Genomic DNA, 72,089 nt, shown 5'->3' with positions numbered 1-72,089 from the left:
CGAGTTTCTGCAATGTGCCATCAAGCAGGGGTTGAAGCTTACTGAACAACAGATTCCTCTTCTGTAACTCACAGTTCAAAACAGCAAGTTCTGAATAAACATCTAACATATATGCTATTGTTAACAAAACGTTGTAGTAGTTAAATCGTAACACACTCAATCACTATAAATTTCATAAATTGCAAAATAAGTCGACCGTACGTTTGTGGAAATGCCGCGGTTCTGTACGTTTGCAGAAATGCCCCGGTTCAGTACGTTTGCGGAAATGCCGCGGTTCAGTACGTTTGCAGAAATGCCGCGGTCAGTAAGTTTGCGGAAATGCCGTGGTTCAGTACGTTTGCAGAAATGCAGCGGTTCAGAACGTTTGCGGAAATGCCGCGGTTCAGTACGATTGCGGAAATGCCGCGGTTCAGTACGTTTGCGCAATTAATGCAGTTCCTAGGCAGATCGTATTGTACTGCTGTGGACTCGTCAAGAAAGAAGTTAGTAGTTGTAAGCAGTAGTTTATATAAGCATGCACATGAGAACTGATATACTTTCACTTACACACTGCGGAACACTGTTTCAACAGCTTACACAGGAAGAAACTTGGCTTTGAGGAAACCATCCAATGCCAGCTCAACATACAACCAATCGTTTCAACTACATACGTCAAGTGTTGTTGACGGGTCACCTTCAGGAGTATTTAATGACATGACATGTCAGAGCGTTGGCTATGGTGATACGAATCCCTGGTGGCAGGTGGACTTACAGGACGTCTACAGAATATCAAGAGTTGAGATTGTTGGTCGTTCAGATTGCTGTGGTAAGTGTTCACATAAAGAGTTGTAATATTGTGGTTAGGACCCGACCAAGTAATATTTTGTAAAGGGTCCTTGAATTTTTGTTTTGATATAGAATATGTTTATCATGCGCTTCAATACATACATTCTCTGATAGGATGAGCCATTGTTTTTTACACCATCAAGCATGTCCAGATTTATCAGTTTTCATGTCATTAATGTCTGCCGTTTTTGGTGTTCTTGTTTCGGTGGCCGTATCCCTGTACTTGTGGCCGTGTCACTGTGTGGGTGGTTGCGTCACTGTGTGGGTGGTTGCGTCACTGTGTGGGTATTTGCGTCACTGTGTGGGTGGCCGTGTCCCTGTGTGGGTATTTGCGTCACTGTGTGGGTATTTGCGTCACTGTGTGGATGGCCGTGTCCCTGTGTAGGTATTTGCGTCACTGTGTGGGTGGCCGTGTCCCTGAGTGGGTGGCCGTGTCCCTGTGTGGGTATTTGCGTCACTGTGTAGGTGGTTGCGTTACTGTGTGGGTATTTGCGTCACTGTGTGGATGATTGCGTCAGTGTGTGGATGATTGCGTCACTGTGTGGGTAGTTGCGTCACTGTGTGGATGGTTGCGTCACTGTGTGGATGATTGCGTCACTGTGTGGATGGTTGCGTCACTGTGTGGATGGTTGCGTCACTGTGTGGGTGCTTGCGTCACTGTGTGGTTGGCCGTGTCCCTGTGTGGGTGGCCGTGTCCCTGTGTGGGTGGTTGCGTCACTGTGTGGGTGGCCCGTGTCCCTGTGTGGGTGGTTGCGTCACTTTGTGGATGGTTGCCTCACTGTGTGGGTGGTTGCGTCACTGTGTAGGTGGTTGCGTTACTGAGTGGGTATTTGCGTCACTGTGTGGATGATTGCGTCAGTGTGTGGATGATTGCGTCACTGTGTGGGTAGTTGCGTCACTGTGTGGATGGTTGCGTCACTGTGTCGATGATTGCGTCAGTGTGTGGGTTGTTGCGTCACTGTGTGGGTGGCCGTGTCACTGTGTAGGCGGTTGCGTCCCTGTCTGAGTGGTTGCGTCACTGTGTGGATGATTGCGTCAGTGTGTGGATGGTTGCGTCACTGTGTAGGTGATTGCGTCAGTGTGTGGATGGTTGCGTCACTGTGTGGGTGGTTGGGTCAGTGTGTGGATGGTTGCGTCACTGTGTAGGTGGTTGCGTCAGTGTGTGGGTATTTGCGTCACTGTGTGGATGATTGCGTCAGTGTGTGGGTGGTTGCGTCCCTGTGTGGGTGGTTGCGTCAGTGTGTGAATGGTTGCGTCGCTGTGTAGGTGGTTGCGTCAGTGTGTGGGTGGTTGCGTTAGTGTGTGAATGGTTGCGTCACTGTGTAGGTGGTTGCGTCAGTGTGTGGGTGGTTGCGTCCCTGTGTAGGTGGTTGCGTCAGTGTGTGGGTGGTTGCGTCCCTGTGTGGGTATTTGCGTCACTGTGTGGATGATTGCGTCAGTGTGTGGGTGGTTGTGTCACTGTGTGGGTGGCCGTGTCAGTGTGTGGGCGGTTGCGTCCCTGTGTGAGTGGTTGCGTCACTGTGTGGGTGGCCGTGTCCCTGTGTGGGTTGTAGCGTCACTGTGTGGATGGTTGCGTCACTGTGTAGGCGGTTGCGTCCCTGTGTGAGTGGTTGCGTCACTGTGTGGATGGCCGTGTCCCTGTGTGGGTGGTTGCATCAGTGTGTGGGTGGTTGCGTCCCTGTGTGGGTGGTTGCGTCAGTGTGTGGGTGGTTGCGTCCCTGTGTGGGTGGTTGCATCAGTGTGTGGGTGGTTGCGTCCCTGTGTGGATGGTTGCGTCACCGTGTGGATGATTGCATCAGTGTGTGGGTGGCCGTGTCAGTGTGTGGGCGGTTGCGTCCCTGTGTGAGTGGTAGCGTCACTGTGTGGGTGGCCGTGTCCCTGTGTGGATGGTTGCGTCACTGTGTGGATGATTGCATCAGTGTGTGGGTGGTTGCGTCACCGTGTGGGTGTTTGCGTCACTGTGTGGCTGCGGTGCTGTGTACCTTAATGGGTGGATCTGTCCCACGACATGGGGGTTCGATGTCACCCACGTCATAAAGCCTGACATCCCAAATGCATCTGTTCATAACTCCCATCTACTTCTTACTTATAAAAGAAACACATGTCTGTTTGATACAGCTGACAGGCTGCACGATTTCACCATCGATGTGTACGTCGAAGACCCTGCCGTGAGCGCTCAGCCCACGTTGTGTCACTACTACCACGACGTCTTCAGGCCTACAACTCAAGACATCATGTGTGACTCTGTGGTTGCTGGGAGGTTTGTAAGGCTCTCAGGGAAGAAGACTCCACCCGCTGGAGACATGTTAACATTGTGCGAGGTTTCTATCTATGAACCAGAACAGTATGGTAAGCCAATGTGGAACAAACAGATTAACCTATTAATTTCTGAGATATCTCTTGTTCGGTGTTCAACGTTCATCTCAAAACATATTCCAACTATCACAGGGGCCTGTAAATAACTAAATCTGGACAAGACAATCCGGTGATTGCCAGGGACCGATCCTGACCAGTAATGCCCACTGGTGTATTCTTGGATCTGCAATGGAAATTTGTTTGCATCAGAACGTCCTATATTTCGGCCCTTTCATCATTGAGTCTCTGTGTGTTCCCGTGTGTGCCTGTGTTTCTGCATGTGCGTGTGTGCGTTCGGCGGCGGCGGTGGTGGTTCGTGCGTGTTTGTGGACGGGTGTTGGTGGATGAGGTGGTGCGGTGTTGGTGGATGAGGTGGTGCGGGTTCTGTAGCAACGTATTTTTCTTACCTTTTTATCAATAGCTGGTCACTTTCGAAACACAAATGTGTCACTGACTGGCTTGACTGTGGTAGCGTTTCCCCTTGATCTCCTGAGCTGCGTCGTCAACTGTGTCACCGATCCTCTCTGCATAGCGGTCAAGATGGTCAGAGACGAGACACGTGGGTGTCAACTTATACATCGGCATGTTGACCCAGCTAGAACAACAAGATTGACACTTTCAAATTGCTTTGTCCCAACTTAAAATGTTTAAATGTAATTGCTTTGCTATAGCTGGGGACATGGGTGGCCCAGTCGTCTAAGGCTCTGTAATTCGCTATCCCTTCGGTTTGTGTCAGAAACCTATGCTCATGGATCCGAGTCTTATTTCGCCCCCATTTTATTTGTACGTTTGTCAGCACAATAGCCTGACACATCTGGCTTTCCTCTTACATGAAGCTGATATGTCGTGATATAACTGATATACTGTTCAAACCAGCGTTAAGCCTCACTCACTCACTCACTTGTCTATTCATGTTCTGTTTGCAATGTGCAATATGTGTGTCACTAAAATGTGCTGGATCTACTTCGCCTTGAGATACGGACTGTAGAAATGGATTGCATGAGGAATACTTAGGTACAGTTATTATAGTCTCGCAAATCATTTACTGTACTTCATGTAAACTCCATCAAATCACTCCCTGTATTAAATGTGAACACATGCCAATCAGTCCTTGTGTTGCTATTACTGCCGTTAAGTAAATGTGCTCACTCCCGAATCAGTTGCTATAAGTGGACGACTCTTCAGGAAATATAAGGGGTGATGATAGTGACAGGATATTGTGTTACCTCTGACATTATTCTTATCGTGGACAGTTTCCGTTCTTCCAGGTTAAAAGCTGTGTTGACCTCTCTGTTTGTGCCACCTGCCATGAGAAGATAATGATGAGGATTTCTTTATCTGGACAGGTTATTCCTGCCCGTAATATCTCATATTGTAATGGCCCTGTTTTAACCACCTTTTAAAGACTAGTAATTTGTGAGTGTTATAAACATTTGTCAGCAGGGTACAGTAAGAAGATCAGGCTATAAAATGGTTACCAATTCGAAATATAATATTATCCGTCAAATACTCCATGTTCCAAAGTCAATTTAATATGGTGTTTTATGTTTTGATATTCAACATCATGTTTGTTCTTCTCCATAACAAATACCGAATCACAACGAGAATATATATTCCTACCTGTTTCAATTTATTTTTTTGCGACAATATTGTATTTATTCCTTTTCTACAGACACAATAGTTGTATTCGGAAATGGTGTCTCTTATATTATGGTTACTTGGTAGTTAAATTACGCTACATTACTCTACTATTGCAATTGTACAGCTAGGTTACGTTTAATTACTGTCCGCGTTTCAATGTGAACTCTCAGTCCATCACATAATAATATATGTTGTTTGTTCTGGTGTTATCAACTACAAAGCATTTACTGAATGTGGTAAGTTCGAAAATTAAAATAGCTCTCACGACTGTACTGTAGAAGTAGCCATGGGTTTTTGGGAATCATTCGGGCTTATCAATGTACTCTTGATATTTTATTGGTCGACGCAAGTGAAAATGTTGTGAAATGTATATGCATCTAGGCACGTTCAAAACGACTGCTACTGTTTACACAGTATAACTTCTACAGGCAGCAGTGAAGGTGTCACATTCGTATTTTGTATTTGTATATTTGTACAACTAACATGTTGATCGTGTGTTAACAGTCTTTAAGTGTTGTAGATAATGGCCGTACCCCAGTCTGTTAGGCGGACAGTCAGGCACTTGCCCAAATGTCTCCTGGTCCACACCAAATCAATAATCTGGCTTCTTGCCACAAGCTTGCTGTTGAGGATGTACCTTGTCCTGTAACCTCTGCCGCTGAACAGACCGCAAACCACCGGAGATTATCATTATCTGTCAGCACGACCGACCTCTACATCTCCATGTGCTCACAACCATACCATACAAGCTGTGACTACATCAGTATACAACATCTGTACATCTTTAGACAGCGACTAGTCAACACTCACGCAGTGTCCAGAAAAGTCTACCTCTCGCTACGACATCCCAGCCGAGGACCATACTGGGTGGACAGGCCGTGTGTCCAGACATTAACTTTTCTGTTAGGGCCTCAAACACGTTGGGCAACGTTCGGCCAATTAACTTTTCGAAACAGGAAAGGAGCCAGTGGATTCGATTGGGACCAGCGACACATGAACTTTCGTGAATGGTTGTGCCATATTTTTGCCATGTACAGTGACATTTGACATTTATGAATCACTTTTAATTAATTATATATTGTACTTGAATAATATATCGTGATGTTTATGCTTTGTAATTATACGAATTAACATAGGATCTTTTCTAATATTCACTAGCATGTGAGTACATTTTGACTATATTTTATTTTAAATTGGTTACAATTAAATATATGGAATGATCGATCCTATTTTACTTCTATTGTGTTTATTGTGATTGTATTTTAACATATCAGATCTCACCTAGTGTTCACTTGATCCGAGTTGTGACAGCTCTTGTCAACAGGCGGAGGTTGTTATAAGGTAAAAATGTATCCCCAAACCCTCGACAATTACAACAAAATCAACCTTTAAATTCATGGTTATAGCTTTAAAATGATGGAGGCAGAAAGCTGAAGTGTTGGCGCAACATGCAGGAAATCCATAGGGCGATGACAGTGACAGGATATTTCGGAATAGCTTTGGTGGTGTCGTCGCCAGTTAATCAATGGACATTTGTATTCGGTAAGTAAGTTCCGGTAGTTTGCTGATCACGACACAAACACGAGTCCATGGTCTGATATTGTCTTATCCACTTAAAATCATCTATGAGGTCATGTGACAAGGACAGGCCATCAACATAAGAAGAGGAGAGCGCGGTGTGATCGTTCTAAGTTCTCCCCACTTAGTGATGACCCTGACCGGTCTGATCCTGTCGTGTGTTGATGTAGGCACTAAGAGGAAGTACAACTAATGTGAAAAAACAGCTGGTGTTGCGTTTCTTTATTATGCGAGTATAATTGTTGATGGAGACAGTTCAGAGAAAGTGTCTTAGACTTGACTGAGACGAGCCGATGCTGACAAGTCGAGCTGCAAAGTTTAACTGACCATGTGGACAAGGAACGACAATGTGTTTAGGTAACTGTAGTCGGGTCCCACTTGACGCCCGAAAGCAGTTACGACAACACGAGAAATGGGAATCACACATTCAATCTATATGTTGAATTGAACCTGGGTCTTAGGCGTGACGTTGGTTCGCCCCGATTATGTTTCTAGGTTTGTCAGCACCATACCCGTGCTCGTGGGTTTCACCGAAGTGGTAAACGTCTTTCCTCCAACATTAAGCTTACGTGTCGTGATGTAACTGGAATACTGTTAAAAGCGGCGATAAACCCAACTCACTCACTCACTCACTTAGGCCTGACGAGTGAAACACTTTAACCACTAGTCTACCGCGCCACCTTCTTAAAAAACGAACCAATCCAAGAAAGAGATGAATTAGAACCTTGTAGGATGTGTATACAAGTGCATAAGTGTAATTGTTTCCTTAAAAGCAGATTGCAGTCATCTTTACTTGAAACTAATAGCAAACCAACATGTGAAAATAATTTCCTTTCAGTTGCCGGCGATCTCTTTCGCCTGGCTTTTCAATTGTGTCGTGTAATATTCTTTTTTGACAGGAACATTAAATATATATCTGTGAAATATAACTAGTTATTTTATTGTTATTTGATGACAGGATGTTAGAAAATATCAACGCATTACTTTTTCTAGAAACATTACCACTGAATTATCTGCGACGTGACTTAAATCACTCTCACTTGAACTTTGTACGTTGTCTCAACTTCCTTTGGGGAGTTATTTTCCTTTTAATGCATGTATTGAGGTATATCAAGGTCGTGTATATTCGTAATTGAAATACATTCTCAAACGTTTTTGTACTTATTTGTTGACGTCCTTCTTGAAGTTCACAAGGATACTGAGTGAGTAAGTAATATCAAAGAGCTTGACAATCTATACAATGTATTATCTGAAATAACACTGTATTTCTATTACCTGTAATATTATTTAATTGTATTGTTACTTCCTTTTGCGAATTTTGTATTTCTGATACTTATCATTATATATTATTCATCTGTCGATAGCTATCAAAGCATCAGAGAAATCCAGTTTTTATGGAGCATCTCGTGTAAAACTATGTTATCTGTCATCTGGAAATAGTAAACGGGAGTACAAGTGTCAGGTCTGAGATTTCCATAGGGTCAGCCTTTCTGTATGCCAAGAACGATTGCTGTTGTAGGTTCAATTTCAATAATGAAGATATTTTTCATAAATATATTCTATGCGTACAACACATTATATGTTAAACCAAATTGAAAGATAAAACTCACTTTGAACATATAGACGATGCATATATTTCGCATTCAGTTAGCTCCAAGTCCCATAGTACAAACGTATCATCGTCAAAGACCCGAGCCGCTTCAGGAGGCTAGAGAATAAACCAGTCTGGCCCACAAAAAACAGTGACTGATATTTCTCTTCTCCATTAATCTATGTCTGAAGACAGTCACTGGAACTTAAAGTGCCGGTCTTTTTAGGCTTCATACAGGCTTGGTAATATCTTCAGTTCATACTTGTCGGACAGGCATGTCGGCAACAACTGCACATCAGAACCATACTTAGCTCAAGCCATCTGACTTTAAATGCAACATAGTCTCTGAAATGCACTGACCTCTTAAACAGCGTGTTTACAGTCACCACACATTACAATAAACATGCATTGACATAAACACCCGAATGTTCATGGTCACGGCTACACTGAATGCTCAGCGTAATGTGAACTGTATGTTTCTGGACATTTTGATTCACAAAATTACCCCTTATTTATATAATATGATTTACAAATGTTCGACCAAGTTCACTTGAACTTGCTTCCCATTATCCAATCCTGATTCACACTGGATGTGGAAGGTAATGCGGGTCGTGGACGTTTACCACTCTGCTGAAACCCGGTCGTTGTGTACACAGTTAAAAGGGCCACCTGGAAGGCCATAACGTTACTTTGTTCAAAACCATGAACATTCACTTATCAATGTATTTATATTATCACAATTATAAAAAAATATATTCTTGAATTGAAGAAGGAACATTCTGGACAATTAGCTGCTGCATCTGACAAAACAAGATACCTTCATTGGCTCCAAGAAGAGACAAAAAAAATAAAAAAATATGCAGACATTTCATCTTAAAGTTTTATTGTTCTCAAATTAAAAATATACCATAACAAAACGAATAACTGACAAATAGGAATCCGAATAAAGCAAAGAAAATCCTTTCGGATTTATACCAACTAATGAAATATCAATTAGGGCATATCATAATACCGACATATCTAATTTGAAGCAATCTCCATGTTTACAAATATTTAACATTTTCAAGCCTAACTTGTGTCAACACACTGTGATAATGGAAGAATTATATACAGTATTCTTCCATGCTATAACTGTGTTTTATTTTCTTATTTATTGTTCACATATTTTGTTTTAAATTCTTTAGAGATGATGTTCATGCTTTCTTGAATAACATATGATTTAACTATAACAATGTGTTATATAACTAAAAAAACACACTCTGGTTCGTATATATCTTTTGAGGGTATGGAATGTGTTGCAATGTATACATGTAAGTTAAACAAGATTGACAAGTCCAGAAGAATAGAATACTTTAGAGTGGACCTCTTTTTAGCAAGAAACAACTGATATCTAAATAGTAGTGTTTAAACTCGACCGAGTTCTTAATCAAATATATAAAAGCACAGTTGGATGTCAAACTGTTCATACCGTTGATAAAAATATAGTAACAAAAAAGTATATAATAATACACAAGCTTAATAAAAACACATTGAAGGCATCAGGAGGTCCACGGAACCCAATGTCAGACGCAATCACCGATAGATCTGAACACGAAAGCCGGGTTCAGGGTTCATCACTTGGCTGTACCCAACCTCATCAACAAGCACTGGTTGTCTAGTACAGACGCGTTTAGTTACAGGCAAATGGAAAACAGTTTGAATATTGCTGACTGCAGTACAAAACAACAAACAAGCAAACAGCAATCTTGAAAATATACACCTTATACCAGTGCATAAAAGATATAAAAAAACTAGATCAAGATGACTATTTGTAAAATCGAAGGCAAATATATATGTTAAGGATTATGTCACTCGGTCGTTACAAAGGTCTACACCATTGCTTGGGTGAGAAGTGTTGTATTGAGACTGGCCAGGCTGGCATGGCCGCATAAAGTTAGACTCTCAACTTCTTACTATTGCTGATGCTTTGAACAAAAAAAAAGAATTTCCAAAACTTCCTTACCAGTCTGCTCTACGAGATTACCGTGGCCATAATCTGGGACTGGACAGTGCGAGCTTGCTGACCAGTTTGCATAGGTGAGATTCTATTCTTATCAAATTATCAAAAGGATTTATGAAGAAATTCTCCCATGTGACAGAAGAGTCAAAAGTGTTTGTTTCTTACACACAAGGCGTACAATGGTCAACTCAGAGTTTACATTTGAAAAACTACATACTAAATCGCACAAACACTAAATGAACAATGTAACATAAGGGATTGTATAAATGTAACAATTAACAACAACGCGTTTTAGTTACATAGTCCATGTGACAATGTACATCTTTAACATTTATTACCATGCATATATGTAAAAGCGACAAAACCATTTCCATAAAATTATTCATAATATATATCTCTGATAAAAAACGAAGTCGATTGTACAATTCCGACTGTATCAAATAGTGATCATACGAGGTGTTCATGAAAAGGTGAAAGTATCCTACCCATCGTTTGACACCGGTCACAAGCACGTGTTCATGCAAGTCAATTGTACACCAGAAAACAACATGGACAACATTTGGTACAAGTCAAAGTAGGGACGTGCATATGACATATTTGTCCTCGACATGTCTACAATAAAACTTTTTGAAGGCTTTACTGAAACCTTGAATCTTTTAACCTTGATAAAAAAAACTTTGAACAAGAGTTTCTTGACATATTGGCAGAAAGGGCATGCTCAATTGTTTCTCAAAAGGGGTGAAATGTAGACTGCAAAGCCTGGAGCTGCTTTACTATTGCTCGACATAAAGTTCAATTTGACTATTGGAAAGTCATCCCTCTTGTCATACAGTCATGTACAGATATTTCTTGTCATAATTAATCTTTATGTATAGATCTCAATATGAATCAGAAGAGATGGTCTCGCTGGTCTCCTTTATTGCTAGTTCAGTGGAAGGGAACTTTATGCTACGTCTATTTGTTAAAGTAACCAGACCGTATAAATCTCTCTCATGGAAGCTGACAGGCTTTCCTCATTCTACTCGATCCCTTTCTTCGGCTTCTGCACTTGACTGTACACATCCTCTACATCTGTAACAACAACCAATGGTTCAAACAGACACTACAAACACCACACATGGAATAATAAAGGGTATACTTTGAAACGTCCTTCCACCAAGTACATAGAAGCATTTATTTTGTATATGTATTTAAACCACAACGGCCTGTAAGTGATAAGATATAGTCCAAACAAATCAGTAATTGTTATTATGCTCAACATCCTGTGTTACCTAAACCTTAATAGCATATTCACTCAGCCACTTCTTAAGTCACATACAGGTTCCTGGAGACACATTTATTCTAACCCGGGATCACCACATGATACACATAGAAACAATGTGTCAGCACAGAGTAAAATGAAGACCACACAGTGTAGCAATCCAATGTGGGTTCCATTTGCACCGTGGCAGACACATGAGACCCGTGAAGATCTGGGGTAGAATAAGTCTTCAACAACGCATGCTTGCCGTAAAAGGCGACTATGCTTGTCGTAAAAGGTGACTAGCGGGATCAGGTGGTCAGGCTCGCTGACTTAGTTGATGCATGTCATCGTAACCCTATAGCGTGGGTCGATGCTCATGATGTCAGTCATTGAATTGTCTGGTCCAGACTCGATTATTTTACAGACCGCCGTCATGTAGCTGGAATATTGCTGATTGCGGCGTTAAACAACAAACAAACATGAATAAGTCCCACAAACAAACATACACGACATAGTGAGTGAGTAACCCTATAGCGTGGGTCGATGCTCATGATGTCAGTCATTGAATTGTCTGGTCCAGACTCGATTATTTTACAGACCGCCGTCATGTAGCTGGAATATTGCTGAGTGCGGCGTTAAACAACAAACAAACAAACATGAATAAGTCCCACAAACAAACATACACGACATAGTGAGTGAGTTGGGCTTAAAACCGATTTGAACCATATTTCAGTTGTATCAGTTCAATGTGGGAGGAAAGTGCGGAATAACGTAATCTTAGACCACTTTGGTGACCATCATTAGCACTGGTATGGTGCTGACAAACCTCGAAACATAAGCAGGCTAAACTACGATTCCATTTTTCTGACATTGTGAAGGGACTCTTCACTTGTATTTGCGGCGATTTAAACGACACCGTCTCCCTTGCCCCAACTACTTATAAGAGGAGACTTACCCTCGACTGTTGACTTCTTGGGTTTGTCAGGTATGGCATAGATATCCCCACTGTCCACTCCAGGCTGATTGGTGTTCCTGTCCTCTGTGTCAGGTTGATTCTTCAACACACAGGCATCTTCCTTCTCTGTAGACAGGTACAGCACGTTTAAATAGATTATGAAATCATCTAAGCTAGATATTATGTTTTATAATAATCTATGACCATTGGTTTCTATACTGAAAGGACCTCATTAAAACTGGTTGGCAAAGGAAGCAACCAAATGTACTATTATCTACCACAGTATACAGTCTACACAGACAATATGTTGAATTATTTACCATCATAAACAGTCTACACAGACTATATGTTGAATTTTGGCATATTCTTATGCCCTCTCGTTCATGATACATATTCACGTTCATATACAAGCGCATGACACATGTTGATAAAGCCCTCTCGTTGGTAATACATATTGATTCTGCACTGAATGTTATATCGTGGGCTTTTAAGCTCAAAGTGTCAGTATGCCAGAGTGAGTGAGTGAGCTGGGTTTCCTCGCCGCTTTTAACATTATTCAAGTTATATGACGGCGTCTCAGCTTAATGTGGGTGGAAAGCAAAACGTGATGCAAGTCTCTGACGTTTACCACTTCCATGAAACCTACGAGCACGGGTATGGTGCTGACAAACCTAGAAACATAATTGGGCTGAACCGGGATTCGAACCCACAATCCTACCCAAGGGATGCAACTCTGTACAGCGAATTGCGGCGCCTTAGACGACTGGGCCACCCGTGCCCCCCAGTATGCCAGAAGTAGAAATATTCATTATAGATATATCCGACACAAATATCATTCAACCATTCTCACCAAGAGGTTATCATTCCGATATCTGCATAGCATCAATGTGTTCGCACCATGTTTAACACGCTCATTTTGTCAAATGTAAATGAAAACAGAGACCTACCATGAGAGGCAGATGCAGGTTCACGACAGGGTATTTGTGCGTAGTCATCATTGCCTGCGCCGCAGCTGCTGTTCATAAGATTTCCCTCCATCACTGTAACAACAGGCGATAATAAGACGTATGATAGTGTAGTGTGAATGAGGAGGGACACACGGACGCGTGTACATCTCCGCTGTCCATCACTGTAACAATAGGCAATAATAAGACTGAGAGAAGAAAGGAAGATAAGAAGTTGAATTGATTTATGAGGTGCTAATCATGAACAGATAGATTCCTGCTGTGGACTTTTGAAGGAGCCATCCTTATTTGCCAGATAATATGGCCATGTTAGATTAGAATGTTAGATTCAAGTAGGTTTTCCTACTTTACATGATTTATGATCTAATTACCCTACTTGCGTATAGAAAATGTCCCAACTTCAAATATATATTACTTAACAAAGATTAAAAATGGGCGCTAGGCACTGGAACAATGTTCTCTCCCGAATGCATGAACGAGGGAGTTTGGTTTCACACCGCTTTAAGCAATATTCCAGCAATATCATGGCGGGGGACACCAGCAATGGGTTCCCCCCTTCCCATTACATTAAGCTCATCTGTAGTACTCACCAACAGCTCCTTCAACATTTGCTCCTGGGTCTCTGCAGACATACAATCATGATAGAGTGAAATACCATGCCACTAAACTAATGAGTTTGAGTGTTATCAATATCATGAACACGATATACATGTTTCCTTGCGAAGATGTACGACATGGAATGCTTGGGACGAATCAAAGTTGATAGCAGAAATATCAGAAACAATGCAGTATGGAATAATAAATTGCCCACCTTAAAGTTCAGGATACATGTTTCTGCATTCGATTGTAGCACTTTTGGCGTGTTCAGGTTTGTATATGTACAGTGACAGTGATAAATAAAATCTAAGCTAACCAACTACTTATCTAACCACATTTCCTCAGTTATACTCAAAAATAATATTTTTGTTTGTACATACAACTGCCATCATGATCTTTACAAATGTCTAATTTTTACCTATATTGCCTATTTAACCTTGATGAATAAACAACAAACAAGAGTAGAGGGACATACGTTGCTTCGGGATATCAAGATGTATGTAGCAATGGTTCACGAAATGTGTATACGGATCAGTGAGAGATAATGTCACTTCCTTTTAAGCATCATAAGAACATTCCATTGAAGCTATTTTATCTACTTTCCTTGACACGAGGCATATATTTATTACATTATGTTACCTGTTGGAATCTGTTGTTGATGCCGGTTCATCTATAAAGAAACAGACGAAGGTACTGATATTTTTATGTTACCGCTTGTCAGTTAAACATCAATCCTATGTGGATAAACTGCTATGTATGCAACAGATGTCCACATAAGTTTGACTGAAAATATGAATGTATGAAAGATGGTTTCAAGGTACGAAACAAAGATTTAAGTCAGATAATAACACATTATAGTATGGCGTGAAATACTTCACTAATATCATTTACCATTAGGTTTGTTCACCTCCCTCTTCGATCTGTAAAGAACGCAGCCAGTGATCACAAGAGCCAATAAGACGAACGCACCACTTGCAGCTCCACCAATCAGGGGAACTAATTTGTTTATGGATGCCGATTCCTTATCTGTTCTTTCTGTTGTATATTCTGTCGTGCCTTTTGTTGACTTTGATGTTAATGTGACATCTTTCACCATGGTTGTCGATGGTGAACTGATTCTTTGTGAAGTAGATTCTAATGTTCCGACAAGCAAGATGATCAGACAGTATATATTGTGACTTTACAAACTCGGACATACATGTAATTATATTTTACCAGTTTTGCATAAATTGTGACAGCGATCCCATGAATAGAGGATGGATAATACAGCGTTATTTCCATGGTATTATTATAACAAGAATCCACACTTACCGTTATGCGTGTCAACTTTGATTTCAACATATTGACTTCGCCACTTGTTATCTACTAGACAATACCATCTCTCTTCATTCTGTTTATCAATATTGTGTATCATCAATCCATATGATTTGTTGAAACAAGATCCTTTTCCATCAAGTTTCTTTGCGGTGACCACAGATGTGTGACATTGGACAAACATACTGTATGTTTCGTGTGTTCCGACTGTTCTGTACCATAGAACATCGAAATTCTTCTCATTCCCAGGGGCATTTTGGCAAACAAGCGTAACATTTGTACCCTCTTGGACATGTATTGTAGCACCAGATTGTGGATCAGCCGACACCTTGATCTCACGGTGTGGAACAAGCGTGAAGGCTGAAAAATACACTAAACTTAATACACACATGGTGCTCCTACCATAGCTGGAGTATGTGTATCGAGATCATGCTCAATGCCACAGAGGATGTTACATATTACACTTAGACCATACAACGTTACCCTTTGTTCTTCTTTGTTTTGTATGACGAAAATAATTGTATTTGAAAAGACCAATGATTAGATACCATATGCTAAGGTAACAGTTTGCAAATAGTAATTCAAGAGCGATGTTTTAGGCTTGGTGAACAAGCCTTGAATATGAGCCTATGTCTGGACGTCTCTCAACTTACATCAATGAAGATTCATTCAAAGAGATAGAATATAATTACTACCATTGCTGAACCTGGGGAAGACACAGGTATAAGACATGAATCCATGGAAACTATCACTAGTATTCATGAACATTTACAGATGAATAACATATCTGAGTGATGAGAGCCAAAGGTTTTGTTTTAAATTCTGATCTTAAGAAAAAAATAGAGCTTATTAATGAGGATGTCGTCAATTTTAAAAATAGATTAGTAACGGGTGAAGAAACATGGGTCTACCACTGTGATACGGCGTCTAAATGTCAATCAATGAATTGACACAATTCCACTTCTCCGGAACCAACAAAATCAAAGTCTTCAAGACAAGTGAAGAAAACTATGGCCACTAGGATGCTAAGGGTGTGAACCTTGTGATTACTTAGAAAGTCAAAAGACAACTTGACAACTATGCTCATTTCGCCTCCAATTTGGTTATGAATATATATATTTATCTGAACGACCACAGCATCGAGTTTTATGTGCAGTATGTTGAGTTGGTAGCAACCCTGCAGAGTCCTTTGTTTGGATGAGGTCGGCTGGCCTGAACAGTGAAACAGAAGGCGTTTTGTGTGCTGCTCAGGACCAGTCACTTCCCACTCGAATCCGTCTATGTTTGTTTTTAGCATTAAAATGTAAATATGAAAAGAAGGTTATGAAATGAATTTAATGAGAATGCCCAGCGCACACACAAACATAGTATCTTAAGCAACATGATGGTGTAAGTGGATCATTTTATTACCGTCTTGTGTTTTTCATGCAGAGGTCCATCCATGTCTGCGACCCGGAATATGTAGAGGGCGTCACCATAATACAAAATTCTGTGGAGTAGGCCTGTTTATAGCGTCAGACGTATCCAGGCCAACAAACCTGTCTTGTCCTTTTTTAATAAATCCAATGAAAGTTGTCCGACTCCCCATTGTTCTCGGTGCCTTAGGTTTGGTACCTCCCAAACTGTTTACTGGCATTGGGAGAGTACCCGGGTTTGCTGACAGGAAAACAGCCCTTCTGACAATCTTGATAATGCAGAAGGGTGCAGTTTTGTGGAGTCTCCACATTCTCCGAAAAGTTCTAGGTGGGTTCGAGTAGGCAGAGCTTCCAAGGAGAAGTCCCATTCGCTGTTTGTGCTGTGTGTAGAGGGGGTAAATCTCTGCATGAAGCGATAGTGCGATTCCGACTATATCATGAGCTTATGTTTAAAATTAAATTTACGTTGTGTTCATTGAAATTCCGGAATTCTGATTAGCTGAATTGGTCACGTGTTATTCCATTCATTTCCCAATGAATGTAAAAAGTTAAGCCACGCCCACCTAGTTTGACTACTTTTATTACTTAATTTTAAATTGGAGGGAACTCCTTTTCTACTCACGAGTATCGTTATGCACAGGACATTAAGCGCAATTCATGCATATTCATTGTCCAAACAACTCTTTGAGACCAAAGGCCGAGAAGGAATGAAACAGCAAACGTGCAGGATCACTCGCCTGTTTTTTTCCCGCTCGCCTCGGTTCCATAACTTTTATTATGTCTTCGGGTTTAATTTCTAACTAGCATTAGCTACGCGGATTCATACCTCAATAAATCGAAAACAATTCACAGTCAATCCTTAAATGGATCACTATCAGGCCAATTATTCTAAAACTACAGGTTGTGTTAAAGGGAGATTCTACCAACATTGCAAATTTATATGATTGAGAGATTATTATGACAGTTCAGTATTTTCCTTTAGATCAGAATTTAAAAACCTTTGGGTCCCAACAAGGATATATCTTATTCACCTGTAAATGTTCATGAATACAAGTTATAGTTTCCATGGATCCATGCCTTATACGTGTGTCTTCCTCACGTTCAGCAATGGTAAGACATCTATCTATCTCCTTGATTGAATCTTCATTGAAGAAGTTGAGGGACGCCAAGACCTAGGGTCATCATCAAGGCCTGTTCTCCCAGTCTTAAACATAGCTGCCCAACGTTTAACAGTGGAATAGCTAGGGCTCTTATCCCCATACACTTGTGATATGCTCTCATAAATTTCTTGGAAAGTACTTTTCTTTGAAGTAAAGAAACTTGATGACTGCCCGTATTGTGTCAGTACTTGCCATTGTTTCCCAAATGTACACAATACATAATTATTATTTGACCATGCTGCCCACTTTAGTGGTGTTAACGTGATGAATTCGTATACTTGTCATTTAGATTGGCACCTGTGGTCCAGATACTGAGAAGCACATGTGATATAAAGGTAAATTACCAAACCTTATCACACTGAAGAGGTTTTGTCAATGGTCCCCGAAACATTAATCTATCTAATTTCCTCTTGCTTCATTATCATCATAAGCAAGACATGTGCTGAAACCTCAGGTGGATATCTAATATCATCATAGAGAGAGTTGGTTCTTGGCTACACAATAAAATCCAAATCACACAAGTCAAAAGCTGCTTGTGATTGACACCACATACGATGGCATCAACCAAGTCAGCGAGCCAGACCACCAGCTCTAATTATGGCAGGAAATGCGGATTTAGACAACAACACTTGATTTTGTATTCAAATTGTGTGACTGGCGAAAGCTAGCGTAAGAACAGGACATTTTTTTTGTCCGTTTATATAATTTCCGTCACAATTTTGCCGTCTTCTAGTGTTGATGTTTTGAAAGGACTGTTCTGAACGACAACAAATACACGCTAAACGTATTCCCAACACCGATTGAAAACCAAAGTACAATTTATGAGCAGTACCGTGTCCAAATGTAATCACTTGTGAATGATCTACGCCATCAGCAGTGGTCGGTCATAAGCAGTAAGACGGTCTGTTTTAATGTCGGTACGTGTAACTGCCCCGAATTATAACAACGATATATTTGCCAGGCAAAATAATTTATACACTTGAATATTGGATTTTACTGAAGCCTTACATGCGTTATCAAAACTATGCCAGACACAGTCTCAAGAACACTTCACACATAAGGCCCAAAACACAGCAATGGTACCCGTATCAGTACATCACCAATGAATATTCATTTCTTGTTTGTTTCATTATTTGGCCACCACCGAAAATGTGCGTAAACTTTACTTTGCCTGGCACGTAATGTACATGAATATACATCGCATGTAATTAAACATACAATCGACATCTGGAACGTAAAAAAATCTTTCTGATGATCAATAATTATAATGTAAACGTTCTATGCGTTAGTTATTTCCAGTTTTTCGACCGTGCGAGTGTATTTCATGGACGTACACTTTGCATGAGTGCCTAAAATATGTAATGTATCGCCTTTAGTTTGGTAAATATATTTGCATGCATACTTACTGTTTGCTTCTCCTTCTTTGGCTTCTGATACACTTGAAGCCATAACCAGCCAGCACAGAGCGTATGTTACTGGAAGACATGCCATGTTGCACTGATCGAGTACCGACACAAGCAATACATATATCTCTGTGTGTGGTATAGTACTTCCTCCTTGTGCAAGTGCCCAATAGCCTCCCTTACTGGTACTTGAATAACAATGCTTCATAATAGGCGTAAAATAAACAGCTCATTAAGCTATTGTTCTTGTCAGGGTAGAATAGGGAATATTTAATCGAAAGTAATTCAAAGCAGAGTATTGAATAAGGAAGAAACTATCGCTTAGTGTAATATTTCAAAACATTCGTCTGTGGTTAATTATTTATTTTGACTTTTGAAAAGTCTTTTATAAACGATCTCCGCGTAGTTATATATTGCTCTTACGACCTTGGGAAAATATGCGAGTGTATTCTATGGACTTGAACATTACATGAATGTATCAAATTAGTAGAGTTTCGCCTTTAGTTTGGTTATGAATACATTTACTTCCTACCAATAATATACAAGACCTAATAACGTTCATGTCATCAAACTCTCGAACAAACATACACAAATGCATTGGTGTGTTTTCAATTGCTAACTGCAAAATGTACATATATGGACACGTCGAATTTGAATTACTTATTACTACACCTACATGATCATAAAGAAAAATCAGCTGGTGACCATTATTTATGCTCTCATGTGGTGTTATATATTTCGGTTCACAGATATTATATCGTCACGCAGGTCTAAATAATATTAAATGCAACGTGGTCTATTTACAAATGTGAACATGTCCATAACGGATTCATGTGGGGATGAGAGAGGTGTGTGTATTTAGGACGGAATGCCCAAAATAATGCATGACATAGGAGAGATAAATATGTCAGACCAAGAATCATAATAGGCGCAAATATGGGATTCGAACCCACAACACTATTAACTATATCAGCTATGTGAGTTTCAGAGTGAGCTGCGAGGACTGTACACTTGAGATGGGTTCATGCGGCTGCCAGCAGCATAACAAAGCCACCATAGGGTGTTGGTTTAGTGATGGAGTCAAGTTGTGCGTAGGATTGGTCGTCGGTTTGAGTGAATGAGTTTTTAGCAATATGCCAACAATATCACGGCGGGGGACACCCCAAATGGATTTCACACATTGTACCCATGTCGGAAATCGAACCCATGTCCTTTGGCGTGACGAGCGAACACTTTAACCACTAGGCTACCCGACCGCCCCTCGTTGGTTTGAATTTGGCCGTCCACAAACGACCGAGTGTCAAAATACTTTTCGTCGAATGCTAGTACCTGGCTCTTGGGTTATACTGGTATTTGTTGGCAACAACCTTTAGCCCCTCTCATTCAGAGAATACACAGTTCGTTATGAATATGCATTTTCCATGTCACATCATTCATACATTTCGATCGATTGTCCATTATGATTTAGCTCATGTGATCCATTTTGTTTTTTTCTGTTCGTATTATTTCGCCATCAATGTCAACAAGATGTTTGACGTAAACGATACCGATGTCAATCACACAGTAACAAAAGTTAAAGGAAATCAAAATAGGAACACTCAATCATCTTGTGTTACCAAGTATTGGAAACCGTATCTGAATCTCCCCAACACGTTCTTGTATCACATCTGTGGAACCAACTGTCAACTGTTTTGGGCCCATCGGGTTCAAAGGCGACGTTTATTTTGAAAATAATTTCAATATTTCATTTCTGACACAAGGCTAGGTAACTTGTCATTTTCATCAATCCTCAAGATGTCTATGTAAGGAATATAAGGGTACCCAAAACATTCACCTAAATCCACGTCATTACCCAAACAATTTTCTCAGGATTCAGATACTACGTTTTTTGCCAATTGACAACCAAACTAACCAAGGAATGCGTTGATGAAAATTCAGCCGATGTCTTCAAATGTATTATAAATGTAAAGAGTAGTTGCATTAAAAAAAGGACCGTCTCCGTGGTCTAATGGTAGTTCGATCCCCGGCCGCGTCATACCAAAAGACGTTAAAAGGTGGTACTTGTTGTTACCCTGTCTGGCGCTCGGCATTAAGGGGCTAAAACAAGGACTATTCGGCTCGGAGTCAGTATACTGTGTCTGAGTGGGGTATTCATGTTAAACTGCGGCATGGTATCTCAGTGTGCTAGCACTATAAATCAGCATCAGTCTGGACTAGTACAAGCAGCCATACACATATACACGTGCTATACAAGTGCAATACTCTTGGACGCAACGTTAAACCCCATTTCACTTCACCTCACCTCACCTCACCTCACCTCACCTCACCTCACCTCACCTCATTTAAAAAAGAAGAAGAAAAAAATGTGTTGCTGGTTTGCTCTCCACGACATGTATCTGATTCGCTGTATGTTACTAATTATGATGTATTCGTCCTGCTTGTTCAAATGTTAAATACGACCATTTCAAAGCTGCATATCTTGTGGTAATTCTAGTTATCTTAGAGGCACAAGACCATATATTTGTTTCAGTTTCAAACACATTACTTCAATATGAAGTGTTTTATGATGAAGGCATAAACGAAAAAGAGGTGTGCACATTTGCATTAGTCGGCAGGAATGCTGACTTCATAGACTTTCAATTCGACAGAGATGGACACCTTTGAATGTCGCTTGTTGTTATCCTGTCGATATTTCAGATTCGTCTCGCTTCTGGTGTAGGTCTGGTACAAGGAACTCATATAACATTTCCGTCTTGTCATATCATTGACATCTGCAGTCTATATTTGACTTTCATAAGTGACACACCACGAGCTACTCGTATACTGTCCTGAGTACTTCCTGATTCTCAATAACTACACTTGTGATCTCATTATATTGTGTATCATCGTGATGGCTATATCACAGCCCCCTTCAGTGTTGCATTGCTCTGGTGTACAACTGACTTTAAGTACAGCAGCCAAATACACATTAAACAGATCATATATCAAACATAGTATACAGTGAAAGTCCTTTATTCTGAACTTTGGCTTTCCAGTCACCAACTTTCTGAAATTTTACATTTTGTACATATAGTTACTTAGTTTGTTGTTTATAGCCGCACTATTCCAGCTATATGACGGCGGTCTGTAAATGATTAAATCTGGACCAGACAATCCAGTGATTGATATCATGAGCATCAATCCACACAATTGAGATCGATGACATGCATCAACCAAGACGGCGAGCCTGACCACCTGATCCCGTTAGTCGCCTTTTACGGCAAGCATAGTCACCTTTTACGGCAAGCATGGTCGTAAAACCATACTCACTTACTCTCTACTAAGATTGGAACCAAAAAGAAGTATTTACTGTGTGTATATGTGTTGATTTTTTTTAATATAAATACAATGTTCTTTTTATGTACATATGAAAGTCTGTATCTGAATGAAACAGTATTGGTGTCGTAACTAGGTAATCACACGGGGTTTTTTATTCTGCAAATGATAAATGTGTAACGTCGAGTTCAAGATTATAGCACTCATACAGCGACGTGCATGCACATGTATGTGACTTCTTCTACAAGTTCTTCGGGCAGAGGATCTATCCATTATATCGCAGAGGCGGTAATTCCTATATTATACCACCGAGAGACAACATGTCAATAGTTCAAAGAAAACTTGATCTTGTTATGTGTGTCTACATTCTCACATTGCATTTACAGAGGTCAGCTTTTCAGTTCGAAACGGAAACTATTCATCACCCTACAAACTGCTCTTCTGTGGCTATAACTTTGTGTACTGCGTCACGCCGACCTGTAAAGCAGGAACATCACATGAGATGAAGGGATGTAATGTTGACGACTGTGATCCTTTAGGTTTCTATGTTACAGTGACACGACCGGCTTTAAAAATATATTTCAGCCGTGATGTGTCATTTTGCAGTGGGAAAAATAACATGAAGTGAAACAGGTCTCAGAGGTTTAACACTTTCGTGAAGTTTCATTGCAGGATAAGGTGCACTGGAGTCAATGAGTGTCTGTTTGGGGAAAGATACAGTTATTTGAACACATCTCTTTAATAACGTATCAGCTTTCTGCTGGGGAAAAGATCGATGTGGCGCAGGTCTTAGATGTCACCCACTTTGGTGGAACCCAGGAATACCAATATGGTGCTGGAAAACCTAGAAACAACCGGGGGGAATCTGAGAACGCCAAAGGGATGCCCACTTTGCGCATCATATTACGGCGCTTTATGTGATTGGGGTATCCATGCCCTCAGCAGGACACGAGCACTGAATATATCATAGGAATTAAGAAGCATTATACTATTTCGCTGAATAATGTTAAATTCTGATTGGTCAACATACCATTCAAACCACTAATTCTACGAGATACCCCAACATAAACAAGCATTTCACACAAACACTTGCTGTGTGAATACATCATACTTTCTATTTGAAAGAATACAAGTTATATAACCTTCACCAAATTACAAACTGCTTCATTTAATTTCACTTGTTAAGAGAGAACCATCCTAGGTAATGAAATTCTAAAGAAAATCCGCCTACTTCATAGCTGGGACTGGGATGTTAGTTCACACTGACATGTCTCTTTGACATGAACAAGGAACAGGAGATGATACGATCGCCTGCTGAGGGCTTTGTTCCTGTGGCTCATACAGCCACTTAGCAGTAGTTGAATGTTGTGATGGCATCAGGATGTATAATAATTATCGCATATCATAAACCTCAGTCCACTGTATGGAACACACACTGATGTTGTTAAAATGATGACACATAATAAGGTTCCCAATAAAAAATTCAATTGAGGGAAGGAGTTCATGTTTCTCACAACAATACAGGGTCAAGTGAGTGAGTGAGTTAAAATTTTACATCGTATTGCAGCCATATGGCGACACAACAATATAGTGTCGAGTGTCATTAGTTTGTTTACACAAGTTGACCAGGCAGCTATGACAGTCGCCAACCGTGTATGACGGCGTCATATATTTGGTAGTATTGCTAGGAGATAACACTACCTGTAGTTGTCTACCATCTGTTATACAGAATGCGAGAAACTAAAGGCTGGAGTATCCTTGGCAGTATTTCGTTGGCTCATCACGCTGAAGGCTAGATTTTAAACATACAATGCTTGGTGCTGGAGTATTACTCAAAGTCGGCATAATACAACTCGGCTTCACACATTAAATAGAAACTGCACTTTCGGCGTGACGAACGAGCCCTTTAAGCCTCATACTACCCTCGACCCTGTTGACCTAGAGGTACTATATACAGAGCAGCGTGTGCTCCCACATGGATTGTCGTGGGTTTCCCGTTGAGCAAGCCTGTCCCTTCTCTCCCTGCTTGACGGCGGCTCCCATAACATGACCTCGACGTGACCTGCTGCAGGATGTCTGGTGCGATGTTAAGCAGTAGTCACGCACTCGTGTACACACTCAGTGACTGTACTGCTTCCTGGTCTATCATCAGTATAAGTACACACATGACACATATACTGGATTACAATAGTGAGTAATGTGGATGTTTTCACATATTAGCTGTTAGAGTGTTGCTTCTGTACTCTGTCCAAAGAAACCTTTCCCAGAGTTTGGGTGACTTGGTCGTGAAAGTTGATCCAAGATATGCTTAATCGGGATAACAGCCCTGGAAGGGGAGGACATTACAGTCAGTCATAGTGACCCGCCGGCAGGTCAAATTCTCTCTTCCGACGAGGGAGTTTAGCTCACACGATTCCATCATGGAGTTGTCTCTCAAATGTGATCTGCATCCCTGCGGCCACGATGTAGTGGTACATTGTGGAATACTGACATTTTGAAAGAACTAGAATATGTAGAGTAGATACAATTTATGGACAACCACTTTGTTAATTTACTTATATAGTCTTGCTTGGCAACACCGAAACGTCCCTGTAAAAGTATATTAAAGAAGTTGTTATCCATAAATTGTATCTACTTATACTTACTTAAGTTCTTTAAGTAAAATTAAGTAAAATTATAAGTTTACAATTAATTGTATCTTTTTTTTATCTGCCAGCTTCTAAGGAATGCCTAACAAACAATGTCATGATGATCGGTCCTTGGGCTTGGTTTGGGTTTGTGGCTCCACTCCTTGCCTTCATACATTCGTTGAGATCAAGCGGATGTTAATGCGTATATTGTTATTCAACTGTCAGCTAAACGTGCAGCGCTTTACCATCAAATGAGCTGTATCAGCATAAAACCATGAGGGCAAGTTGATAGCCCCATCATGAAGGATTTTATTAAGATGAGCCTTTTATATGTTTACTTTAGTATGTGTTGTTTTGTTTTGTTTGGTTTGGTTTGTTGTTTAACGCCGCACTCAGCAATATTACAGCTATATGACGGCGGTCTGTAAATAATCGAGTCTGGACCAGACAATCCAGTGATTAATATCATGAGCATCGATCCACGCAATTGGGATTGTTGACATGCATCAACCAAGCCAGCGAGCTCGACCACCCGATCCCGTTAGTCGCCTTTTACGACAAGCATAGTCGCCTTTTACGGTAAGTATGGGTTGTTGAAGACCTATTCTACCCCGGCGCCTTCACGGACCAGTATGTGTTGTAATCTCCTGACATGCGTTAGTAAAATATGCAGTATATAGGTATGTGAACAGAGAGTTTCGCAGAAAGTCTGAAGAAGCAGATAGTCAAATAAATGAAATGAAGTTGAATGATCATATCAAGTACTGCAAAAGTTGTGCAAAATGTTCAATTTATTCGTTCTACCTCAAGTACCTGAAATACCTGATAACCCCATGTCTATGTGATGACACATCTCATTGCGTGAAGAGGAACACCGTACCGAACACTTGGTACTTTGGATGCAAGCATGACATTTCGAAAGCGAGGTCCACATATTCGCCATGTTTTCCTCAATCTTGTCAATCACATTAGTGTCATTTATTATTATTATTATTATTATTATCATTATTGTTTACAGATTTAAAAAAAATGCAGCAAAGAGGGTTTGGGTGACCCTGGCACAGTCAAGCTGATTAGGCTCATCATCAGCTCAGGGCCCTTGCCCCCTCTACACGCAGCCCAGACAGCGAATAGGACTTCTCCCAGGAAGCGCTGCGTAGTCAAACCCACCCAGAACCTTTCGGAGAATGTGAAGACTCTCCAAAACTGCAACCATCTGCATTACCCAGTTTGTCAGAAGGGCTGTATTCCTGGTAGCAAACCCGGGTACTCTCACCTTTGTCAGTCAACAGATAGGGAGGTACCAAACCTAAGGCACCGAGAACGATGGGGAGACCTGCAACTTGGTACTTTGGATGCAAGCGTGACATTTGGAAAGCGAGGTCTGCATATGTGCCATGTTTATCCTCAATCTTGTCAATCACATTAGAGTCAAAGGGGACAGAAAATTCAATGATGTAAATGACTAGATACATCTGAGGCTGTAAATGGGCCTATTCTAAAGATTTTTGCACTGATCATTTTCCATGACGCCCTCTACATATGGGTGGACCTCTGTGTCAAAACCACAAGCATGGCGAAGACGGTAATAAAAGGATCTAGCCACTCCATCATGTCGTTTAAGATAATGTGTTTGTGCCAAAGCAGGGCATCCACTCACAATGTGTTGAACAGTCTCATTAAATTCATTACATAATCTACATTTCATATTTACATTTTGATGCAAAATCACACATTGACGGTTTCCAGTTGGAAGTAATTTGTCCGGAGCAGAAAACAAAAAGCCTTCCGTTTCACTTTTCAGGCCAGATGACATCATCCAAACAATGGACTCTGCAGGATTGCTGATCTTCTCAACACACTGCACATAAACTCGATGCAGTGGTCGTTCAGACCTCTCCTTGATAAACTGAGTCTGGGCCGGCTTGATATGGCACTTATTATTATTATTACTTAGTTATTATTATGATTATTATTGGAGAAGTTTTTAAAAATGCAGCAAAGAGGGCTTGGATGATCCTGGCATGTTGAGGCTGGCTAGCAACAAATGTCATTTGCCTTATAATGAAACTCTATATTATGTCAGTTGATACTGCAGTGATTTAGTTTATTATGTTGATACCTGATTTTCCGGGTGATTCGATGTATGTGTCCCTGTTAACTGATATAAGGGACGTAACTCTGTATACCGTATGAATAAACGCACATGGTGCGATACTGCACGGGGAGATGGGCTCGTGTTGTCTCTCCCCAGTTAATGAGATGAATAGTTTATTGAATGAAGCTTGAATACAACATTTGGAGATGAGATATAATGTTTATTAGTCAACGACCTGGCTAATAATGAAGATGTACCGCCAGTGAATCCCCAACCGATAGTGCATTTCCACTCGAAACATTTGAGGACGGGGCCATCTTTCCCGGCGGAAGACAGATATTTGTATCGTATACGCCTAGCCATGAGTGCTTTACCTGCGCTTCATTCAATGTCATGTTTACGACATATGTTTGCAACATGCCTTAGGCTCTTGTACCGGTTTATGTCAGTTATAGTGAACACGTTGCCAGACCCAGAAGTCCCGTCATGTTATATTTCCATTAACAGACACTTAACATGGTGCCAGAATGCCTAGAACAGGTAGAAAAGGACCAACAATGCACACAAACAGTACAGATACGATTTAAATTAACTTTGTGGCAGGTGAAGCTTGTCAATTCGTGTAGGAAACGCTTTTCTTGTCTCACCAAGTGCGTTCGCCCGTCCGCTATATTGTTTGTAGCAGCTACGCTCAAAGTGACTATCCGAATGATTACTACAATTACGGAATAATGGCAGAAGTGAACAGTTTTTAGCCTAGTATGAACTAGAATGGACTAGATCTAAACAAAGAATGGAAGCCTTTTGAACATCACTGCACATTTACATTCAAAGGCAAACTCGTTATCTCATGACATTTATCGGGGACAAGGGTAGAATGGTCTACAATACATTCACATGGGGCCCTGGGGATGCAGATATTCCAGCTGAAAATGAAACTTGTTTTTGAAAGGTGTTTTTGAAAAGTATTCAAATTATGTAACACAAACGAAGAACGAGACTAGGGCACAGTTAATTTTCTGAGACGTAAACAACAAACAAATGAGAAGTTTGAAAGCTTTGTGACAGAAGTAAGGTTATTGATCTGAGATTGTGGTTACACACAGACAATGGTCGCATGCTAAGAGACGCTATTGGCATTCACTCTCACAAAGAAATTTCAGAGACATTTCCTAGAAAAAGGTGATACATTAACTTTGGAAATGGCTATTCAAATTGGATATGAACTTTCTGTAGAAAACATGAAAACAATTAGTCAATCAGTGTAAGTGTGCAAGTCATTCAACACACAGAAAACAGAAGTCTTGTCACAGCAATACTGCTGTAGGTAACACTTGTAAAACATATCACAAAACTGGACATTTCGCTAGAGTCTCTCGCAGCAAACCAGTTCACACAGGTGCTGATTCACATGACTCAGATACAGAATACTCTGATGAAGATTACCTTCGCACAGTACACCACGTTGATAACAACACAGACTGGTGGGAAAATGTGTACATCGATAGTCACAAGACAAAAGTACAGATCGACACAGGTACTGCACAGTCGATTCTTCCCTACAACACATTCATCAAGCTAAAATGTAAACTTTCGCTCAAGCCTTCCAACAGAACAGTCACTTCATACACAGGTCAAGCCCTTGATGTGAAAGGTTGTGTTACACTACACACCAGCCATAAAGGCAAATGTTCTCAGATTCATTACACAGTAGTGGACACTGATTTTCTACTTTGGGGAAAATCGAGCCAACAGCTTTGTCTAACAGAAAGTATTCATGCTCTTACTGGAATTGATCAGTTTCCACAACTAAAATTATTGACCGGAACACTTCCTGGTACTAACAGTTTGAAGTTTGATTCGAAAATCCAACTTGTCGTTCATGGACCAAGGTGCTACCCTGAGACATTAACGCAACAGATTGCATCAAAGTTGAAGGAGATGGCGGCAGCAGGACAACTTGAACCAGAACAACAAGGTCAGGATATGCTTGGATCTAAAAGATCTAAATGATGCGTTTCGAAGAGAGCATTATCCCATACCAACTGTAGAAGAAGTGATCATCTCTTTCCCTCGTTCTCAACTGTTCTCAGTGCTAGACGCCAAGTTTGCTCACCACATTCAATACTCCTGTTGGATGCTTTCGATGGCTATGTCTCCCTTTTGGAATCAAATCCGCTCAAGAGATCTTCCAAAGGATCATGGATAACATGCTCGAAGACATAGAGGGAGCGAGAACAATAATGGATGATTAATTGTAAAAAAATAAATGTTATTAAGAAACTCATGTACATTCTGTAATGTCATTATGAAAACTGTAAAATCTTCCATGTGAACCATCCCGCCATCTGATGTGTTTACTGTTTGCAAATGTGTACCTCGTATGCCGAGGATCCTGGCCTGAGCGTAAATAAAGTTCTGTTCTGTGCTTTTTTATCTGCAGCTTGCGGGGGACGTGGAGCTCTACCCGTGCCCACTGAACCGTGAAAATGACCAACACGAGAAAGCTGTGTCAATATTTCACCTCAACACAAGAAGTGTACACAATAAGTTACATCTTCTAAGTGAGTATTGTTCCGACTGTCACGTCGTTTGTTTCACTGAAACTCATTTAGATGATACAGTCAATAATGATGTCTTACGATGGCAAAACTACCACGATCCGATAAGAAAAGATAGAAATGCATTTGGGGGAGGGGTCATAGTCTATGTATATGAAACGTTAGCATATAACACATTGAATGTGTTAGAAAATGTCCTTGGTGAAACTATATGGATACAGATATTTCTTCTACAAAAGTCCTTAATTCTGTGTGTTGTGTACAGATCAGAGTATAATAAAAATAATTTCTGGTATCGCCTAGACGACAGTATTGTTTCCCTTACATCAGTGGTTGTGCTGAAACACACATAATCTTGCGTAGGTCTCGATTGTTTCAGACATCGACTTAGACAATAAAATGCGGAAGGTTCGAACCTTGTAAAGCTTAATTTTGGAACCAGTGGTCGACCGATTATATAAAAGTGATATAATAAATGTATACTTTCAATGAGCTATAGTCCATCCGTTGAGGCCTGCTAAATGCTCTACCTTCATTATTACCCTGGTCAATGGATCAGAGTGCACTCTACTTTTTCAGCTCTCTAGGATAAATACAACCGGATCACCTGTCATGCGGTAAGTTAAAAGTCACATTACCCGTCTCATTCTTCCCTTCTTCCCTGTACCCACTCACTGCTGAGTGAACAGAGCGATATTTCGAACAAAGTCACATGCCTCATGCTACATGTGCTTCAAGTAGGGACAGGACCGAACCCCTAGAAAATCTCAGGAATGAAGCTGCCGAAACACGGTCACCCATCCAACTGCTCTCCGCGTCCAACCTTGATAACCTTAACCTGATATGTGATCTGCGCGATTTGCACCGGATCACGTGCCTCCATTAGATTTATCTAGTTAATTATGGGGCACGAGTTGGCCAGTCGTCTAAGCGCCTCAATCTGCTGTGCGGAGTCGCGTCCCTTTGGCGTTTCAAAAATCTTGGATAATTGCTTCGAATCCCGGTCCGCTCCAATTACGTTTCTACGTTTGTCAGCCCCATACTCATTCTCGTGGGTTTCACCAAGTGGTAAAACTTCTGAAACCTGTATCACATTGGGCTTCATTCATAATTAAGCTGACATGCCGTGATATAACGACAATACTGTTCGACGGCATTAAACAAAACTCAATCACTCTAGTTTAATCTCCTTTCATTTAGGGTGTAGGGTTCCATATTTCTATTGATGATGCACCTGCAAACAAAAATGAAGAACCAAGCTTCAATCATGTTCAACTATGTTGCCATTTGTGGGCGAGTGAATGAGTGATTTGGGGTATAGTCAAGGTGTGTCTGCTTATGTTGGAGGAATGCCCGAAGTGATGCAAGTCCTAGACGTGTGCCACACATTGGTGAAACCCACGCCCACGCGTCACGTGCAGACAGTTGAGGATGTACTCGACAGGGAACACGTCTGGGATTTAGTTTGCAGACTTGAATACGTGAATAGTTTTTGGTTTCGAATGCATATGTTTTCCTTTGCATTACGTTCAAACGCAATTCTGCTGTATCTGTATTTTGCCTCAGTTCCCCAGTGTATTCATGAATACAGTCAGTAAGCCTCGTGGGAGTCACGAGGCCCGACAGAACTGAGTGTCGAGTGAGTGTGAAGTTGACCTTGTGTGCTGCCTACTGTCTGTAAAACTCCCGAAAAAATGGGTGAGGTCGACGCAGAGATGTATGCACGAACTTTCATCCAGACAATTCACAAATTGTGCCTGACGCTATATAATGAAACTTGATTCGTTATATTCGAAAATCTTCAAATTTATACATAAGAGGTATTGAATCCACACCTAAAATTACCAAACAGCATGTTTATCTCCTGACTGACTTAAGGCGATAACTGCGACGCTAATAACTCTCAACCTCGTTACTTTCTAAGATATTGGTCAACATAAGATAGCAAGGTCCATTAATTATCATAACAGTCTTCTATATATAGGGTGGTTGTTACATCCATTTTGAAAAATGCTTTTTAGTTAAAAATGGCATTCAAAACCAGCTTAACTGACACCCCTGACCTTGTAATAATATAATAACAAAAGGTCACATGATCTACTGGAAGAAAGCATCCTGTTGTTTATGCATATTTAAACTGGACTGTAGAATGGATTTGCTGAACAAAACAAGTTAAAAGACATTTTTTACAAGCTCAAGTGACATCCTTGAATCTATAATGTCACATCACATCACTTAAAGCATGTTTTTATTGCTAAACTGGAATCTGCGTATTTGTCATCTTATGGGATCGATTGCATACCGAACAAAGTACAAAACGGTCAATAAGGCAAACGTGGACGGTCTTGTTAGTATCGAAACTAAAAAAGGAACAGAATAAAACCGCCTGTCTGTTGTATTAATGTCGTAATTATCTGCAGTGAAGTGACAGATGAGTGTTTCAAGGGACGCAACTCTTAAATCCTTCTCTGCCACCTAGGTCACTTCAGAATGCCTGTTCATATATGCCCATGCTCTGACGCAGACCTCGTCACTATCAACATACAATAACTAGAATTAGTGAATTGATTTATGTCATGGGATGTTACGTGTTTTAATATTGTTATTTACCATTTAGTATCCTGGCTGCATAACGATGCAAAATACAGCGGTGTCGGACCTGGAATTTAGATATATTTCATGAATTCAGATTTGCAAAATACAGCGGTGTCGGACCTGGAATTTAGATATATTTCATGAATTCAGATTTCCTGAGTTCCGTTGCGGTCAGATACACATATGTGCAGTAGTGTCATAATTATCTGTCGGAATGATATGTATAGTTCATAAGATGTCATGGCCTATTGTTACCTCAATGCTTATTACTACGTCAGTAATGGTGTCTGCTCTTCGACAAGCTTTCGTACTTTCATTAATATTCATATGAGCTGTGTTAGCTTGGTCTTTGTCAATATCAAGTGTGTTATAGGTTGTTATAATTTCGACGAAAACAATAGATTTCTACTCACGGAGGCGATGTCAACAGGATTAACACCTACAGCATTTATCAGGATTATGAGAGAGAGAGAGAGAGAGAGAGAGAGAGAGAGAGAGAGAGAATGATGTTTATTATAGTGTCACATGCTATATACAATTCATACTAAGACGCGTACACAAACAATAAAATTTAACATCCGACCAGACATATCGGCTAGACACGAGATATGAAATCACACGTATAACGTCATGATCCGATACATTAGGACATATACCAAGACAATGTTTGAAATTATGTTATTTTAATAAATTCGTTGTACACACATACACACATGCATATGCAGACGCACACACACACACGCAAAATAACCCACGTAGGTTTTCATACACAAACACGAAGATGCATACACAGGCACACTTACGATCGTGCATACTGTCAGAATCATATACACTCTATCCACATGTATACCCTTACCACCGCAACCCCACCCCCAAAAAAACACCACACGCATACCATACATACCATACCCCATAACCCCGTCAAATCCCCCCTCCCCACCCCACACACACATACCATACATACGCTAAGCCTTACACCACAAACACACACAAGCACACACACACATACCACACAAATACCATACATACCATAACCCCTACCCCCCTCCACCCCCCACCCCCCCCACACACACACACACTCACACACACATACCATACATACGTTAAACCTTTCACCACAAACACACACAAGCACACACATACCACACACACATACCATACCCCCCCCCCCCCGACACACACACACACACACACACACATATACCATACATACGTTAAACCTTACACCACAAACACACACTAGCTAACACACACCACACACACATACCATAACACCCCCACCCCCACATCTGGGTGATGTAATACATTTCTCGACTGAAGATAAGTTTAAGAAATCTGGCATACATTCACACATAGCGTTCATTACATCATAACGTAAATCATCATACATGTTACATGGATCAAGTCGACGACGTTTAAGTTTCTAGCGAGCTTGCAACCTTCCTTTTCAAATGAGCGCCCTATTTTACTTAACCAAGTATGAATGAAAAGTATTAATCTTGTAACTTCTATACTGATTAGGCGGTATAATATACGAAATACTCCTATGCGTTGTAAGTGACACATGATTTCCAACCCATGTCTCCCCTGGTGGCAACATTTGACGCATTACGTCTGAGGCCAAGAAAAAAAAAAAAACTTTTTATGTTCATATAACCCCAAGATGGAAGCACCAACTTGCATAAGATAAACCACCAGCATCAAAATATTCAGAAAGCTCGACTTGCCGATTCAGCTAGATCATTAATTGTGAACTTAAAGTCCATATGTTCGTTAAGCCACAAACCAGTAAATGTATATATCGGGTTATCAGACATCGTCAGAAACTGTACAAATGTTTCCTCCAAATGTTTGAGCCTTTTGACTGCATACACAATGATTTGTTCACAATAAGTGTATAACTACTTTCCTTGTTTAAACCACACCACGAGGAAAGTAGCAACAGGTGCTGATATCCGTGTATTTACCACAATGACTGGTGGCACATTGCATGTATAATCTGCATGTAATACACTCATATCATTTGATACAGGTGTGTCACTAAATCCAATGCTGATATACCAACTGTAAGCGGATAATGTTGTCACAAAATTCATATTCATGTAGGAGATTATCAGACATCGTCAGCAACAGTGCACAGGTCTCCTTCACAGTAATGATTCTTTGTCTGCATACACAATGATTTGTGCAAGTCTTTTGGTAAACACCTAAACACGTGGTACGCAGTAGTAGGTGCTCTGCTCTTGTATTATAATCACAATGACTGATTGAACAGGATATGATTATACATACATAATATACATAAATCCAGTGCTGATAATATAAGTACCATACCGCCCATAAGCACACAATGTTATCGAATAATATAGTCTATTTCCAGAGCGCTTTTTGTTTATTTGTTTGTTGTTTAACGCCGCACTCAGCAATATTCTTGCTATGACGGCTATTTCGAGAACGCACAACTCCACCTCAACTTGTGTGAAAGAACACAATAATTTCATTTTGATCCCCAACACTACTCATTTATTTAATGTATTTATTATTTTAAACAGCAATTCATTTTTCCACCCGACAGATGGGCGGCTAGACAGCCTGGTGGTTAAAGCGTTCGTCGTCCAGCCGAAGGACCGGGTTCGATTCTGGATGTGAGTATAGAAGCCCATTTATTGTGCCCCCAACCGTGAAAATGAGGGGATATCGCCAAATGTGACGTTAAACCCAAAATTCTAACCACAAAAATGAAAGCAAGTTAATGATATTCACAATAATATGTAATATTGATGTGTCGTACTTACAGGAAGAATGCCTTATAAAAGTAAAGTTAGTGCGACAACTAGCTCAACATATCAAGGTAATAGACCATTGTCACTGACGATCTAGGTGTCAAAATTGTTCATTACGCTAATCATAGACAGCGCGACAGATGGGTGTGTCCCAGCGACTGTATTACCTGTGGAATGTAAATGACAAGCAGACAATCAATCAGTAGAAATGAATTGTTGTGACAAGCACAGGCACACACGGACATTTAAGTGTGGTTTGGTTTGTTGTTTAACGCCGCACTCAGCAATATTCCAGCTATATGACTGCGGTCTGTAAATAATCGAGTCTGGACCGGACAATCCAGTGATTGACATCATGAGCATCGATCCACGCAATTGGGATCGATGACATGCTTCAACCAAGTCAGTGAGCCTGACCACCAAATCCCGTTAGTCGCCTTTTACGACAAGCATAGTCGTCTTTTCCAGCAAGCATGGGTTGCTGAAGACCTATTCCACCTCGGAATCTTCACGGGTCCAGTAGAAATGAATTGTTGTGACAAGCTTAAGCACAGGCACACGCGGACATTTAAGTGTGGTTTGGTTTGTTGTTTAACGCCGCACTCAGCAATATTTCAGCTATATGACTGCGGTCTGTAAATAATCGAGTCTGGACCGGACAATCCAGTGATTGATATCATGAGCATCCATCCACGCCTTTGGGATCGATGACACGCCTCAATCAAGTCAGCGAGCCTGACCACCCGATCCCGTTAGTCGCCTTTTAAGACAAGCATAGTCGTCTTTTCCAGCAAGCATGGGTTGCTGAAAACCTATTCTACCCCGGATCTTGCGGATATTTGTGTTCCGTTCGTTTGTCAAGAATATGTCGTCATGTTTGGTGTTTGCCATATTGCTTTACCTAATGCAAAAGCACTGTGATACTGTGATGCTGGTACAACTCATGTAATAGTAATGGGATATTACAGTATCAGTGGTACACATATGGCATTGTAATACTGTAATGATTGTACAACTATTGCAATGGTATTGGGAAACTGCAGAAGTACTGGTATACCTAATGCTACAGTATTGCGATACTTACAGAAATGAGCAATATGACATCGGAATGCCAATACTCGATTCAAGACAAACCAATGAGTGATATTATGAACAACTATCTACGCCTCAGGGTAAGATGCTGTGGACCTAACCACGAATCTCTATGGGGTGAATACTGTACTTTTAGTTAGGGTTAAAATAACACAACATGACAATCATCATACAAGCATATGTGTTTATTTCAAATAAAAACGAAGTGTTTTGCGTCTGTAAATATGTACACGGATGTATTATACGAACTAATCTCGAAACAGGAAAACTAAAGGTCAGTTACTTTAGTACAACAACGGAACATTGTACATTTGTTTATACATTATTCATCACTGGTTGAATTTTGGACTAAAGTCTAAGGATGACATTTCACAACAATCATGTTACATGTCTCTTCCTTCAGGCATTGTATGCCACTGCTGTCCACTCAGAGTGACAGACCCATGTTGACAGATGACACCTATCAGTTGATTACTCCTTGGTGAAGGGAATGTTAACTTTCTCTATGTGGGCGTTACTGGAAACTAATCTATAAAATGACTTAGCGTACTACAGTCTTGTTGACAATGTATCACACAAACAATATACCATACAGACAACTGAACAAGGACTAATCATGCCCTTGCTTGAAATTACTTGTATGATCAGTTATACACTTGAACATCACATCATTACTTAATACACGACATTAAACATATAAACATATTGTTCCTGCCAAAATCCAGAGAAATGATAATTAATTCCAAAGGTTAGTGGTGTGTGTGTGTGTGTGTGTGTGTGTGTGTGTGTGTGTGTGTGTGTGTGTGTGTGTGTGTGTGTGTTTACGTGCTTGTGCTGGCTAATACTATTATAATTTTATAGAGCTAGCCCACTGAAACATCATGCCGCAGTTTAACATGGGCACCCCACTCAGACACAGTCTGCTGACTCCGAGCCGACCAGTCCTTGTTACATCCCCTTTCGCCGAGTGCCAAACAGGGTAACAACAAGTACCATCTTCAACACCTTTTGTTATGACGCGGGCGGATACTGAAGCCCTTATCATCCGCTCTCTGGGCAGACGCTCTTTTCACTGGACCACGGATGCGGTATAACGATAATAAGAAACATTTTATCAAATGCATCAGAAGCAGATAGTTAAATGGTACGTACAGGTCGGAAACCTTAAGCCTTAATGTATCATAAGAATATAAACAAATATATAATCACAATAATATTAGAAATATATACATTGCAATGAGAAAACTTCAATTCAACATCATGTTTGTAGCTGTCTGTGCCCTCCTCCCCATGCTCCCTACACCAGGTGTAGCTACATTCAAAATATGATAATCTTCCTTCCCTTTTCAGGGAGGAGACAGCTATACAAATACATATTGGGGGAGAGAGAGCAAGACATGTTATTTTTTGTGTCACAAGCACAAGCAGTCATGGTAAAAACATTTGACATAATATGTGTTCAAAACAAAAGCTTGTACATCCAGCCTTATTATTTAAAATACAAATGTATCCAAAGTGAAAAAACAAAAATGATAATAATAATAATAATAATAATAATAATAATAATAATCTATTAAAAACATATAAAGAAATTAACAAATTGAATATTATATATCTACAATACTAATTAACACATAAGTGGTTTTTTTACATTTTAAAATTTTCAATAATAGTTATAATAATGATGGTTATTAACTGGAATAGTTTTGTCTTATATGTATAGTACTTATATATAACTCCAGACCTTAATTCAACAGTGTTGAACAGAAACGTACATACGCTCTAACATACATGTTTCACAGCTAGATATGCGCATAGTAAATCTATTGATTTATCTATTGTATGTAACGTCGCAAGTCAATAATATATGTGAAGTACTTTCTCTCCTTTTAGGAGTTCATCAAAAACACGATTGGACATTCCCTCCGCTCGATCCTTGTATAAACACATATTTTGTAATTTTTATGCAAATAATTTCAAATAATCTTGTACAATACTAGAATCTTGTACTATAAGTCTATCCAGACAATTTGCATGATTGCCTAGCTATAATTTCCAGTAGCTAGTTAGATACATATCATCTTAAACGTTTAAAATAAGCGCTGGTTATTATAATATTATAAATATCTATGGACAATGTACATGACTGGTAATCTATCATTCCCCGTTGCTAGTTATTTATTGTCATCTGACGAGGTATATCAGAGCTAGTTATAATGAATTACTAATAAGTTGAAACCATTTAAAGACAATTTATAGCTTCACGATTCCACTGCTGGAGTGAACTGTGGATGGCCTTGCTCAGTCTGTTTGGGCGCATCGGGTGTTGGACCTAGTCTACTTCTGAAACAATTTAAAAACGCAACATTATGCATTCATCGTGGAATCTTAAAAAAAAACTCTTTTGAGTTTGAGTATAATATTATGCGGGTCTATAGTACATATAAAACAGCGCTATTTTGGAGCCATCGTACAATTATGGCCAATAGGGATTCAGCACATGTTATTTAACTCCACTCTTTAATCAGCACAATCTACAGCATATTAATACACCACGCCACTATGGGTGTCCCGGTCAGAATGTGTAGCCGGTACGTCGTGCCTTCGTGAGTGAGTGAGTTGGGTTCAACGCCGCTTTTAACAGTTATATCGCAGCGTGTCAGGTTAATGTGGGAGGAAAGCCCTAAGTGATGCAGGCCTCAGACGTTTACAGCTTCGGTGAAACCCACGAGCACGGGTATTGTGCTGACAAACTTAGAAACATAATCGGGGAGAACGGGGATTCGAACCCACAATCCTAGGTTCCTGGCTATGTCATAGCGGCCTGTAAATAATCTAAACTACGTTGACTAGTCCAGTTTAGACTATTTACAAACTGTCTGGGTAGGGAGGTGGATGGTTCTAAGCTTCCACGATAGCTGTACAGTTGTGTGTCCCTCAGCCTGATTACGATCCAATTGGGGCCTTAGCAGTGATGTTTAGTTTGACAGCCTCATATATACACGCGAAATACGTCAACGCCCTGCCTCACCTCGTTCCCATTAAGATGACACGTCGTGGTGTCATTGAAATGCAATTCACATTTGCATCCGATTTTTCAATTCAACAGGTGAAAAAAAAGTAGGTGTGCCACGGCACTGGGTGGTCCAGACAAGATATCTTTCAGAAATTCAGTTCACGCTTGGGACGTTCCCATCTACACGCGTCTCTTCATGATACGCTTTTACATATGAATAATGTATTAAATGTACACACAATCATAGGCGTGTGGTATCTGCATACTACCGTGTACAAACAGTATCCGTGTATTTTCACTTTCGTGTCACTTTCCTCCTGTGATTCTATATTCTCAAAGTTTGCCGGCTTCAATATCTGACTTATTTGATATGAGTATGAAAAGGGTTTTGCCGTTTGTATTATAATGACTTATTTATTACATTGATGGGTAACGTGATCTGGACTACCATTTGTGTGGGTTAGATCGCTGCCTTGTGTGCTGGCGATTTGGTGCCTCCCTCTGGCAAGTAGGAGAATCTGTACTTTACTATGAAAGTGCTCTCCCAAAATATAACATTTGGAACAATGAATTATTCATATTTAAATAACATGTGAGGTTTGACATACACCAACACGACATTTTGAAACTTGTCTTACCTTCCCATGAAATCCCTCAATTCCTGAAAGAAGACAGAATACATTAAATCACACTATATCAGAAACCTGTTCACTGCACTGAAGTTACATTTAGGGAAAACGCACCCTTAATTAGAAATTATGCTTGAGCCACTAACACATGGTGTATGGCCAGGACCGTTACTGTTACATGTGGTGATGATCAAGAGGCTTTATAGATAGGTGTCTCTGACGAGCTGTGTGGGCTTGTACACAATGACGTCTAGGTGTGGGACAATTAGATCCGTCCTGTGACTGACATCGCACTTTAAGTATGGTAACAGGGACACGTGTGACGTAACAAGCAAGTGACGTCACATCAGACTTTATGGCATGATGTCTGTGCGGGCAGAGCAGCCGATTTGTAGTAGTATTTTACAAGACGGTGACTAGCCAATAAGATGTATCAACAAGAGATGAACAACTTTTCATTGACCTCTCTTTTGAACACGATTACTGCAAGAAGAATGCATAGGAAGCTGGTGACGATGAAGGTAACCACGACTGCAATGGCGATCTGTTCTGTATTGTCTGGAGGCAAGGGGCACTTTGGAGGAGTTGGAGAAGTATCTGGAACTAGGTAAACTATTCCTTTTATTCCCTTAATCCCGAATAATGAAACACACATACCACACCAGGTCATATTAAACGTGTATTTCAGAGAAATACATTTAATTTTCGGGAGAAACTTGTGCCGGCCGCCGCATATGCAAGAATTGTGACGGTGACGGACCCCTCCCTGACCTGCTTGTTTATGAAATGAATGTAGCACGTGCAACATGTGTGTGACCAAATTGTATTGAACTGTATGCATTCACACTGAATTACACGTCTCGCTACTGTGCAATTATGCCACAAAAACGTTTCACAGTTTCGTTATCACGCACTGATCCATGTACTATTCTCAATGTATCCTACCAATAAATGACTGACATAAACTGTGTGAAGCGTGAAGAAGTTTAGATGCTTAGAAATAATCAACAGAATCGAAATCGTATTATGGTTGTTATCTGTGATGGTGATTCCTATATTGGACACAGACATATACACTTTCTCTTAGGCGATAGATATTGAAACTATTATAACTTATGATTCAGAACAAACAATCGTGTAAGAATGTTGGACTGGCAGATGGTCATTCTGTACCTATGGGGGCGGTAGAGTAGTCTTGTGGTTAAAGCGTTCGCCCGTCACGTCGAAGACGCGGGTTCGATTCCCGACATGAATACAATTTGTGAAGCCCATTTCTCGTGTCCCCTGCCTTGATATAGCTGGGATATTGCTAAAAGCGGCGTAAAATCTTACTGACTCACTCACTCTGTACTTACCATGTAAAACTGTAACGCCTCCACAGGAAATTGTCCTACTCTTTTGGCACATTAATTCCAGTTGTACATCCCCAAAGTGTTCTTTTGTCATATTTATTTCTTTGACAGCCGTGATATTTGTAGGGCCAGGCACATGTCCATCTGTAAACAGTGTTTCCCTAACGCTCCCGACACGGAGTGAAACCTTGAAAGCTATAGAGCAATAGTAGTTCTGGATGCTAACTGTCAGTAATATCTTCCCATGCAGAAGATCTGGACGGTCAACGGTTATGCTGCATGGTGGGTTCTCTGAAAATTATGGTACATAACATCAAACACTCTGGTAGGAATGTTATCGGCCATTCACACTTTATAACTAGTTTTATACATGTATATGCCACTTGTTGTAATAAAAAGTACATGCTCTATTACTTGGACATGGAGGATCTTTACTTTCGTTGATTAAAATACTCTTCTGAATTCACCGATTTTCGTAACACCACCACAAAGCGTACTATTTGAGCTGATAAATTCCAGTCTTACATACGCAAAGTCTGTTAGTGTCATATCTATTTCTGTAGAAGCGGTGACGTTTTCAGATGGCTTAACGGTGGTTCCTGAACGCTCCCGACAATAAGTGAGAATTTAAAAGCTGCAGAACAATAGTAGTCCAAGATGCTTGCCGTAAAAGGCGACTATGTTTGTCGTATGAGGCGACTAATGGGACCGGGTGGTCAAGCTCGCTGACTCGGTTGATGCATGTCATCGCATACCAAATGCGTGGATCGACGCTCATGATGTCAATCAATGGATTGTCTGGTCTAGACACAATTATGTACAGACCGCCGTCATACAGCTGGAAATCTGCTGAGTGCGGCGTAAAACAACAAACAAACATACTGTACATGTCATGTAGAAGAAAGGACCATGTCTCCCTGGTTATGTTGAATGATGAGTTCATCCTAAATAATTAGATGTATTTGAACGCAATTTGTACATTTTGGAAAATGTCACGGTCATTCGTTCACCCCAAATAATCATAAACCTTGCAAAGTACTTACTTTCAGCAACAACAAGACGACAATAACAAAAGTTATGGTCGCCATCAGCACACCCCCATTGTCCTGCATGTCCCTGTTGTACGCGCAGTATCTTTAATTGAGTGTAAGTTGAGTTTATAATATCTGCCTTGAATACGTTGACAGGTGTGCAGCCCGTTACTATACACAGTGGACTACTCCCAATTGGAGCCTCGTAAATGGTGTTAGAGAAGGCTTCAGATGTAGAGCAGGTCAGACTAGTAGGTTCATTCAGGTAGGACTCCTCGGGGCACTGGATCTGAACCAAACCTGTGAGAAGGAACAGGACCCGGTTGTATCAAACTTTAATGATGCATTAACGTGTCATTAAACCTTCATTAACTAATGTATCATTAAATCCAGTTGTACTAACGTTTTAATGACGTCGTGGTGTCATTAGCGCGTCATTAACTTAATGAAGGTTCTGGGGCATCATTAGCGTGTCATTAAAAACAAACATGGCAGCGAACATATTTTTTGAACGCTTAGGACGCACAAGGAAAGACCGTGTTTTCAGAAAACGAACTCAACACCTCGAATCCATGAGCGATGAAGAAGTAAGGGTCCGCTACCGTTTTGGGAAGGCAAGCATCAGATATATCTCCGATCTTGTGAGAGATGAATTACAGCCCAAATATGCAAGATCGCACGCACTTAGTGTTGAACTACAGGTAAATGTTTGATAATTAACACGTCGTCACTAGAAACTCAGCTAGTTTGAAATAAACACATAATTATAGCGCCAAATTTATAGCGGGCAAATTTATAGCGGCAATCTTTACAATGAATGAAACGCACTTCTACGTGGGTCAGCTCACTGGTCTGTGTTGGTAAAGTCATATGTGCAGCCTAATGATACCAACCTTGTAAATATATTTCACAATTGAAAGTAATGTAAATTCATGGATCCCTTTCACTTCACTCCAGAAAGATACGTTTTCAACTTGGCGTTGTCAGCCATGATCAATTTCATAAGGGGGAGTTACTCTAATGACTTAAACTAAATGTGTCGTGCACACTGAAGAGAACAGTTTTGCGTGTTCGATTCCGGCCAAAAGAACCTTTTAATTAATTAAAGCATGCACATCTGATATCAATCATTAACACTTTACTTAGTGAGACATAATGAAAACGCAGCCAAACAAATAACAAAGTAGATATAAGTATTATGGAAATATTTGAACATTTGTCAAACCTATCATTAGCCTCTATATAATCATTTTATCAGGTTCTGGCAGCCCTGCGTTTCTTTGCAAGTGGAAGTTTCCTACAAATCACTGGCGACACAATAGGGATAGACAAATCAACAGCCTCACGAGTTGTGAGGAAAGTTTACCTTGCCATTGCGTCTCTTGTGCCAAAGTTTGTAACCTGGCCGTCCGAGAGGGATATAGGTGACATTAGAAAGGAATTCTACAATATATCTCGATTTCCTAGAGTCATCGGATGTATCGATGGGACACATGTACGGATACAAGCACCATCAGACAACGAACCTGCCTTTGTCAATAGGAAAGGACACCATTCGATCAACGTTCAAGCAGTGTGTGACAGCCAAGGTGTGTTAAATAATTTTTTATAATAACAAATAAAATGTCACTGTTAAACCTGTGCATGGAGCATACACGTCCTCCCTTCAAAGTCACAAGGACAATATGTTTACGACCCTGACACCATTCACTTTGTTAAACGAAATTGCTATCAGACAAATCTTTATACACTTTAAACAATCATACTATATTTCACAGGTGCTTGTGCTGTGTTGCATAATCTGGCGATAATTCTTCGTGAACCCATGCTGGATGTTGATGGAGAGGACGACAGTAACATTGAAGGGCAATATACAGGTCCTGAAGATGGACGGGGCATCCGTGATTATATCACAAGGCACTATTTCACTAACTGAAATGGTCAAACTGTCTCTGCTTTAATATAACTATACAGAAGAATGCAGCGATACCATCTGTTGTCACTGAAGAAAATAGTTGACAGTGTTCGCTGTTTTCCCTTCAGAAAAAATACAGCTAAACGCTACACGCATACAATGAGTTTGAATTTGTTGCACAACGCCAAGACTTCACGGTGTTTAATGAGTGTGAGTGAGTTAAAGTTTAACGTCACTAATGTATAATGAGTGTTAGTGACTTAACGTTTAACGTCACTAATGTATAATGGATGTGGGGGACGTCACTAATGTATTATGAGTGTTAGTGACTTAACGTTAAACGTCACTAATGTATAATGAGTGTGGGTGAGCTAAAGTTTAAAGACACTTATGTTTTATGAATGTGAGTGAGTTAACGTTTAATGTCACTCATGTATAATGGGTGTCAGTGAGTTAAAGTTTAATGTCACTTATGTATGATGAGTGTGAGTGAGTTAACGTTTAGCGTCACTAATGCATAGTAAGAGTGAGTGAGTTAACGTTTAACGTTACTAATGTACAATGGATGTGAGTCAGTTAAAGTTTAACGCCACTAATGTATAATGAGTGTGAGTGAGTTAACGTTTAACGTCACTAATGTATAATGAGTGTGAGTGAGTTTAAGTTTAACGTCACTTATGTATAATGAGTGTGAGTGAGTTAAAGTTTAACGTCACTAATGTATAATGAGTGTGAGTGAGTTAACTTTTAATGTCCCTTATGCATAATGAGTATTGGTGAAATAACGTTTAACGTCACGAATGTATAATGAATGTGAGTGAGTTAAAGTTTAACGTCACTAATGTATAACGGGTGTCAGTGAGTTAAAGTTTAATATCACTTATGTATGATGAGTGTGAGTGACTTAACGTTTAACGTCACAAATGTATAATGAGATTCAGTGAGTTAACGTTTAACGTTACTAATGTACAATGGATATGGGTCAGTTAACATTTAACGTCACTAATGTATAATGAGTGTGAGTGACTTAACGTATAACGTCAGTAATGTATTCTGAATTTGAGTAGATACAATTTAATGTCACAAAGGTATAATGAGTGTGATGGAGTTAAAGTTTTACGTCATAAATGTATAATTAGTGTGAGTGAGTTAAAGGTTTAACGTCACTAATGTATAATGAGTATGAGTGAGTTGAAGTTTAACGTCACTAACGTATAATGAGTGTGAGTGAGTTAAAGTTTAATGTCCCTTATGCATAATAAGTATAGGTGAGTTAATGTTTAACGTCACGAATGTATCATGAGTGTGAGTGAGTTAACGTATAAAATCACCAATGTATAATGAGTATGAGTGAGTTAATGTTAAACGTCACTAATGTATAATGAGTGTGAGTGAGTTAAAGTTTAACGTCACTAATGTATAATTACTGTGAGTGAGTTATGGTGTAACGTCACTTATGTTTAATGAGTGTGAGTTAAAGTTTAACGTCACTAATGTATATGGAGTGTGTGTGAGCTTAAGTTTTACGTCACAAATGTATAGTGAGTGTTAGTGACTTAACGTTTAATGTCAGTAATGAATAGTGAGTGTGAGTGTCTTAAAGTTTAACGTTACTTATGTTTAATGAGTGTGAGTGACTTAAAGTTTAACGTCACTTATGTATTATGACTGTGAGTGAGTTAAAGTGTAACGTCACTAATGTAAAATAAGTGTGTGTGAGGTCAGGTTTTACGTCACAAATGTATTATGAGTGTGAGAAACTTAACGTTTAATGTCATTGATGTATAATGGGTGTCAGTGAGTTAAAGTTTAATGTCACTTATGTATGATGAGTGTGAGTGAGTTAACGTTTAACGTTACTAATGTATAAAGAATGTGAGTGAGTTGAAGTTTAACGTCACTAATGTGTCATTAGTGTGAGTGAGTTAAAGTTTAATGTCCCTTATGCATAATAAGTATAGGTGAGTTAATGTTTAACGTCACGAATGTATAATGAGTGTGAGTGAGTTAAAGTATAACATCACTAATGTACAATGGGTATAAGTGAGTTAATGTTCAACGTCACTAATGTATAATGAGTGTGAGTAGGTTAAAGTTTAAAGTCACTTATGTTTAATGAGTGTGAGTGAGTTAAAGTTTAACGTCACTAATGTATAATGAGTGTGAGTGAGTTAAAGTTTAACGTCACTAATGTATAATTACTGTGAGTGAGTTAAAGTGTAACGTCACTTATGTTTAATGAGTGTGAGTTAAAGTTTAACGTCACTAATGTATATTGATTGTGAGTGAGCTTAAGTTTTACGTCACAAATGTATAGTGAGTGTGAGTGACTTAACGTATAATATCAGTAATGAATAATTAGTGTGAGTGACTTAAAGTTTAACGTCACTAATGTATAATGAGTGTGAGTGAGTTAAAGTTTAACGTCACTAATATATAATGACTGTGAGTGAGTTAAAGTGTAACGTCACTTATGTTTAATGAGTGTGAGTTAAAGTTTAACGTCACTAATGTATATTGATTGTGAGTGAGCTTAAGTTTTACGTCACAAATGTATAGTGAGTGTGAGTGACTTAACGTTTAATGTCAGTAATGAATAATGAGTGTGAGTGTCTTAAAGTTTAACGTCACTTATGTATTATGACTGTGAGTGAGTTAAAGTGTAACGTCACTAATGTAAAATAAGTGTGAGTGAGGTCAGGTTTTACGTCACAAATGTATAATGAGTGTGAGTAACTTAACGTATAACGTCATTGATGTATAATGGGTGTCAGTGAGTTAAAGTTTAATGTCACTTATGTATGATGAGTGTGAGTGAGTTAACGTTTAACGTCACTAATGTACAATGTGTGTGAGTGAGTTGAAGTTTTACGTCACTAATGTGTCATTACTGTGAGTGAGTTAAAGTTTAATGTCACTTATGTATAATGAGTGTGAGTGAATTAACGTTTAACGTCACTAATGTACAATGAGTTTAAATCAGTTAACGTTTAACGTCACTAATGTATAATGAGTGAGTGGATAAAGGTTTACGTCACTAATGTAGAATAAGTGCGAGTGAGTAAAAGTTAAACTTCACTTATGTCTAATGATTGTAAGTGAGTTAAAGTTAAACGTCACTAATGTATAATGAGTGTGAGTGAGTTAACGTTTAACGTCACTAATGTATAATGAGAGTGAGTTAGTTAAAGTTTTACGTCATAAATGTATAATTAGTATGAGTGAGTTAAAGTTTAACGTCATTTATGTATAATGAGTGTCAATGAGTTAAATATTTACGTCACTAATTTGTCATTAGTGTGAGTGAGTTAGAGTTTAACGTCACAAATACATAATGAGTGTGAGGGAGTTAACGTTTAACGTCACTAATGTATAATGAGTATGAGTGAGTTAATGTTTAACGTCATTAATGTATAATGAGTGTGAGTTGATAAAATTTAACGTAACAAATATATAATGAGTGTAAGTGAGTTAATGTTTAACGTCACTAATGTATAATGAGTGTGAGTGAGTTGAAGTCTTACGTCACTAATGTGCCATTAGTGTGAGTGAGTTAAAGTTTAACGTCAGAAATGTATAATGAGTGTGAGTGAGTTAAAGCTTAATGTCACTTATGTATAATGAGTGTGAGTGAGTTAACGTTTAACGTCACTAATGTATAATGAGTGTGAGTGAGTTAAAGTTTAATGTCACCTATGTATAATGAGTATGGGTGAGTTAAAGTTGAACGTCACGAATGTATAATGAGTGTTATAGAGTTCACGTTTCACGTCACTAATGTATAATGAGTGTGTGTGAGTTAATATTTAATGTCACTTATGTATAATGAGTGTGAGTGCGTTAAAGGGTAACTTCACTAATGTATAATGAGTGTGAGTGAGTTAAGGCTTTACGTCTTAATGTGAAATTAGTGTGAGTGAGTTAGAGTTTTACGTCACTAAAGTATAATGAGTGTGAGTGAGTTAAAATTTTACGTCACTTATGTATAATGAGTGTGAGTGAGTTAACGTTTAACGCCACTAATGTATAATGAGAGTGAGTTAGTTAAAGTTTTACGTCATAAATGTATAATTAGTATGAGTGAGTTAAAGTTTAACGTCATTTATGTATAATGAGTGTCAATGAGTTAAATATTTACGTCACTAATTTGTCATTAGTGTGAGTGAGTTAGAGTTTAACGTCACAAATACATAATGAGTGTGAGGGAGTTAACGTTTAACGTCACTAATGTATAATGAGTATGAGTGAGTTAATGTTTAACGTCATTAATGTATAATGAGTGTGAGTTGATAAAATTTAACGTAACAAATATATAATGAGTGTAAGTGAGTTAATGTTTAACGTCACTAATGTATAATGAGTGTGAGTGAGTTGAAGTCTTACGTCACTAATGTGCCATTAGTGTGAGTGAGTTAAAGTTTAACGTCAGAAATGTATAATGAGTGTGAGTGAGTTAAAGCTTAATGTCACTTATGTATAATGAGTGTGAGTGAGTTAACGTTTAACGTCACTAATGTATAATGAGTGTGAGTGAGTTAAAGTTTAATGTCACCTATGTATAATGAGTATGGGTGAGTTAAAGTTGAACGTCACGAATGTATAATGAGTGTTATAGAGTTCACGTTTCACGTCACTAATGTATAATGAGTGTGTGTGAGTTAATATTTAATGTCACTTATGTATAATGAGTGTGAGTGCGTTAAAGGGTAACTTCACTAATGTATAATGAGTGTGAGTGAGTTAAGGCTTTACGTCTTAATGTGAAATTAGTGTGAGTGAGTTAGAGTTTTACGTCACTAAAGTATAATGAGTGTGAGTGAGTTAAAATTTTACGTCACTTATGTATAATGAGTGTGAGTGAGTTAACGTTTAACGCCACTAATGTATAATGAGAGTGAGTTAGTTAAAGTTTTACGTCATAAATGTATAATTAGTATGAGTGAGTTAAAGTTTAACGTCATTTATGTATAATGAGTGTCAATGAGTTAAATATTTACGTCACTAATTTGTCATTAGTGTGAGTGAGTTAGAGTTTAACGTCACAAATACATAATGAGTGTGAGGGAGTTAACGTTTAACGTCACTAATGTATAATGAGTATGAGTGAGTTAATGTTTAACGTCATTAATGTATAATGAGTGTGAGTTGATAAAATTTAACGTAACAAATATATAATGAGTGTAAGTGAGTTAATGTTTAACGTCACTAATGTATAATGAGTGTGAGTGAGTTGAAGTCTTACGTCACTAATGTGCCATTAGTGTGAGTGAGTTAAAGTTTAACGTCAGAAATGTATAATGAGTGTGAGTGAGTTAAAGCTTAATGTCACTTATGTATAATGAGTGTGAGTGAGTTAACGTTTAACGTCACTAATGTATAATGAGTGTGAGTGAGTTAAAGTTTAATGTCACCTATGTATAATGAGTATGGGTGAGTTAAAGTTGAACGTCACGAATGTATAATGAGTGTTATAGAGTTCACGTTTCACGTCACTAATGTATAATGAGTGTGTGTGAGTTAATATTTAATGTCACTTATGTATAATGAGTGTGAGTGCGTTAAAGGGTAACTTCACTAATGTATAATGAGTGTGAGTGAGTTAAGGCTTTACGTCTTAATGTGAAATTAGTGTGAGTGAGTTAGAGTTTTACGTCACTAAAGTATAATGAGTGTGAGTGAGTTAAAATTTTACGTCACTTATGTATAATGAGTGTGAGTGAGTTAAAACTTTACGTCACTTATGTATAATGAGTGTGAGTGAGTTAACGTTTAATGTCACTTATGCATAAAAAATGTGAGTGAGTTAAAGTTAATAGATAATGAAGACAATTTTTTGAGTGCATACATTCAAATAGTTTGAACCGTTATGTTTGGGTTGTTACAGCACTAATGTAGTGCCTGTATAAATGTATTGATGTCATAGTTTTTGATTGACTAACCAAGCAATTTCGTTTGCCTTCGCGTCTCTATAAACCTAAAATAAAAGGCCCCATCCGCTAGCGGACTAATGATTGGCTGATAATCGAGTGTGGCTACAATTTGTATGTGTGTTTCAATGACTGTAGCAATCTGTGAAGTTAGTATTGCTGAATTGTTCTTAAACATTGACTTGAATATATTGTTTCGATTCCATAGTTATATACGTACAGAAGGATGTACACACGTTGCATTTTCCGCTACCTCCATAAACGCAGCTCAAGTCTAAAATACCCTCCCAAGGTTCTCTCTCCTCCAAAAATAATAAATAAATAATTTGTCTGCAGGTTTTATCAAGAAGGGAATGCTGGATTTACAAGAAAAATAAATATTTTGGGCTCCTTTCACAGACCCATATTGCGTGTTTTGAATCGGTGCGCGATAGAAATATCTCGTCTCCAAAACTACAATAATGTTTCATTGAAATAGTAATGGCCAAACGTATAAAGCATACATATATGGGGACAGTACTGTACCGAGGCGTGTTCCTGTGGATGTGTCAATTATCTTGAAACAAGAGTCCAGTTTGAAATGCAAGCAACTACGTATATGACTATTCAAAGACGTCATATCAAACCGGATAGTGCCGATGAAATCATCAGCAAGTATATGGATTTACTGCCTATAGATGGTTTAAACATATATATTTTCACAAAAGTGAAAATGGAATGGTAAACAAGCGAAGCGCTTATGTTAATACCGCTCCATTACACATAGGACATAGTACATTGAATACATGGATGAAGGTTAGATGTAACAAATAAATTGTACATGCCAAGCTAGATGTATATATATATATATTTCAGTGTATTTTAAATAATCATTTAACTGAAAATCTGCCAGTTTTTAATACAAAGTGTTGAATATAATCTAATCTTAGCATTTGCTCTACCTTAATCAAATCCGAATTTCCGCATAACACTATTTGTAAAAAATAACCATGTTGGTAAAAATACATTTCATTTCGAAGAGCATAGTAATTTGTACACACATAAAAGAAATGTAAAGCATCTTGGGTAGGATATCCACAGGAACATGTTTTTGTATCAAAGATTTATCTATCATGCGGATAGCAATAAATCCCCAGGTCCGGATAAGATTACAAATGAACACATTATCTATGCAGGAGAACATCTTATTTATTCCTTACGTATACTTTTTAATCATATGATGAAACTACAATATGTACCCTATGATTATAGACTTGGTATGGTCATACCAATATATACTAGCCACATAAAGAAACTGTGCACGGAGAAAATATAGATATAAGGGCACACCGTCCATATATGAAATATAGGTTTGAATATAGCAATTATTGGAGACATTCAAACGCTCATGCACATGCATATGACGCCATTGATGGGGTCCTATGGACGTGCAATGTGTTACAGCACGTGCATCCTGTGCAGCTGTACACAGCATGTGCAACTCAAAATTCGCTGTCACTTTGGAAAGCATGATCTGTGGTCATTCAAAAATTCAAAACTTCTCAGCCGCAGACACAAGCATATCACAAGCAAATCATGCCAAGATTGACAGCTGCACAGCGTCATGAAGCCATTGGAATGATCCGAGCGGGAATGAGGCAACAACAGGTGGCAACACATTTCCAATGCCATCGTAACGCGATATCGGCATTGGTGAGGCGTTATCAGAACACAAATGACGTTGCCGACCACCCACGTTCAGGACGTCCCCGAGTAACGGCGCCAAGACAGGACAGATGGATTCGAGTGACACATCTCCGACACAGGTTCCAAACGGCAGTAACGACGTCCCAGATTCCTGGACTGCGCCGTATCCATCCCAACACTGTCAGGAATCGTCTACGTCAGTACGGGATTCGACCATACGTCGCATCCTGACACACCGTCATCGAGTCAACCGTCTAAGATGGTGTCGCAATCATGTTCGCCAACCTCGAATATTGTAGAGAAATGTTGTCTTTACAGATGAATCGAGGTTCAACATTTCCCACAGTGACGGGCGCCAACGTGTCTACCGACGTTTGGGAGAACGTTATGCACGCAACTGTATTGTGAAGAGTAATCGTTATGGAGGTGGCTCTGTGATGATTTGGGGTGGGATAACAGCACGGCACCGAACCCCTTTGGTGGTTGTTCATGGCAATCTCACCGGTGTTGGCTACAGAGATCAGATTCTGAGGCCTGTGGTCATTCCTCTCCTACAACGTCATGGCCCGGGATTGACATTTCAACAGGACAACGCTCGTCCTCACACGGCTAGGGTCGCAATGGATTTCCTTCACCATAACAATGTCATGTTACTGCCATGGCTTGCAATTTCTCCAGATCTCTCCCCAATAGAGCATGTGTGGGATGAAATGGAGCGCCGTCTGCGTCGTCTTCCACATCCTCCAGATAACGTCCGTGACTTAGCACAGGATTTGAGGATATGGCAGGACATTCCCCAGGCCTTCCATGCCCATTTGGTGGACTCCATGCGCCGCCGATGCACTGCTGTGATTCACGCACAGGGTGGTCATACCCGTTATTGACTTTGTGACTTTGTCGTTTGACCCTCTACTCCAGTTTGATCTTCTGACGTCATCGTAACAGATGTTGTTCAGGTCCCGTTGACTTTTTCTTATGGTCCGATCATTCAGCTGCTACAGTGTCTGCATCATTTTGTTCTTGCTGTGTTGTATTTCAATCCAGAATATAATTTTTCCGTGCACAGTTTCTTTATGTGGCTAGTATATAAGGGAAGAATGAAAAATCGGACCCTCGAAATTATAGAGGTATTACTCTCACATCATGTCTCTGTAAGCTCTTTGAAAAAATACTGCTCAAACGTATAGAAGACAAACTATGAGGGCTTAACCCAGACTTTCCTGATATGCTACAGTTTGGTTTTAGAAAAGAACATGGAGCTATTATGTCAGTATTTACTTTGATCGAAGGCATTCAGTATTACATACAAAGGGATTCTGCAGTCTTTGCAGCTTTCTTAGATAATGAAAAAGCATTCGATAGGATATGGCACGATGGATTATTTTACAAACTACATAAAATGGGCATTAGAGGTAATACATGGAAATTACTACATCATTGTTATACACATAGTTATGCTTATATTTCCTACCAAGGTGAACAATCAGACAGATATATGGTTCAACAAGGTGTTGGCCAAGGCAGAGTAATCTCTGCTTGTTTTTTTCTTGTTTTTATAAATGACCTCATTACAGCCCTTAGACAAGCACAATGTGGCATTCGTGCTTATGGTATGGATATTCCTGCAGTCTTGCTTGCCGACGATACTACATTTATTAGCGCATCACCGAGAGGCTTACAAACATCCCTTGATATTGTACATACATATGCCTCAAGGTGGCGCCTAACATATAATCCATCAAAAAGTGCAATAATTGTGTTCACCAAAGCAAAACGCAAGGGGTATAACTGTCATTTTAAACTTGGAAATATACACATCACTACAACTGATTCTACGGTGTATGGTGGAATACTTATAACATACAATCTGTCCTGTAAAACAAGAATTGAAAAGTACTGTCAGAAAGCAAGACAAAATATGAACTACCTAAGATCTTTAGGATTAAATAGTTATGATCTTCATCCAATTTAAAACGTGAAAATATGGCTCAGAATGATACTCAAAACCAGCCTTTATGGATGTGAATTACTCTGACATCAAGGGTCAACATTCCGCTCTGTTGGAAGGCAAGCAAAGATATTTTGCACGCATTGTACAGGGTCTTGATAAAAGATCTCTTTCAGAATCTACTATTTCGAACCTTGGACTTTGGACAATTACTGCATATATTGAAAAATGCAAACTTTTATTTCTTGGTCGTTTATGCAATCTGAACTGTAATAACTTTGCAAAAGATATTTTTTGCGCGTCAATTGCAAGCCCTGTCAATTCAAAGACAATCTGTGGAGAACTTAAATCAACACTTGATAAATACAATCTGGGTCACTACCTTCGTACATATACCCAGTACGGTACTTTCCCTCCAAAATTTAAATGGATAAATCGTGTTAACGAAACTATAAGAACAATCATGACTCACAAATGTATCAAAAACGCAAGCATGTCCCGTTATAAGAGAATTCATACGAAATTAACATACCATGTACTTTGGCAATTAGCTTTTCTGTACCCGGAATATCGACCTGCTTTACAAATCTGTGTGAAAGTCTCTTCACGCAGTAAACTTTCGAAAGAGTGCATGCTCTCTAATAGGCATGCTTTCGACTATGAAAGCCAGATTATTTTACATTGTGAAGCGCTGATATCAGAAAGAAATGCGTTTTTCTCTTCTCTCATTGACGTACTTGACGTTCAGCAACATGTTGATTTTGAAATGCAAGACGAAACAGATATGTTGTCAGTCTTATTTGGGGCTGAAACAAAATTTACTCACAATCTGGATCAACACACCTGGGAAACTATTATACTACAATTCGCCTCAACTAAGGCATCTTTTGATATATATCTTCTAGTGAGAATCTGTCATCATTTAGATATCTGAATTTGATAAACTGTGTATAATTGTAAATATGTTATGCCCTTTTTATTGTGTTAACTGCGTGTAATTGAATACATTTTCATTGTAATCTTCGGAATGACATCTGGAGGAAATAAAGAATCTCTCTCTCTCTCTCTCTCTCTCTCTCTCTCTCTCTCTCTCTCTCTCTCTCTCTCTCTCTCTCTCTCTCTCTCTCTCTCTCTCTCTCTCTCTCTCTCTCATAATTTAAATCCCAGTGTATACCATTAACATCTGCATAAGCTTTTGTTTTACACCTCACTGTTTGAAGATTAGTTTTATTCCTTAAGTCATACTTTGTGTTTTCAGAGTAAATAGTTCCTGCTTAAAAAGTATTGCTTCTCCACTTAAGACAGACAAGGAATCTATGTAGTGTTTGAGTTTTAATAATGCTGCTACACAACATATGTATTGAGATAACGCTAATTTGACGTTTAATGTGATCGAACTCTCAGCTTGATGCTGTTCATTGAATTAGTGCCCCGCCTGAGCGGTATATAGCAAGTTGGATGGGGTTGGGGTTTAATGCCGCTTTGAACAATATTTCAGTTATATCACGGTGTGTCAGTCTAATGTGGGAGGAAAAGCATAAGTGATGCAGTTAATAATAGCAGTTTACTACTTTAGTAAAATCCACGAGCACGCTTTTAGAACTCACAAACAGAGAAACACACTCAGGGCAAATCGGGGACTAGAACCCACAATCGTAGGTTTCTGGCAGGCCTAGGGGACGCAACTCTAGACAGCGAAGTACAGTGCGGTAGGCGTCATGGACACCGGTGGTCGTGGACAAGAAGGTGTTTTGAGAACCAGGTTATGTATGGCATCAGAATAATATGTCATATTTACAATAAAAACCTCAAATTAGAGCCCTATAATGACTGTACTAATGCTGCAGCCCTAAAGGGTACCGTCTATATAGCAAGAACAAAAGCCTGTATGTCGAATGTTTTAGGGATGATTTGTTTTTATCTAATTTTGTCAATCGATTGTAAATATGGCTACTGTTTTGCATTCGGTTATCGAAACGCCAGCTGCATATGCATATTGATATTAGTAAAACAGTTCAAATCAAAAGTATTGATGCATTCAAAATAATACAAAAACAAAACCTATGCGTCCGTTATGAGATGGTTGATTTGTTGCATTTCCCGTGCAGGCAAAAACAGCGTTCTCGTCGTAATCGAAATACGAACAAGGTGAAACTAGTCGCATGCAGGATGAGGGAACAAGATAAAACAATGCATGGTGAGTAAGTGAGTGAGTTTGGTTTTACGCCGCGTGATTTCGTGATTTGTCATAAATTAATTATAAAATCATATAAACAAAAATAGAAACCGACTGTCTGCGACATGCATTGTGAGGTTTGCCAGGACGTAGAGGACATGTCTGTTGATGGAGGACTTCATCTGTTAACATAAGATATGTGATAGGTTTTAATAACTGCCACCATGCGAACTACAATGCTTTACACGTACAAAACACGCGCACATTGCCAGGATAATATCATTTTCATCAGGCAAAAAATAATACACGAAATGATTCATGTTGAAATGAATAACAGATAACAAACGTTCCTGTGTCTTGTTCAAACTAGTATAGCTTAGCTTTCATTATTGTAGTACATGTATGGAATCAAGTCACAAAAACGCAACTGCTACAGAAAAGCCTGCATTCCAAGCAAAAGTTGACTTTTATGCAAGCCCCCTGCATTTCACTACCCAAAAATGGGTATAAAAAGATGTGCGTTGACGGGATTCCATATTCATTGTTTAGCATCGTGATGACAACAACCACTCAGAAAACAACAAAATTACGCAATTATTCAACATTACGAAATGCCACGCCTGTCCGAAAATGAGCGTCTGCGAGCCATTGGTATGCTTGAAGCTTGCAGGACAATCTAACGTCAACAGAAACACCATTTGGTGCAGCAGACGAATGCAGTCAGAGACCATCCTCGGAGTGGCAGGCCACGCGTAACTTATAATCGACAAGACAGCTGGACTCGAACAACACACCTTCAATATCGATTCCATCCAGCAACAGTGACTGCAAGAAGCATCCCTGGCCTTCGACGAATATCTTCACAAACCGTACGTCGCCGCCTCAGATGTGTAGGGATTGACGCCAGAAGACCAACCAGGCGTCCCATTTAGACAGGAAACAACCTTCAAGCACGTCTACAGTGGTGCAGACAGCGTCTACACTGGACGGCCAGGCAGTGGGGGCAAGTTCTATTCACTGACGACTCTCGTTTTCATCTCAGCCACAGCGATGGACGTATTCGAGTGTACTGACGTCGAGGTGAACGTTACGTCAATCATTGTGTCATGGAAGAAGATCGGTTCGGGGGCGGCAGCGTTATGGTATGGGGTGGGATTACAGCAGGACAGAGGACCCGTTTGATAGTGGTACAGGGAAATCTCAATGGACAGCGCTACCGCGACTTGATCATCGGCCCTGTTGTTCTACCGTTTTTGCGTCGCCATGGCCCAGGCATTAACTTTCAAGATGACAACGCCCGGCCCGGTTCGACTTGTTCAGGATTCTCTTCAACAAAACAACGTGAATGTCATTCCCTGGCCGGCTCGCTGCCTGATCTCTCACCAATCGAGCACATGTGGGATGAGATGGATCGGCGCCTTCGACGTCAACCACGTGTTCAACAGACACTAGAGGAACTTCGAAACATGCTCCAGCAGATATGGACGGATATCCCACAGGACTTTGCGCGACACCTGGTCCATTCCATGAGACGAAGATGTGTTGCTTGCATCGTAACCAGAGGTGGACACACACGCTATTGATTTGCAAATTAACATTTTGGCATGTTCATGTTCTTGTTGTTTTTATGAAATCACGCATTTTCTGAAGTCAGTATGGCAAATTAAACTATTTGAACACTTACTTTTATCTGTTGCAAACCGAAATTGTTTCAGATTTGGTAAAAAACATAACTTTGCATTAAATCTTATTCAATGTCACAGGTTCCTTTTTTCAGTAAATAATTATAGGTACCAGCAATTACTGATATCTTGAAAATACTTGCTGAGAACCAACATTCAATTTATAATATCGAATGTTGGTTCTCAGCAAACAATGGAGCAAAACAACATGTGGTGGTCACTGACTTAACTGGACGCCTCTTAAAACAACTGTTCGGTTAAACAAGGGCGCACAGTATACTGTGGGAGGATCTGTTATTAGATCTGTTTTGCTATTCCAAAAATATCTCATCTTTGTAACATATTTGAAGGACTAATAATTAAAAAACAGACCACAATAAGGACAATTGGAACAGGCTAGAATCATAGCTCGAAATGTTTTATATTTGACAATGGACTAACATTCTCGAGGAAGTCGGGTTGCCACCATAACAAAAAACTTCCTGTTTTACAATTGTGCCTTTGCCAGCCGAGGTCATGGACCCACAACAGTATGTTATTATACATTCCTAAATTGTTTTATATCCCTAAGATAGCACCTATCCGCAAAATGGTGTTCCCAATGTCCACCATGCTCTATTAAAGATAAATATGTGATCATAACTTGTGAAAATATACACTCTACTTTGGGCATGTGGTCTAGTTCATTCAACGAAATATTCACAATTAAAAGAAAGAAAGAGGTTAACTTCTAAGACCTCCATAATTTCTGGCTTTCCTTCCACTTTAAGCTGACACGCCGTGATGTAACTTAAATACAGTTCGAAGCAGCGTTAAACATAACTCACTCATTCAGTGTATATTAAAGGAAGTCTGATATTTATGTGTGGAAAATACAGTAAAATGGAAGGTGTTGTGCATGGTTCCTTTCATTCAATTTATGGACAATGTACAGCGGGCTCGCCGATTGTGACGATTTAGATATATAACAGTCTGATCCACGCACCAGCATCTCAACCAATGGACGAAACGAGATATTCATCCGATACACGTTTATGATATGCTATTACACGTGATTACTCGATCTTTTGGCTTTACATTGTATTGGCTCATGATTTTGTTCATGGAATATAATTGTCTCAAGCTCACGTTTAAGAGTCATCAAAACGGTGCCTTATTACAATTGGAACGGTAACAGCTCACCGTGGGATTGTTCAAGCTACTATTGATAAAATCAACCATCCAAAACTCGAGGCAGCTCCTGTGCGTGATCCACAAAATGAACATTTATCGCACAGTTATGTTTACAGGGGTCACAGCCATGCACAGCTTTCACCTGGACCACACATCACAGTATTTTGTGTACATGTCCTTTAATGTCCATAGGAAGGCATTAAAGAGAAACATATTACGTTCACTCATATCATTTCTTACCTTTGTGACAGTAAGATCCAAATAATATACATCTGAAGTGCTTTTGCGCAATATCTTCACGCGGTCATCTCGTCCGCTGTCATGTGACCCGTGAACAGTGGCGTGACGTCAGAGACCGGAATACTAACATTTTATGTGCGCTTCCATTATGAACAAGAACTACAACCGAAAATCTCAAATCGCAGCCCAAAATGATAACTGATTGTGTTACTACTTTCAATATTCGGTTTAATTGATAAGGAAGAAAACCATATTTGTGACATTAAATTGGCATATGGGGCTATATGTATCTGACATTAAACTGACACATGGGTCGATATATATGTGACATTAAACTGTCATACAGGGCTTTATATGTGTGATATTTAACTGACACATAAGTCGTTGTATGTGTGACATTAAACTGGCATATAGGGCTATATGTATGTGACATTAAACTGGCATATCCGGCTTTATATGTGTGACATTAAACTGACATATACAGTGTGTGTGTAACATAAAACTGACACATAGGGTTTCAGATGTGTTTTCATGTGTAACATTTCTCAGACAGATAGGACTCTTTAAGTGTGACATTAAACTGGATTAAAGGTATATATGTGTGTGATATTAAACTGGCATATAAGGTTCTATGTGTGAGACATTTAACTGGCGTATAGGGCTCTATATGTGTGACATTTAACCTGAATATACTGCGCTATGTGTTTGACATTAAACTGGGACATAGGGCTCTATATGTGTGACATTAAACTGACACATAGGGTTTAATATGTGTGACATTTAACTAGTACATAGGGTTTTATATGTGTGACATTAAACTGACACATAGGGCTTTATATTTGTGACATTAAACTGACACATAGGGTTTTATATGTCTGACATTAAAATGACACATAGATCTTTATTTTTTACATAAAACTGACATATAGGGCTATATGTGGGTGCCATTAAACTGACACATAGGGTTTTATATGTGTGACATTAAACTGACACATACGCCTTTATGGGTGTGACATTAAACTGGCATATACTGACCTGTATTTGTATGAGGACATGATCTCGAAAACTGTCATACAGGTAGCGCATCATTCAAAATATCATTGTCAATGATACCATTACACTTCCACCCCCACACGGACGAGGTTGACCTCTACATGACCATCAGAGCTGTCAAGGTGAAACCTGGACTCACTTGAGAACATTATACTGTCCCAATCTTGTCTTCTGAACCTCAGATGCTGTCTACACCAAGCTAGGCGTGTCTGACAGTGACGTAGAAGGACAGTAAGGCGTTTCTCTTGACGTCAGGGCCGGAACCGACTGCGTAAGGATCTGCGATTTAAATGCGTGGCATCTTGCTTTTCAGCAAGCCGGGGCACTGTGTAAGCATTATTTACGGTAAAACAAAAGTGTTACCTTACACACTTGATAGCTAAACAATCCTTGTGTGATGTTTACATAACAAATACACGTGTGTTAGAATCATGCTCTCAACAAACACGCAAATAACATGCACGTGCAAATTGTGAATCAAGACCTTAAATTGGAGAAATTCTCTTCATGAATATGTATTCAAACATGCATTATTTGATTTAAGAATAAGTTGTTTTCGTTGAACTTTATATGAAGCTCTTGTCCTTTTTTCTGCTTGTTTGAACTAAAAAGTATTTCATTATGTTTGACCTAAGGACAAGCGTACGCTCATGACAATTCTCAAAGATTTACAATAAAGGTTGAAATCACAACATCTACGATGAAATAAAACATTACAAATGAGACAGTTGTCCCCTGTTTTCTATTTGTCAGAACATGGGACCTTACGTTCGAGTCTTAGTGAGCATCCTATATTTATCACACTTTAGACATAAATTAACAACAATTTATTTCACTCGCAATGCTTCTGTAATGTTTGTGAGAGAGAGAAAGCGTTTTTCAATCACAGAATTAACGAATGACATTATATGATGAAAAGGTTATCACGCCAAGGCTCGCTAAATACAATGTCTATTCCTGATGCAGGATATTTACCATCTCCAAACACACTCGCGTGATAACCTCTATTAACGAAATGGGAGAGATTCAAACACAATGATCGAATTGTGCGCAGTTTGTAAAACCTGCTTGTAAAAAAGATCATCGAATTAAGAATGGCATCAAGATAACTGCTAATCTTTACAAACTTTCAAGAATGGAGTGGGCAGGGCGTCTTGAATCAGGCACTGGCGTCACGTCATCTTTAATGGCGAATCGACGTTTCTTCTCTACGGAATTCCCGTGTCGTGTTTGGAGACATGCTCTTGAACTAAGAGCATTGTACCACAGTCCATCACGACATGGTGGTGACTTACAGACGTTGTGCGCATCACCTTCCACGAGTTTAAATATCTCGATGGTCGACACAGTCGGATGAGTTATGGAGTTTTGTTTGATCACCCTTTACACGGTCGTCAAAATTCCATGTGATTAGAGAGAACTGACTTTCCATAACATTCCTGTGACCCTACATGTCTATTACGGTCGTGTAAAATGTCAAGGTCACTGTCAAGTCATCGTCACCCCTTGCAATAATATTTGAGCTTTGTGAAGATGGTGATTGAAGAGTTCTCACAGTAGCAATTGTTACTGGATATATACTCACCGACAAAAGAATCGCGAACCACAGAAACATAGAGAAGTATGGGCGTTAAGACGAAATGTTACAACTCAATGGCAAAACTAACAATGAATCAAAGTGTTACCACGGAGTGGCCTTTTCCTTATCACGATGCATCTCGAGTTTTTGTGACGTTCACACTGTATACTAGTATGTTCGTTTGTAAATCAAACCAATCCAATATGAATAATTCTTCATATATTAACTAACAACTGTAGTATTCGCGTTTCTCTTGTCGGGGAGTGAATAATAGCCTGGCTAGTTACTTAATTTGATAATTCCATGCAAGTTGTTACTGATACCTGTCAGAGGAGTTATTGTCAATATAAAGGTGTCCATTTTTTATATATATTTTTTTAGTGGCAGATGTTGATGTTTCCGTTTCAGCATGCAGTGCAAACTCTTTGTTAGGGGACTCGTAGTCTCAACCACCACTGCTTACAATTAAAGCATGCTGATGTGATACCCGATACAAAACGACGATAATCCGGCATATGCAGGATATACTCAAGGTGTATTTAGCTCTGGTCAATTAACTAAATCATTCATTAATGAGGAAATTCGTCTGTCTGGTCGATTCCTTGAAAAACGCAAATGTCCGGGTTAGCGGGATATTACCGTCGCCATATCGTATTATTACCAGGCATCACTCCAAATGAAACTATTTAGAAGAGCAATTATTGCTTTCCGTTAGAAGTAACAACACCACATTGGGTTGAAAAGGAAATATTTTACTTTACTTGTGTTGCCGTAGCAATCGCATGAACAATTTAGAAATGTCAGAGGTTTTACGAAACGTTTCCTGTCAAATTACAGATATGTATTTGAATTCATCATAATTTAATTTCAGTAATTGTGCTCTCGTTTTAACAACATTATATCTGAAAGGAAAATGTGTGCGGATGACGATTAAAAGTATTATTATTCATAAACACGTTCCTTGATCATTTCAATGTCAATAGAATATTTGGATAAAAGTATTATGTATTGAAATAATCCTTTGCACCAAGGTATCGACTTCCCGGGTTGTGTTGTATTTACCTTGTTTCATTTTCCTGGTGAATGCAGTATTACACAAATCTTGTATTCCGTTTATTCAATGTCTCCCACATTGTAAGTTTAAGATAGCTATGTGTTGTCACGGTGTATGACTAACTGGTAATTGTCAAGGGGGCACAATTGGCCCAGTTGTCTAAGGCGCCGCGATTCGCTGTGCAAAGTTGCGTCCCTTGGGCCTCCCAGAAACCTATTTCGAATCCCGGTTCGCCCCGATTTTGCTTGTAGGTTTGTCAGCACGATACCCGTGCTCGTTGGTTTCACCGAAGTGGTAAACGTCTGAGACCTGTATCCCTTTAGGATTTTCTCCCACATGATGCTGACACGCCGTGATACTGTTAAAAGCGTCGTTAAATCCAAATCACTCACTCGTAATTGTCAAAAAAAGGAATTTATAGCATGCAAGTGAGTGAGTGAGTTAATATTAAAAGTCACATCGGCATTGTTTCAGCAATATCGTGACTTGAGCAAGTTATGCATTTATATAATATATTAAGACCTGTCGTCAAAGGACAGTATAACAACTAGCAAAATATCACAGATTCTAATCGTAAAACTAGTTTTAGAACAATAGAATTTTCAGATTATAACAGACGACACAATATAAAAACGGGCTATAGATCATCAGCAACTGAAGGCAGACCACCACACTGGGGACCATGGGGACTTACAGCGCCTTTGCTACCTGCATGGACCCCAGCAAGATTTACATCATACCCTCAGCAACTGGCGATTGTATGCAAAGTTAGCCACAAGTAAAAATACAAATATTCTACGTTTAAAACACTAGTAGCCAGAAATATTCTTTGAATAACATGGACTTACAATATCCTCTCAGGGGGACAGTAATTTTACACTACGTCAACCCCCTTTGAGGATACGGCCAGTAACAAACTCAGATATAATTTCGTTCTACCAATTTGTAAAAGGTCATTCATTTTATACAATACATATTATCAAAATTTGTTGAACAATTATATCTCTTTTAAAAACCCAATAACTAAATGAGAATTAATATTATAAAAAAGATCCTTGAGAGATGATGATTTGAAATATTTATCCCTTGTGATGGCAAAATCAATACAGTCAAGCAAGATATGGTTGACCGTGCTTCTCTCATCACAAGGGATGCAAAATGGAGGATCTACACCCTTCAACAAATATTCGTGAGTTTATCTGCTATGGCCAATACGACATCGTTGAAAATGACCTCCTCAAATCTGGACTGATAACCCAAGAAGGTATAACCGATATGTGGTTTAATTTCATATAATTTATTGATACCTACCTGGGTGTCCCACTTCTTTTGCATCAGATCATGGATGTAAGATCTAATTATAGGTTTATAATCACTATATGGGATCAGAAGTGGTGTCACAGATTTGGTGAGTGCTGCTTTTGCAGCAGCATCGGTCATTGTGTTACCAGTGATACCAACATGGCTTGGTAACCAACAAAAGACGATGTCGTACTGGCCAGTAGCAAGATCATTATGTAGTTCTATTATTTCTCGTAAAAGTGGATATTTACAAGATATATCAATAATTGTCTGAAGACAGGAAAGTGAATCAGAAAAGATAATGAACCGTTTTTGTTTTGATTGGGTATTCATATATTTGAGAGCAGTTAATATTGCCTGTGATTCTGCTGTAAAAATGGAACTGTCATTCGGTAATCTAGACGATATGGTTCTGGATTCAATAACAGTGTCGCTGGCAACAGCGTCACCATCCTTGGATCCATCTGTAAATATGGACTTGTAAGTATCATAAGTGTTCCTTAATTCATTTTTTTTTGTTGATAAATTAGTTGATTTGTTTCAGATTTTTTTAATTTGGTTAATGTGAGATCGACCTCTGGCCTTACCATTTGCCAAGGAGGTGATGAAAACAGTTGAAAGGGAGCTATATCTTGCAGTTTAATATTAGCGGCAGACCTGGCAGACTGGATTCTGATTCCAAGTGGTGGAACAAGAGACGATTTTTTATCATAAATATCTTGGTAAAGAGGATTAAAGACGCAATTAAAAGCTGGATTTGACTGATAAGAATATAATTTAGTGACATATTGTAACGATAATTTCAGACGGCGTTGTTTAAGAGAAGGTTCATCCACTTCTACATACAGACTGTGAATTGGAGACGTCCTGAAGGCTCCAAGGCAAAGCCTCAGGCCCTGATTATGGATAGTATCCAGTTTTTTTTAAATTCATTTTGCAGGCTCCACCATAGACGATGGAGCCGTAATCAAGTGACCTGTATAAGTGTAAGAGGGTTGTCTGATCCCCTCCCCACTTTGAATTTGATACAACTTTCAACAAATCTAGTGCCTTCAGACTTTTAGCTTTAAGTGATTTAATGTGTGGTAAGAAAGTTAAATGGCTATCAAAGATGAGTCCCAAGGATTTGGCCTCTTTTACAACTTTGATAGGAGCGCCATTCAAAAATATTTCAGGGTCTTTATGCGGCTTATATTTTCTGCAGAAGTGTATACAGTTGGTTTTAGATTTAGAAAATGTAAACCCGATTTCGAGAGACCACTTGTGAATTTTATTGAGACAGATTTGTAACTGCTCCATGAACACACCTACTGTTAAGAATATCATTGTAAATAGATTCACGATTTCCTTTATCGGAGAATCCGATGCCACTATCACAGACCATCGAGGGATGTCATCAGGTGTGACGTCAATGTTCTGTATTCAACATAGTTATACATTGTCTCTAGAATAATGTCAGTAAAGCATGACACGAGGAGGTGTCCATACATGCAAGCCCTTGTTTATACATACTGAAAAGACTTATTACCTATGTTATTTGAGTAGCACAGGGGACGCATGTAATGTGTCAGAACACGTCTGTTGTGTTTGCCTTCGTTAACTGACAAGTGTGTTGTCTGAAGGATGATCAGTTATAGGCCTAAATATGGTCATCTGAATATCCGTATAAAACAAAGGGACATCGTTTGATTTATGTTAACCTAAAAGTAATTGGAAACTGTTTGCACTTTTTCATGTATATGTAGCATTTCAAGCTGATGATATCATTGTATTGCTCCCAAGACAATCCGGAAGACAACATGTACGACGTCTATTTCGATGGCAACTGCAATGAAATGTAACCGCTAGTGCTTGCTCTTTGTTGATGTTATCAAATATTCACACAAACACACACACACGCGCGCACGCACACACACACACACACACACACACACACACACACACACACACAGATAAACGATACAAGTTACCTGCCTTATTTATGTTTGAGTCATATGACGTACTGCTTGATCATGACAAAAATGATACTAACTATTCTGCTGGAGCTCGTTTACACCTTCAGGAGTAATATTCCACTTGTGTTTACCACAGACAAAAACAAGTGTAAAGTTCCAGAAGTGTGTTTGTCACATTAATGGGTACACTTTTGGGCAGGTATTTGATGGTAGCGTTTCTCCCAGTATTACATATCGTATGGGTAGCACTCCCGACCTGTAGTGTTAGGTTATAAACTTCAGAACAATGATAGTCTCGAATGTCTACTGTGAGGGATATTCTGTCCCCCAGATTCATTGAATCAGCATCCACATCACTGGCTTGACCGAGGGAATCTCTAAAACATCATTTTTTTCATAATTGTATACATATGCGAATTCCACAACTTACATTTAGATCATTATTGTCACATCTATATCAAGTAATGACATCAGTTACATTTTAGTTACAATAAGTTTAGTGGTGTAATAGATCTAAAATTGAATATCCTCCTTTAGTTACAAAGACTTTGAATTATTAACCTTAACGAAACAGGTCTATAAGATTGACCTTCTGTTTGAACATTTTAAGTATATCGGGATTATTTAAGTTGGTTGGTTGGTAGCTGGCTGGTTGTTTAACGCCACACTCAGCAATATCCCAGCTATATGGCGGCGGTCTGTAAATAATCTAGTGATTAGTATCATGAGCATCGATCCACTCAATTGGGATCGATGACATGCATCAACAAATTCAGCGAGCCTGACCTCCCGATCCCGTTACTCGCCTTTTACGACAAGCATAGTCGGCTTTTACGGCAAGCATATCGGACTATGTGTAAAGATGCATAAAGAATAATCAGTCTCTTATAGCTTAGATTATTTCACAGTACCCTGTGTTGGATACTTTCATAGATGACATGTGATGTGTATTATCCTACTAGCTCGTTGAGTCCATTTGCTCATAATATCCATCACTGGTTTGTTTGATCGACTATGTACATGCAGGAGTTATATAGCTGGAAAGTTGGTGAGAGTGACGCAAAACAACAACCAATTTATGGATAATGTGTGTCATATATTCATCTGCTTGAATGCAGCAATGCATGGGAGGCATTGGTGATATCACACAAAGTTAACTCTTTACATTCCATTCATACAACGGTGGTTCAGGCTATCCTCACCTTTTCTCAAACAAATGGTATCATCACTATTTGGTAATGATTCATAATCTCCGGGTCACTGCAACTTGATAGCAGTCAGCATTTCCCTAACGATGGGCTGCTGTGTATTCTATTGGTATGTGACGTCATTGGCGTCACGTTTCTTGTTGTGACGTCATGCTATATTTTGATATATGCTAATTGTGAATGAATGCCCTCCGTTATGTGGTTTTAACGCCCTGGATGGCGAGTTATTTTTCAGACTTTCATTGTATATAAGTTCTGAAAATTGAACGTTGTGCAGGAAATGGGCTCGTGCGGCACTGGGTCCACCTCAGACCATAAAATGACGCTGGGATGTAGACTACTAAATTTTCTACCCGATTCAAATTTAAAGTAAAATTAACTGCAAATATTAAACTGGTTTGAAAAACAGACAGGGATAAATGTTGTCTGGTATTTTGTAATGCGTTAATAAACAACACATTTCGCCACATTTTATCGTACGCCCATAAAAGTATTTCCCAACGATTAATTGTAATTAAACATCTGTATGGAAACTGTGTGAACAAAATACTACCTCATATCTGAAAGACATAATGATATTTAAAATGGATTTGTATGCTGTTGTGTTGACTTGACAATATCATGATAGCTTGTTAAAAATGATGAAAATCGAATTTCAGATATGACGGCAAAAGACGATAGAGAGAGGTAAACATAGGTCTTAAGAAAGGGGAGCATGACACTGCTGTGCTTTGTGCCTATAAAAAGCTGTGACAAAGATAGTATATGTTCGTATTTGTTTGTTCGCCAGGTGACAAACTATTAAATCAGAAATATCGATATTGAAACCGTATATATTTAGGACTCATGTGCCACGTATCACGAATTACTGAAAAGCTGACATCATTTTGTTTGACGTCATAAAATACTGTTTTAAAAAAATATACATATATATATATATATATATATATATATATATATCACCATATTTTGTGAACATTCTGATTTGTAAAACATAATTTGACGCTTTTACTACATACTATTAGATCACTGTGTTAGCCATGTAAATTATGTATTAAACAGCTAAACAATTAGATAGCTTGACTATGCGTCTTAATTGGACAAGGCGCGCACCTTTTAGGCATACAATTACAAAAACCAAAAAAAATTATTTTAAAACAATCAAATATATATTTAATATTGGACATGTATTCGTTTATTATTATGTGGTTTCTTTCTTTTCATCTCGTCTCAGTATTATACAATAAAAGATGCAAAAAAACTCCTTCTGTATGAAGTTATCAGGATAATCGTATACGTTCGGCCAAAGGGGTACATGGCCTAGCTTCAAAAGGATACATTAAGTATGATATCACTATCGTTGGTCGACTTTTACAAAATGGCGTTTTCACTGACAGCAGTACGCGAGCAGTTTAATGAAGGACTTTCGTTGATTCAGGGAATGTATGTACATAAGTATGGCATATGCGTATTGAGATTTCTGTAACCAAGAGTTACAGTCCGACATGCAGGTAAATACCGTGCGTGATTTTGCGTCATTAATGGTGTCACTCGACCCTTGAAGATCCAGGGTAGAAAGGTTATCAGCCACCCATTAAAGGCGACTATGATTGTCGTAATTATTGGAGGCGAATAACGGGATCGAGTGGTCAGACACGCGGATTTAGTTGATGCATGTCATCTTGTGTGGATCGATGCTCAAGATGTCAGACACTGGATTCTCAGGTCCAGACTTAATTATTTAGAGACCGCCCTCATAAAGTTAGAAAATTGCTGAGTGCGGCGTTAAACAACAAAGAAACAAATAAAACAAGGTGTGAAGCAAGACGGAAACTTTGACAATTTCTGCTGAATTTACCAAATTATTGTAAAGTATCTATTATTAATGCCCAAATTCGTGCTGCGATCCTCTTCCCATGCATATTCTTAAAGAAGTGTGAGCCACTGTATGCAAATAGGAGAAAATGCTACCCTTGTGAAATCTAAAGTTTGCTTTGTTTACATTTCAATTAAGTACAGTTTTCGAAGAACAGAGTTTGCTTTAACACCTAATTTATTTGACTTTATTTCATATGTATTTGTATATGTATAGAATAACCCATTCGGTACGAGTGATTACGGAAAATATGTCACGAGTGAAATTAATGTTTTTTCACGTTCACATTGTCTTGTTCTACTGTAGATTTCAGTATAATTATTGTTTCATTCATTATAATGATTTTATTAGTGTTTCTTCTCAGGTGTAATACATGTCACTATAATTTATCTCCTCATAATCCTCACTCGTGATAACATTCTGAAGTTGGCCCACCTCTGGGCGAATTAGACACTAAGGTTACTTAATTATAATATTAACAGTTTGTGATGATCATACACACATTGTTCTGTCAGTAGAATGAAATGTGAAAGAAATATGTTTTTGAAATGAAATAAGTATCAAATCCATGACTTCAATGTAAAAGTAATCACTGTCAATGTCAGGAAATGTACACAAATTAATTAATTGCTCCCTGAAATTATTGGTGACAATAATATTTAAAATTATTACTTAAAGTAGTATAAAATTATTGGATTTCTTTTCAATTTAACTTACCATGTGTGATTGTGGAATTAAACATATTTACTTTTGTTTAAAAACGAATTTAAGTGAATATTTGAAAAGATGGAAGAAATGAAAATGATATGTTTGTTTGGTTGTTTGGAAAAACAACAACAACAATTGTATGGTTTGAAGCAGTAACACCACCATCTCTCCAATATAACACCTAGAAAATGGTTGACCCATTCTAGAAGATCATTAATAGAGATAATGAAAATATATTTCCACTATTTCAGTTTCACCAACATTGTCTGTAGATGGCAAAGGGCAACTCATGATGCATTCATGCTGTCCAGGAGCAACATTGGCACCAAATTAGAGCAGAATCCTTTGGATGGATGGTTGCTCGGTGACTCTGGGTATAACAACATTGATATGTGAAAAATAACATCAACATAGTAGTTTTGATTGTAAATTGTAACAGTTTATTTAAGCAGAATACCTTTTAATAAAGAAATATGTCACAGTTTGGAAATGCTCTGATAAATTGTCAGTTTTCAAATAAATTAATTAATAATGATGACATTAATGTTGCAGTGAACGAAAATAAAAACCCATCAAACACAGTCACATATTCTGCAAACATTTATATATACTTTACTAAATAGATATGCCTGTCGGCCATGGCTCCTCACGCCTCTTTCAAACCCACAAACACCACCAGAGGATAAAAATAACCGTGCCCACTGCAGAACCAGAAACACCGTTGAGAGGGCTTTCGGGGTGTTGAAGTCTAGATTCCGGTATGTATAGCAATAATTACGTAGGCCAAAACAATGTAGATTTTAAAGTTTTTCTTTTAAAAAACATTAAATTATTTCTTTTAAATGTTTAACATTATTCGTGTTTTATGGAGTCTATAAGTAAAAAAAAATTCATACATGATTGATATATGAACTGAATTGCCACAAGATAACTTTGCAATCTCTTGCTGTGGATATATAAGATATGAAAATGTGTATAAATATTACAGCAAGATAACATCTTCATATATTTGAGCACAAGTTAATTCAAATATTATTAAAAAAAAAAATTATTGTACTATTGTGACTTACAGTTGTCTGGGGAAAACTACAGGGTGTTTGATGTTTACCAGCAAGAGATGCCACCAAGTAGTGTATGCTGCAGCCCAGCTGCACAATATGTGCCTTGACATGAACATACCACTGCCACCTTCCCAGGCTGATGAAGTTGCCAGTGATGACACAGTATATCATGGACCTATTTGTGATGGGTTTCAACTAGGCATGGTGTATTCCGCCAATTTTTCTCAACACAGTGAACAATACTGAACATGTGAAAAAATTAAATATTCTGACATGAACTGAAATGTTTCTTCTAAATAGTGAGTGAGTGAGTGAGTGAGTGAGTGAGTGAGTGAGTGTGTATTTATGCCGCTTTTCGCAATGTTCCAGCAAGATCACAGCGGGGGACACCAGCAATAGGCTTCACACTTTAAACCCATTCAGTGGTTGAGGTGGTGGTCCGCCTCCTGTTGCACAAATCTCTCTTTTTAGTGAGGCAGCCTTCCTTCTTGCTTGGCTTCTGAATACCAGATTATATCACAGTTTGAATTTGCAAGAAAGGAAATTGGATTAGTCTCAATGTTAAATAAAAGTATTCCATCAACGCTTGACACTCTTAGTATTTTATATGTTTTCATATAGTAAGCAAATTTGTCTAAACATAGGCAATTCAAAATTAGTTATTGACAGGTTCATATCAGCCAGAAATATGTCAGTTGTTTTTTTTACATTAATTGATGGTGCTAAAAACATTCTTGAATATTTATATTTATTATGTTAACAGTACTGGGTTCATTTTGTTTTATCAGATATGGCCAATGCACTTATTTAATGTCAGTCCATTTCTTCTTGATCTCCTTCTCATCGCGTTTGACCAAGCTGTTGGCACAGATTCTATTAAAAAAATCACATAATGTCACCAAATAATATATATATAAAAATGTAATACTTAATTACTACACATTGTACAAATTGATACCTATGTACTATATATATAATGTATGACGTTATATATTGGATAATTATTACTTGCATAAAAAATAATATTTACACAATTTTTATCATAAGGCAGAGAGAGAAGAATTACTTGATAAAATGTTTGTACATTTCTTTTCTATTTCTCAGCTCATGTTAGCATGGGTAATATAAATCCTAAACAAATTATTACAAAAAATACGATAAGGCATAATGTTTGGCTCGATAATGATACGTGTCCCCGAAATGCAACTAGATGTTACAAAATGTAAACACGACTCATGGGAGGAATCGGGTATTCCCCTGACTATAAATATAACTGTCGCCTGACAAATAACAAGGGAAAAAAGATCGTGCATGGACCTATACTGAGTTTGAGATTTACTCTACATGTAATCACATATATATGACACACTAAACAGTGGTAGCTTAATTATTCTTGCTTAACG

At 39.0% G+C, this 72,089-nt stretch overlaps 3 protein-coding genes and 1 pseudogene across 3 annotated transcripts; 2 read left to right on the top strand and 2 right to left on the bottom strand.

Moving 5' to 3' along the window:
• The first annotated feature begins 693 nt into the window (after nt 1-693).
• Nucleotides 694-3,822, top strand: LOC139457953 (fucolectin-like). Its single transcript, XM_071239295.1, has 3 exons — nt 694-805; nt 2,944-3,174; nt 3,602-3,822. The coding sequence occupies exons 1-3, from the start codon at nt 694-696 to the stop codon at nt 3,820-3,822; spliced, it is 564 nt and encodes a 187-aa protein (XP_071095396.1).
• A 6,200-nt stretch (nt 3,823-10,022) lies between these two features.
• On the bottom strand, nt 10,023-19,129 carry LOC139457525 (uncharacterized). Its single transcript, XM_071238910.1, has 8 exons — nt 19,045-19,129; nt 15,061-15,423; nt 14,641-14,883; nt 14,389-14,419; nt 13,743-13,774; nt 13,135-13,227; nt 12,188-12,313; nt 10,023-11,060 (listed from the first exon to the last, which is right to left on the bottom strand). Exons 1-8 carry the CDS (start codon nt 19,127-19,129, stop codon nt 11,008-11,010), a joined length of 1,026 nt encoding a protein of 341 aa, XP_071095011.1. The 3' UTR covers nt 10,023-11,007.
• Nucleotides 19,130-37,814: 18,685 nt separating this feature from the next.
• Nucleotides 37,815-58,966, bottom strand: LOC139457524 (uncharacterized). Its single transcript, XM_071238909.1, has 6 exons — nt 58,891-58,966; nt 55,911-55,977; nt 42,156-42,443; nt 41,116-41,403; nt 39,770-39,792; nt 37,815-38,458 (listed from the first exon to the last, which is right to left on the bottom strand). The coding sequence occupies exons 2-6, from the start codon at nt 55,975-55,977 to the stop codon at nt 38,453-38,455; spliced, it is 672 nt and encodes a 223-aa protein (XP_071095010.1). The 5' UTR covers nt 58,891-58,966; the 3' UTR covers nt 37,815-38,452.
• Nucleotides 58,967-69,850: 10,884 nt separating this feature from the next.
• Nucleotides 69,851-70,922, top strand: LOC139457523 (putative nuclease HARBI1; annotated as a pseudogene).
• Nucleotides 70,923-72,089: the final 1,167 nt, after the last annotated feature.

The sequence above is a fragment of the Haliotis cracherodii genome, unplaced genomic scaffold, assembly GCF_022045235.1.
Source record: "Haliotis cracherodii isolate W230 unplaced genomic scaffold, xgHalCrac1.p SCAF_12, whole genome shotgun sequence".
NCBI lineage: Eukaryota > Metazoa > Mollusca > Gastropoda > Lepetellida > Haliotidae > Haliotis > Haliotis cracherodii.
The sequence above is the reverse complement of the archived record's forward strand: the minus strand, read 5'-3'. Positions and strand labels throughout refer to the sequence as shown.

Coding starts and splice junctions, on each gene's coding strand:
- LOC139457953 (XM_071239295.1), top strand. CDS start 694: ATGACATGTCAGAGCGTTGGCTATGGTGATACGAATCCCTGGTGGCAG. Junction 806..2,943: donor TGGTCGTTCAGATTGCTGTG/GTAAGTGTTCAC, acceptor TGTTTGATACAG/CTGACAGGCTGCACGATTTC. Junction 3,175..3,601: donor CTATGAACCAGAACAGTATG/GTAAGCCAATGT, acceptor TTTTATCAATAG/CTGGTCACTTTCGAAACACA.
- LOC139457525 (XM_071238910.1), bottom strand. CDS start 19,129: ATGGCATGTCTTCCAGTAACATACGCTCTGTGCTGGCTGGTTATGGCT. Junction 13,775..14,388: donor TCAACAACAGATTCCAACAG/GTAACATAATGT, acceptor GTATGTCTGCAG/AGACCCAGGAGCAAATGTTG. Junction 13,228..13,742: donor AAATGTTGAAGGAGCTGTTG/GTGAGTACTACA, acceptor CTGTTGTTACAG/TGATGGAGGGAAATCTTATG.
- LOC139457524 (XM_071238909.1), bottom strand. CDS start 55,977: ATGAAGTCCTCCATCAACAGACATGTCCTCTACGTCCTGGCAAACCTC. Junction 42,444..55,910: donor CACAATGCATGTCGCAGACA/GTCGGTTTCTAT, acceptor TCCTTCTCACAG/GTTTGGTTCAGATCCAGTGC. Junction 41,404..42,155: donor TCGTCTTGTTGTTGCTGAAA/GTAAGTACTTTG, acceptor CATAATTTTCAG/AGAACCCACCATGCAGCATA.